This window comes from Henckelia pumila, chromosome 4 (genome assembly GCF_033568475.1).
Source record: "Henckelia pumila isolate YLH828 chromosome 4, ASM3356847v2, whole genome shotgun sequence".
Taxonomy (NCBI): domain Eukaryota; kingdom Viridiplantae; phylum Streptophyta; class Magnoliopsida; order Lamiales; family Gesneriaceae; genus Henckelia; species Henckelia pumila.
In genome coordinates this window covers 83,376,581-83,448,669 of record NC_133123.1, presented here as the reverse complement: position 1 = coordinate 83,448,669, position 72,089 = coordinate 83,376,581, and the positions used below count along the sequence as shown (strand labels likewise).

The following is a 72,089-nucleotide window of genomic DNA, read 5'->3' as shown; positions in this document are numbered from 1 at the left end:
CGGCTCTCAGCAGGATTGAGCTTTGGAGAGTGCGAGGTTTTAGAGGGTAGGAATTTATTTACCCTGAACCTTCGATTTGGTTGTATAACAGTATTTATACACTTGTGATAGCGTCGGTTGTATTCTGCCGATTGGATTTGTTGTATTTTAATTATCCGCTCTTTACGCTTTAAGCTTTTATTGCGTGCGCTTTTACTATAACTCTGATTAGGTAGTGGATCCAGGTTGGGTCACTACAGAGTACCAAGTCAAACAAGTTAAGATATTATATAAAATCTCAATTTTGCATTTAGTCCCTAAAAATTCTGAAAATTGCAAAATAGACCCTGATCAAAATCAAATCGGCTCTTGAATTCTATAATATGTTGAATAAATATTCATTGATGATTTCAGGTTCAAAGTCAGCCATGATACATTGAACTTGGTCATTGTAACGCCCCAAATTATCTTAATTGAGCTTATTTGAGATAATCGGAGATTATAGAATTCAAGAGCCGATTTGATTTTGATCAGGGTCTATTTTGGGGCGTGAAGAGTTATTCAACTTTGACTCTGATGAATTTACACGTAGTGACTAGTTACTGCATTACATGATATGGTCAAAGAATATAACAAACTATCTCTGAAATTCGAGGAAGTCAAAACTGAAAACAAAAGTTCGAAAAAACAAAACAGTAAGCTCATCTGCAATTATGAGAGCAGCTGTGAAGTTCTAGAGGCAGAAGTGAGTAAGTTGAGGACTGAGAATGAAATAATGTGCAGAATATCAAACTCTCTTTGAAGAAAACAAAAAATATAATCTTCTGATAAATGCATAGATTAAGTCTTCTATCTCTCTGGAAAAGATGCAAGAGCTGCAGAAGTCAACACCAGATAAAAGTGGTATTGGCTTCAGTAGAAATGAATGCTCTTCTTCCAATATTGGTATTAAGTCACCACAGGACAAGGACAAAGGGAAATATATAAAATTTGTCAAGTCCATAGTGATACAGGAGGAAAATCATGTAACTCAAGTTGAGATAATTGTACCTCTACAGAGCAGAAGAAAACATTTTGGAATTGGGTACACTGAACCTGAGAGGTATAACCAGTCAGAAGAAGTGCCCAAAAATGAACCTACTCCTAGAAAGCATACCTCCATGAAGGTAAAAAATTTTCAGTATTGGAATAGTAAACCTGTTCAAAAGACGTACAGGTTGAACAACAAGAACAACAAGCTTGACCAGCATACTAGGGTGCATATGGTTAAAAATTTCTCTTACCCTTCTCATTATGCACACACTCCGTTGGAAACCAGATTCACCAAAGGAATAAGAATTGTGCAAGTATGGGTCCCAAAGGGACTAATCAGTTCTGGACCCAAATAGATTGGGTACCATCTACTTACATCTGAGATTGCAGGAGAAAGACGCAGAAGCTGCTATCAAAAAATCAACATGGTATTTAGATAGGGGATGTTTGAGGCACATGACTGGACAAAGCTTTCTACTGACTGATATTGCAACATGCAGTGGACCCAAAATCACTTTTGGAGATAACTCTAAGGGTAAAACCATGGGTAAGGGTAAGATTACCCATGGTAAAGTTATCATTAAAGATGTCTTACTCATAAAAAATTTATGCTATAATTTTATCAGCATTAGTCAATTATGTGATAATGGGTATACAGTAGTCTTTCATAAACTCTCATTCATAGTTAAAGATAGTACTTGTTCTACTATACTACAAGGAATTAGAAACGGAAATACAAATTCAAGTGGAATGTTAGTCAACCTTCTCTCCCTACTTGCCTGATTCCATCTCATAAGGAAAAACATTGGCTATGGCATAAACGTCTTAATCATCTCAAATTCAAATATATTAACAATTTGCGCAGACTGAATCTTGTTGATGGATTACCTGATATTAACTTTATCAAGAATCATGTTTGTTCTGCATGTCAGATGGGAAAACAGGTTAGATCCAGCTTCAAAAGCAAAGAAAAAAGACATACCTCACGATGCTTAGAGCTATTGCATATGGATATTTTTGGCTCAATCTCAATAACTAGTCTAAGAGGAATGAAGTACACTTTAGTTGTTGTTGATGATTATTCTCATTTTACATGAGTTATATTTCTCGGTGGTAAATTCCACACCAGTAGCCTCTCGATCAAACTTTTGAAAAGAATTCAAAATGAAAATTCAGTTTCGGTTTCCAGAATCATAAGTGATCGAGGTACTGAGTTTACTAATAAAACTCTTGAAGCTTTTTTGACTGAACAGGGTATACAACATGAGTTTTCAACCGCCAGAACACCTCAACAGAATGGAGTAGCTGAAATAAGGAAAAAAAACACTCAAAGAAGCTGCAAGAACAATGCTAATAGATGCAGACATTTCTTAGCGCTTCTAAGCAGAAGAAATTAACACTGCTTCCTACACTCAAAACCGCACAATGGTGAACAAGAAGCTTGGAAAGACACCCTACAAAACATGGAAAAGGCGTAAACCTAACGTTTCGTATTTTCATATATTTGGATGCAAATTCTTTATCCACAATAATGGTAAAAATCATCTTTCTGCATTGACTCAAAAACATATGTTGGCATATTTCTTGGTTATTCAGCAGTTAGCAAAGCCTTTAGAGTATTTAATAATAAATCATTAACTGTGGAAGAATCAATACATGTTATATTTGATGAAACTGATAACTCCCCAGACAACTCTACTGATCTTATATTGAGCAACAGATTAGACAGGATTCATTTGGATTTGGACATTGAAGATGAAGCAGCAACCAGAGAGAAATTTCTGCAAAATCCAGAACTAGAAGTACCCATTCAGGAAGCAGTTGAAGAACCTTTTCCAACTCTTGATCCTACTTAAAATATACCAGAAACCAAAAATATCCAACAACCATCAAGTCCTATCACAGAACCTTACTATAAATGAAATCAAAACCACCCTCCATCTTTAGTTCTTGGTGATCCTTCAGCACCTCTAAGAACCAGAAGGAAAATTATTAATGAAAACATGCATGCTGCCTTCGTCTCTCAGATAGAACCTAAAAGGATTGATGAAGCTCTAATGGATCACAATTGGATTGAATCTATTCAAGAGGAGCTTAATCAGTGTGACAGAAATAGAGTATGGAATCTGGTACCTCTCCCTACTCATGATGAAGTAATTGGCACCAGATGGGTTTTCAGAAATAAGATTAATGAGGATGGTACTGTTTTGAGGAATAAAGCAAGGCTTGTGGCTCAAGGTTTCAGACAGGAAGATGGCATAGACTACGATGAGACATTCGCACTATCTCAATTTTTGCTTAAGCACGATTTTATCGTTGGAACAGTAGACAAGACACTATTCACATTTTTTAAAAATAAGAACACACTTATTTTTTCAAATATATGTTGATGATATTATTTTTGGGTCAACGAATCCCAAGCTCTGTGAGAAGTTTGCTAAACTAATGCAGGACCAGTTCGAAATGAGTATGATGGGAGAACTAACATTCTTCCTAAAACTACAGGTCAAGCAAATCGATACAGGGACGTTCATAAATTAGATGAAGTATACAAAGTATCTACTGAAGAATTTTGGAATGGAGTCATGCACTGCTGCCACTACACCAATGAGTTCCTCAACCAAACTTGACAAAGATGAAGGGGGAATCTTAGTAGATGTGACTATGTATCGAGAATTAATCGGTTCTTTATTTTATCTTACTGCCAATAGACCCGATATTATGTTTGTTGTTTGTATTTGTGCTCGTTTTCAATTAGATCCTAAGAAAACTCATTATGTTGCAGCTAAAAGAATTTTGAAATATTTGAAAGGGACACAGAATGTTGAACTTTGGTATCTTAAGGACTCAACACTTAATCTCGTTGGATAATATTACAATTTTCCCATATTGAATAATAAAACTAACAAAAGAGTGAGTTATAAACCCTTGAGGTAACCCCACCCACTAGGCAAGCCTTTTGGGATGGGCACATCATGAGTTTATAACCTAAAATTAGTGCTCTCATTGAGAGTCGGCGTTGCGGAAGGGGCGACCTAGGAAAGGACTGCCATCGGATCAATGTTGATAATTGAAAAAATTATAGGTCGGAGTAGGTGTATGGATGCATGCACTAAATACTGAAAGGTGAGTGAAAGCCATCTAGAGTAGGTCATCGCGGACGTTGGCTTCTCAAGGGGTCGGCAATGTTACAATTGTCCCACATTGAATAATAAAACTAACAGGCAAGCCTTTTGGGATGGACACCTCATGAGTTTATAACCTAAAAGATACTCTGATGCAGATTATGCAGGATGAAAACTGGATATAAAGAGCACCAGTGGCTCATATCAATTTATTGGTGATAGACTTATATCTTGGTTAAGTAAAAAGCAGACTTCAATTGCTATATCTACTGCAGAAGCTGAATATCTCGCAACTGGAAGCTGTTGCTCTCAAATCCTTTGGATCCAGCAGCAATTGCAAGACTATGGCATTACTGCTACTGATTCACCAATCTTCTGCGACAATACAAGTGTTATTGTCATCACTCACAACCCAGTACTGCATTCCAGAACTGTCAGGACCTCGGTTATAATCATCTAAGTACTTAATAAAACCAACAAGCTTGGACAAAAGCCAAGGCGGAACTCAAGTAAATTTTTTTTTTTAAAGAGGCCACCGCTCGATCGGTTGAACTCAACCGATCAATCGCGGGGAAAATTCGGGCTCACTGCCTCCGAAATTACAAGGCTCCCGCTCGATCGATTGAACTCAGCCGATCGAGCGGCAGCAAAAATTCCAACACACTGCCTCTGAAATTGTTGAGGGTTGCGCTCAATCGGTTGAACTCACCCGATCGAGCGCACCCCTCTGCTCAAAAATCCAGAATTTTATCTAAGGCATGCATTCTTCTAATCTTCAATCTCAACAAGCATACTCAACAAAAACGACATTCAAAATACAACACACGGTAGTTCTAGAGTCATACAGTAATCGAACTAGTAGAACATGCAACAATTCTAAGTTCTACAATTCAACGTTAAATAAATACAAACGAGTTGGAATACTAAGTTCGACTTCTAAACCGAGCCTCACTTCTATCACTTCCAACTCGATCTAGTCATGCAACTTCTGACTCGAACCTCCCCCACCTGTTGCCAAGTACACATATAATTCGGATAAATCCGATGAGAAATATATTCCCAGTAAAAAAGACAAAACATGCATATTAATTAATATATCAACTCGCGATATACAAACATCAACAACGCAATTCAAGAGACTCTAATATGAGATGCATGTATTTAAAATCTGGGATTATCAAGTCTGGATAATCAAAAGGTAAAAGTTCTCTGCTCTATTTGGGATCCCGAGAACAAAATATTACCAACACACCGACTCTCCCGATCGAGGTGGATGGTGCATATTTTACTCCTCTAGACTCTGGGCATCTATAGAGAGTTTTTCTCGACAAATGGTAAAATTCTGCTCACCAATGTCACTCAACTATAGTCCTCAGAACATCTAACTCTTCTAGGTCTCTCTTGCCCGTAAAACAAAGGTAATTGGCTCAATATGAATGCAATGCAATTCATAACTCATTCAACTAAATTCAAGTAAAACAAATAACATGCAAGTATGTGATTCTTCGGAACACTCGAATCAAGTCGAATTTGAGTTATTCGTTCCATTCCAGTCTAAGTCATCTTTTACCTCTTCTTTGATTGACGTAGCTGCAATCCGGACAAGCTACAAGCACAAAAGGCTCAATCAAACATCATTCAATTCAAGTCAAAGAATAAAGTAACCTCGTACCAAACCTCGATCAATTCTTCAACGATTCGAATTCTGTCAATTCCGGACTCCCCGATCTGCAACTGAATCTGAAAGGAGATATAAAAGAATTCCAATGTCAATCTATCCAATTCAAACCATTCAAACTCAATTCCTACTCCTAAATCAAAAATCTCATCAATAAAAACGATTGATATTCCAAAACTCAAACTGGCGGCATAACGACTATAAACAGACAAACCGAAAATCATAGACCGCAGTATATCAATCCAAACGAACTACCATCAACCATAAATCATCCAAAACACTTCAAAATCCAACAAAATAGAATGCCCCAATTTCGAATTATTCTTATAAATTCATAAAAATCCGAACGACTTCCTATTTCCGATCCGATAAAGAATATACGATAGGTGCTAGCTCAAGAACAACCTATCCAAATATAATGCGATTCTAACCACCTTCAAAAATTCAAACATCGCAGAAATAAAATAATCTTTTCAGAACGGAGCTCTCAATGCTATGATTGCGAATATGCCTTCCGTTCGAACTTCTAACGGACGGATCGTCAAACCCAAAAATTTAAGAAAGCTTGAAGGCGTTAATGGAGGTTGGAGGCATGAGAGAGGGAGGAGGGAAGAAGAAATGGAGTGAAGAAGAAGTCAAAGCATGCTTAAATATCTAACAAAGTCCATTTCTGCACTTTAGTCCCTGAATTCTTCAAAAATTGCAATTCAGTCCCTGATCAAAATCCAAAACTTACAATCTAATCCTCAAATCTCTTAATCTCTGAAAATCAAACTTAATCTCCTATAATCCCAAATAGGCTAATTTTTGAGGTGTTACAATTCTCCCCCTCTAAGAACTGATTTCGTCCTCGAAATCAAAGTGGTTCAATCTCATAAGAAACGAGATAAAGTCAAAACTGCAATAAAAATTCTTCTCTCAGAACTAAATCTGAATTTGCTGCTCCAATCAAACTCTGTTTTTCTAACTGCTTCTTCAAATCCGTATCGGCTCAACTGTACAAAAACAACTGAATCGGTTTGGCTATGGAGCTGCTACTCTGTTCGGTCAAACTCTGAATCGATCGTCTCAAACAAACCTTTGACTCATCAAACTATGTCTCCTCATCAAAAGAAAATTTGTGAACTCAACAACAAGAGACTTAAAGCAAGTCTTGAATCCCAGAAAGAGATGGAAGAAACGCAAGTCTAAGGCAAGATCGTCTATCTCCTCTAGAATCTCAAAGGAACTAGTGAATACGCTGAGAATGTCTCTCTATCTTCTCATAACTGACAAGGCTAATATAAGTAGAATTATTGTAAATTATTCGGTCTCCCTCTTATCAAGATACAGAGACCTGCATCGAAATTAGAATACTTCGTTCGTCTATTTCAAGTCATTTCATTCTTGACAGGAAATCTCCATCTGTCAATCCAGTCTCGAATCATATCTGCTCCCAAATCAGGGGACTCAAAAAATCATCTCAATAAAAATTCAGATAGCATCTCCAACTTAGACGGTTCGATAGCTTCGTGACAAAATATGCCGAATACTCCCAATTCTCTTCTGAAACAGATAAACTGTACAACCGACGATCAGATCATTCTCTCTCTCATCTATCAACTGCGGACAGATTAGCACATCCAAAGTAATACTTCGAACCATCTTCTTCCTTTGTTCCCATAATAGTCAATTCATCAATCCTCTGAATATCTTTCTGTCATCTGAAAGGATACTGAATAACTGCAAAGTGTCAATCTCAAGATACTCTGTCTCAGACCGAAACATCTGGCATAATGAACAATTATTCCCAAGAATAAGGCATCGGCACTGTCCTAAAACTCAGACTGTGCCCAGTTCGGACTTCCCTAATGAATTCTAAGAAATCGAATTAGATTCTAATTATTCTCAATCTTCTCAATCAACTCTGGTTCAGCTCAAATAAAAGAACTCTGGTAGACCTCATATCTGCTTCATACTCGAAATTAGAACTGCATCAATCATCAATCAAGGAGAAAATACCGATAGTTGATAAAAATAAGAACAGATCTACACTCCAACCAGAAGTGAAGAAATCACCGGTCAAAGAGAATAACTGTAGTAGATAAAATAAGAATAAATATTCCGGCTCAAAACATTAGTTGATGCATTCAATTCATTTGGATCATACAAGAATTCACAGTCAGAGTCTTCATCGTCTCTACTCATTGCTTCTGTATCATACGGCGAAAACATTGCTCCAACTTCTAGGCTCAGCAAAGATTGCGAAATCTCACTGGAAAAAATAGTGATTCCCGATATTCCAAGCAATAATATTTCTGCCAATTTCAAAATCATGAATCGGATGTTGAGTCTCGTACGGCTTCAGCTGCTAAGATGACTAAGTTGTCACCTGCTTCCTCTGAATAGAAGACATCCAAATCTCGATAATAAGATGCAATGCACCTAAGATTATCAGTACAGAAGAAATAAGAATACTGCAGCGCTGGTCGATCACTTCTTTCGGTTGAACAAACTGATCTCATAAGATTCGGTTCAGACAAAATGCGTTCTCTGGAGATAGCTGAAAAATCGGCTCCACGACGATAAGAATCTCTCGAAGAATCTATTGAAGAAATTCGGATCTAAACGGACTCCAAGAAATGATCGCACCTTGATTCTCTAATGTTTTCTTCTTCGAATTCCACCAACTTTGCAATACCTGGAGTTGATGAGCTACTAACCGGATTCGACGGTCATCTGAGTAGTCAAGAGAGTCAACCACTGATCGATTCTTCTATTCAACTTTTGCATCCAACAGTATTCTCAGTATTCTTCAGAGTCGGTGGCCTAAACGACTGAAATTTCCTCAACAATGCTTCCATCGGTGTCAAAGTGACATCCCTAAACTCAGTAGTAGTACGATCTAGATCAGTCAAATGAGTTACTGTTGGTTGTCGCCTGCTCAAACTCTTCAATGAGACAATTCTGATAACTCAAGATGATAGGGACACAAATATCTTCATCTCAAAAATTCGGTGCCCAAAAATCTCTGTTCGATAAGCACATTCTACTCCAAAGGTAAATTCGGTGCCCAAAAATCTCTGTTCGATAAGCTCATTCTACTCCAAAGGTGTTGAATTTTGGATCTCAATCTGATTCTCATTCTCATCTCAAAAAACCTCTATTCTGCTTGCTCAAGCAATTGGAATTCAGATCCGAAATGAAATACAGTTCATATCTCAAATAAGTCATGCTTTACAATTTAAATCACATAATCAAGTAATTCAAATAATTCTCAATTAATAAAGCATGATTGCATGGTATTTAATTTACTCAATTAAATAACTCAAACACATGCGAGTAATCATTTCAAGCGAACTCGATCTACCCCTCTCACTCTAGTTCAAACCAAGAACTTATCGCTCTGATACCACATAATGTGAGGACCTCAGTTCTAATCATCTAAGCACTTAATAAAACCAACAAGCTTGGACAAAAGCCAAGGCAGAACTCAAGTAAAAATAAATTTTTAAAAGGGGCCAGCGCGGCGAAAATCCGGGCTCACTGCCTCCGAAATTACAAGGCTCCCGCTCGATCGGTTGAACTCAGTCGATCGAGCGACAATAAAAATTCCAACACACTGCCTCTGAAATTTTTGAGGGTCGCGCTCAATCGGTTGAACTCACCCGATCGATCACACCCCTCTGCTCAAAAATCCAGAATTTTATCTAAGGCATGCATTTCTCTAATCTTCAATCTCAACAAGCATACTCAACAAAAACGACATTCAAAATACAACAGACGGTAGTTCTAGAGTCATACAGTAATCAAACTAGTAGAACATGCATCAATTCTAAGTTCTAAAATTCAACGTTAAATAAATACAAAGGAGTTCGAATACTAAGTTCGACTCCTAAACCGAGCCTCACTTCTATCACTTCCAACTCGATCTAGTCATGCAGCTTCTGACTCGAACCTGCCCCACCTGTTGCCAAGTACACATACAAAACAAGACAACAGCCGGATAAATCCGGTGAGAAATATATTCCCAGTAAAAGATATAAAACATGCATATCAATTAATATATCAACTCGCGATATACAAACATCAACAACGCAATTCAAGAGACTCTAATATGAGATGCATGTCTTTAAAATCTGGGATTATCAAGTTTGAATAATCAAAAGGTAAAGGTTCTCTGCTCTTTTTGGGATCCCGAGGGCAAAATATCACCAACACACCGACTCTCCCAATCGAGGTGAACGGTGCATATTTTACTCCTCTAGACTCTGGGCATCTATAGAGAGTGTTTCTCGACAAATGGTAAAATTCTGCTCACCAATGTCACTCAACTATAGTTCTCAGAACATCTAACTCTTCTGGGCCTCTCTTGCCCGTAAAACAAAGGCAATTGTCTCAATATGAATGCAATGCAATTCATAACTCATTCAACTAAATTCTAGTAAAACAAATAACATGCAAGTATGTGATTCTTCGGGACACTCGAATCAAGTCAGATTCGAGTTATTCGTTTCATTCCAGTCTAAGTCATCTTTTACCTCTTCTTTGATTGACGTAGCTCCAATCCGGACAAGCTACAAGCACAAAAGGACCAATCAAACATCATTCGATTCAATTCAAAGAATAAAGTAACCTCGATACCAAACCTCGATAAATTCTTCAACGATTCAAATTCTGTCAAGTCTGGACTCCCCGATCTGCAACTGAATCTGAAAAGAGATATAAAATAATTCCAACGTCAATACATCCAATTCAAACCATTCAAACTCAATTCCTACTCATAAATCCAAAATCTCATTAATAAAAACGATTGATATTCCAAAACTCAAACTTGCGGCATAACGGCTATAAACGGACAAACCGAAAACCACAGACAACAGTATATCAATCCAAACGAACTACTATCAACCATAAATCATCCAAAACACTTCAAAATCCAACAAAATAGAATGCCCCAATTTTGAATTATGCTTATAAATTCATAACAAATCCGAACGACTTCTTATTTCCGATCCGACAGAGAATATACGATAGGTGCTAGCTCAAGAACAACCTCTCCAAATATCATGCGATTCTAAAAACCTTCAAAAATTCAAACATGGCAGAAATAAAATAATCTTACTTCAGAACGGAGCTCTCAATGTTGTGATCGCAAATATGCCATCCGATCGAACTTCTAACGGACGGTTCGTCAAACTCGGAAATTAAAGAAAGCTTGAAGGCGTTAATGGAGGTTGGAGGCGTGAGAGAGGGAGGAGGGAAGAAGAAATGGAGTGAAGAAGAAGTCAAAGCATGCTTAAATATCTAACAAAGTACATTTCTGCACTTTAGTCCCTAAATTCTTAAAAAATTGTAATTCAGTCCCTGATCAAAATCCGAAACTTACAATCTAATCCTCAAATCTCTTAATCTCTAAAAATCAAACTTAATCTCTTATAATCTCAAATAGGCTAATTTTTGGGGCGTTACAAGAACCAAGCACATAGACATCAGACATCACTTTATCTGAGATCATGTGATGAAGAAGGATATTCATCTGGAATATGTGTCCACAAATCAACATGCTGCTGACATTTTTATTAAACCCTTGTCAGAGGCTAAGTTTTCTTATGTTTGTATTATGCTTGGAATTATTGAATTATCATAATATGCATAATCTTAAGAGAAGAGGGGAGGGGGGGGGGGGGGGGGGAATTTCTTGTATTGCTTAGCATCTTCCGGTTATGTAATTTCCAGCATATAGTATATTGCATGATATAACACAAACTTGAAAAACATAAACTCAGAACAATTTCATTTCATTCATAATAATCAGTTTTTCATTACATTTGATATGTCTCTCTCTATTGATTCCTTCCACACCCTCATCCAAGAGATGCGACCACAGACTGTTTTTTTGATGTACTCATCAGAAGAGAAGATACTTTCTAGTTCCTTTTGCTCTGCTGAGAGAATCAGGAGCTGGACACCTTTTGGCTTGAAGATGTCCTCAGCACTGGTTGTCCCCAACCAGCACTTATACCTGCTTCTTAAGCCATTTGCACTCTGGTAGCACGTGCATGGCAGAGGGGGAACACAGTAGTCTTGAATTTCCAAATTCTTTCGATCCGTAACCAAGTCTTCATGGTCTTCTGGAAGACTATTTCTTTATAATTTGCTATGCCAGTCTCGACTGTCTTATCCTCCAGCTCTGCAACCAGATCCAACGGTGGTACACCACTTGAGGAACTTGCTCCGGCCATTCTTTCTGATCTTTGTGTTATCTGTTTTGGAGTTGCAGTTGTGTGTCCTTGATTGCATCAAGTATTCTGCATTTATAGAAACAACTTAGTGTAGTGTAATCTTCACAAGACAGTTCATCATTGCTTATATATGTATGTTCACCTACTGCTACTACATTTATTATTATTAAATAATTAATTAGACAATGAATTTTGGCGGTTATTTGTACGAACTGCAAGTTGCTTTTGATTTTTTTGAATTGACCAATCTTTTTCTTACATGTAAGACCTATTGCGTGTATAACCTTTTTGGGTCTTTTCATCACTATTCATTTACGCATAATTTACCTAATTCCATATTTCTTGTGTTGTTGATCTCTCTTTCTCTCTCTCTCTCTCTCTCTCTCTCTCTCTCTCTCTCTCTCTCTCTCTCTCTCTCTCTCGTTTTCAGAACTCACCTCGAAACATCTTCCCCAAACAACAATGGCGGCCTACACTCTTAATGCTTATCAAGTTTATTTTGCCTCAGTGTACACCGTCAAAGACAAAGCCCTTGTCAACATGTTCAAATCATTGGAAGCATCTGAGCTCCACACATTTCTGAAGACCAACTCAATCATGTTCACGCCACCACGAGCAACAACAACATCATTTCCTTTGTGTCTGGAAGCAAAAACCTAAAAATCACTGAAGAATCCTTTGCTAATGCCTTCTGTCTTCCACACGAAGGAACTGCTGACTTCGCCACCATCACCAGAGAATCCATTTCTTCTGCTATGAAGAAATTCTCTGCCACTGGAGAAAAATTTTCTACCTCCTGCTTCAAGAAGATATTGAAGATTGAGTTTCAAATACTGGCTGATGTTGTGTCCAAAGCCATACTAATCAAAGGAGAAACATTTGACAAAATCATGAAAGAAAAAGAACAGGTAATGATGGCTATTATTGATAATATACATGTCAATTGGTCTTCTGTCATCTTTAAAAATCTGTGAGACGGTGAGCAATAAGAACACTTTGTTTTCTGTCCAAATCAGTAAGTAGTTGAGAGATGCTGGTTTTGAATTTACTTCTGACAAAGACGGATCTAATGCTCCCATGGTAGATGCAGACAAGGTGTTGGCTTTAAGGCCAAAGTCAATTTCCTTTTTGTCTGATGCTATCAAACAGAAACCCAGTGACAAACCAACACCTGCTCCTTAATCGACCAGACCCAATAGAAAGCTTATTGTTATTAGTAATTCACAACAAAATCTTTCAGAAGAGTATACTGCTCCAAATCAGCCCTCACCCAAACCTACCAAAAAAAAGTCCAAACCTATTATGAAAATCACTTTTTCATAAAATAGTGGCTATTGCTTATCTTGACAAAATTGATTCTTTTCCACTTCAACAAGTCTTTTCTTGCCCTACCACATACACCACCACCATTACAGTTGCCACTGCCTCACCCTTTTTTGCCAAAGCTTTTGAGCCATTAGTTGTTGTACATTGCTCATTACCTGTAGTTACCATTCATGAACCATCTTTTGAACCTCTCAACCAGCCAATATCTTTAAGAGTACCAAATGACAAAGGCAAATCAATACTGACCACCATACCAGATGACGAATATGATGATGATGTAAATGTATTATCCCCAGTTTAGATAGCCGTGTATATTCAAATGGAGCAAGTCGATAGGAATGCTAAAACAGAGAGCGCGTATTTTGACAAATGGACCCACATTCGCACTGTTTAACACTTATAAAAATTCAAGGGAAATAAGTCCAATTTATTCAAGCCCTTCGCCTTGAGCGTCGAGTTTTTGAATCCACCAAGACGACCTATGTGATTGAAGCATGAATCGACGACACTATATCCTTAAGAAGTTGAGAGTAGCCAAGCTATAAAAAATTCTCACTGTTCTTCAAAGCAATCTCGATCCAAGAAGTCATACTGCACATTATGATGAAGAAGTTGTCCACCATCTGAGAAATATTTTGAAGAATATGGGTCTTGAGGTTCTTAAAATCGAAGCTGAGTTTACTGCTACTGCTTCTTCTGCATCACTTGTTGTTCCATCTACACTATTTGAAAATGTGGGAACTCTTGATCTCCTTTACCCTTTTTTCCTTTCGAACTAAAATCATCAACCGACTTCATAGGTTGAAGCCATTCCTCATCATCCCGAAATACAACCCCATCTTGTGCACATAGCTCAGTAATCATAGTGGGGAAAACTAATCCCCGGCCAACATTGATCGAAAAATATTTCATTAGAGCATACACCAACACCGCTATCTCTTTGTTCACATCACTCATGTGAGACACCGGTATCATGCGCTTGGACAAGAATGCATATCATAGCGTCGGTTCTACTAACAAATATCTTTCCCGAAAGTTCAATAATGTGTTAGGATCCTTCCACATGTCTCCCTCGTGACATCATTTAGTTATGATTTCATTGTAGTCCGGATTGACCTTCAAAGCTTGATACATCATGTCATCTACCAGAGGGGTTTATAAGAATTGATTCAAAGTTTCCTCATCAAACGACACTATCTTACCCCTCACAAAGGCGCCTTACTATCCTCTCTTTCGGCCTCATTGGCATAGAATTCACGGATTATGGGCACCACAGCCGCCTTAGGTTGTGCACAAAACTCCACCCATTTCCTAGCCCTAAAATCAATCTTTATGCTGGTATTACGCGGCAAAAAAGCAATCCTACACTCGGCTATAGGACATCTATTGATTTTAGTGTGGTCATATCTCTTTTTTTTGCTTCCATAGATACAAATTTCCCCCAAATAATTAAAGAAGAGGAGGAGTATTCTTGGGTTACCTTGGATCATTTGGGTGGCATGGATTGAGAATGGTGGACGCAATGTCTTGTTCTTGATGAAAGCCTGCGATTTGAAGACAAAAAAGGTGACATCGACCGAATTTCGAAAAGAATTGAGAGGGTTTTGAGAGTTTTTTGCGGGAGGGTTGTGAGAGAGTGAGAAGGCATCGCGCTGAGGCATGCAGAATTGCGCGCCCTAGCGCAAACTGAAATACAAAAAAATTTCGGGGCAGAACTCTCCACGCTATAGCCAAGAGTTCTTCCTGCTCGAGCAGTCTCCGCGCTCCAGTGGAGATTTTTTTCCTGCTGGAGCATGAATAATATTTTTTTTATGCGAAAACTCTAACAAAAGTAAAATAAAATAAAATGGAACCAAGAATCGAAAAAAAGAAGGGGTGAAGAATTAGTTCTCAATTTATAGTCTAGAGCTCAATTGTAATCCTTTCATCATTATGGTGGGTCATTGAACGTGGTGGTGTCAATTCTCGGATCGACCCCACGTAGTGCTTAAACCACTGGGCATTGACTGTGAACAACCCATCCTTTGCATCCTTCAAAACGACCGCACCCGAAGGGTACACTTTGGTAACCATAAAGGTTCCAGACCATCGAGACTTGAGCTTTACGGGAAATAGTCTTAGGCGCGAATTGAATAGGATAACTGCATCACCTTCCTTGAATTCTCTATGTCGTATATGTATGTCATGTATTCTCATTTTTTGCTCTTTATATGGCATCGCCATATCATAGGGTACAGGTTAGTTAGTAACCCCAAATCATGTTTAACATTTAATTAACTTAAAACAGGATATGGGTTACTACACCCCCTCACCCTTCTAAACACTCCATCGATGGTATCAGAAACTTGGTCAAGCAAAAGTGATGAACAAGTCAAATTTCTAATGCCAGATGCTGAGATGGAAGGTGTGCGTTCCAACGCAATGAAGAGCAGTGGCCTCGATTGGAGGACAGATAAGTTTGAGAGGAGGCCTGGACCATGAGAATAATTGTGGAACTTCGTTTGAGGGAAGATTGTTGGGTATTCAACCGAAGTCCCACATTGGACAAGATAAAGATTATGGGTGAATATATATAATGATATCTCCATTGGTATGAGACATTTTGGATGAAGTTCAAAAACAAAATCATGAGGGTTTATGCTCAAAATGGACAATATCATCCATTTTGGAGATCTGTGAGTTCTATTATATTACAAATAGAGCCGTTCATGGGAAACAGAGTCATGGTTTAGATCGACCTATGTGGGTGGAATCCTCGCAATACTTAAACGAAGGAGTTTGAGGGATCCCGGCCAAAATCCATGATATGCTCTCGAGGTATGTGATACTCCCAGCAATTCATGTAAGGCGTGCTCTGATACCACTTGTAGCGCAACGAATCTCGGATATTTAGACAATTGTATGATATTCTCTACTTTTGGGTATTGAGAGGGTTTCGAGAGTTTTTTGTGGGAGGGTTGTGAGAGAGTGAGAAGGCATCGCGCTGAGGCATGCAGAATTGCGCGCCCTAGCGCAAACTAAAATACAAAAAATTTTCAGGGCAGAACTCTCCACGCTATAGCCAAGAGTTTTGCCTGTTCGAGCAGTCTCCGCGCTCCAGTGGAGATTTTTTTCCTGCTCGAGCATGAATAATCTTCTTTTTATGCGAAAAGTCTAACAAAAGTAAAATAAATTAAAATGGAACCAAGAATCGAAAAAGAGAAGGGGTGAAGAATTAGTTCTCAATTTATAGTCTAGAGCTCGATTGTAATCCTTTCATCATTATGGTGGGTCATTGAATGTGGTGGTGTCAATTCTCGGATCGACCACACGTAGTGCTTCAACCACTGGGCATTGACTGTGAACAACCCATCCTTGGCATCCTTCAAAATGACCGCACCCGAAGGGTACACTTTTGTAACCATAAAGGTTCCAGACCATCGAGACTTGAGCTTTACGGGAAATAGTCTTAGGCGCGAATTGAATAGGATAACCGCATCACCTTCCTTGAATTCTCTATGTCGTATATTTCTGTCATCTATTGTCTTTTTTTGCTCTTTATATGACATCACCATATCATAGGGTACAGGTTAGTTAGTAACCCCAAATCATGTTTAACATTTAATTAACTTAAAACAGGGTACGGGATACTACACCCCCTCACCTTTCTATACACTCCATCGATCGTATCAGAAACTTGGTCAAGAAAAAGTGATGAACAAGTCAAATTTCTAATGCCATATGCTGAGATGGAAGGTGTGCGTTCCAACGCAATGAAGAGCAGTGGCCTCGATTGGAGGACAGATAAGTTTGAGAGGAGGCCTGGACCATGAGAATAATTGTGGAACTTCGTTTGAGGGAGGATTGTTGGGTATTCAACCGAAGTCCCACATTGGACAAGATAAAGATCATGGGTGAATATATAGAATGATATCTCCATTGGTATGAGACATTTTGGATGAAGTTCAAAAACAAAATCATGAGGGTTTATGCTCAAAATGGACAATATCATATCATTTTGGAGATCTGTGAGTTCAATTATATTACAAATGGAGCCGTTCGTGGGAAACAGAGTCATGGTTTAAATCGACCTATGTGGGTGGAATCCTCGCAATACTTAAAACGAAGGAGTTTGAGGGATCCCGGCCAAAATCCATGATATGCTCTCGCGGTATGTGATACTCTCAGCAATTCATGTAAGGCATGCTCTGATACCACTTGTAGAGCAACGAAACTCGGATATTTAGACAATTGTATGATATTCTCTACTTTTGGGTATTGAGAGGGTTTCGAGAGTTTTTTGCGGGAGGGTTGTGAGAGAGTGAGAAGGCATCGCACTGAGGCGTGCAGAATTGCGCGCCCTAGCGCAAACTGAAATACAAAAAATTTTCGGGGCAGAACTCTCCACGCTATAGCCAAGAGTTCTGCTTTCTCGAGCAGTCTCTGCGCTCTAGTGGAGATTTTTTTCCTACTCGAGCATGATTAATCCTCTTTTTATGCGAAAAGTCTAACAAAAGTAAAATAAAATAAAATGGAACCAAGAATCGAAAAGAGAAGGGGTGAAGAATTAGTTCTCAATTTATAGTCTACAGCTCGATTGTAATCCTTTCATCATTATGGTGGGTCATTGAACGTGGTGGTGTCAATACTCGGATCGACCCCACATAGCGCTTCAACCACTGGGCATTGACTGTGAACAACCCATCCTTGGCATCCTTCAAAACGTCCGCACCCGAAGGGTACACTTTGGTAACCATAAAGGTTCCAGACCATCGAGACTTGAGCTTTACGAGAAATAGTCTTAGGCGCGAATTAAATAGGATAACCGCATCACCTTCCTTGAATTCTCTATGTCGTATATGTCTGTCATCTATTCTCTTTTTTTGCTCTTTATATGACATCGCCATATCATAGGGTACAGGTTATTTAGTAACCCGAAATCTTGTTTAACATTTAATTAACTTAAAACAGGGTACGGGTTACTACACCCCCTCACCCTTCTAAACAATCCATCGATCATATCAGAAACTTGGTCAAGCAAAAGTGATGAACAAGTCAAATTTCTAATGCCAGATGCTGAGATGGAAGGTGTGCGTTCCAACGCAATGAAGATCAGTGGCCTCGATTGGAGGACAGATAAGTTTGAGAGGAGGCCTGGACCATGAGAATAATTGTGGAACTTCGTTTGAGGAAAGATTATTTGGTATTCAACCGTAGTCCCACATTGGACAAGATAAAGATCATTGGTGAATATATAGAATGATATCTCCATTGGTATGAGACATTTTGGATGAAGTTCAAAAACAAAATTGTGAGGGTTTATGCTCAAAATGGACAATATCATACCATTTTGGAGATCTGTGAGTTCTATTATATTACAAATGGAGCCGTTCGTGGGAAACAGAGTCATGTTTTAGATCGACCTATGTGGGTGGAATCCTCGCAATACTTAAACGAAGGAGTTTGAGGGATCCTGACCAAAATCCATGATATGCTCTCGAGGTATCTGATACTCCCAGCAATTCATTTAAGGCGTGCTCTGATACCACTTGTAGCGCAACGAAACTCGGATATTTAGACAATTGTATGATATTCTCTACTTTTGGGTATTGAGAGGGTTTCGAGAGTTTTTTGCGGGAGGGTTGTGAGAGAGTGAGAAGGCATCGCGCTGAGGCGTGCAGAATTGCGCGCCCTAGCGCAAACTGAAATACAAAAAATTTTCGGGGCAGAACTCTCCACGCTATAGCCAAGAGTTCTGCCTTCTCGAGCAGTCTCTGCGCTTTATTGGAGATTTTTTTTCCTGCTCGAGCATGATTAATCTTCTTTTTATGCGAAAAGTATAACAAAAGTAAAATAAAATAAAATGGAACCAAGAATCGAAAAGAGAAGGGGTTAAGAATTAGTTCTCAATTTATAGTCTAGAGCTCGATTGTAATCCTTTCATCATTATGGTGGGTCATTGAACGTGGTGGTGTCAATTCTCGGATCGACCCCACATAGTGCTTTAACAACTGGGCATTGACTGTGAACAACCCATCCTTGGCATCCTTCAAAACGTCCGCACCCGAAGGGTACACTTTGGTAACCATAAAGGTTCCAGACCATCGAGACTTGAGCTTTACGGGAAATAGTCTTAGGCACAAATTAAATAGGATAACCGCATCACCTTCCTTGAATTCTCTATGTCGTATATGTCTGTCATCTATTCTCTTTTTTTGCTCTTTACATGACATCGCCATATCATAGGGTATAGGTTATTTAGTAACCCCAAATCATGTTTAACATTTAATTAACTTAAAACAGGGTACGGGTTACTACACCCCCTCACCCTTCTAAACACTCCATCGATAGTATCAGAAACTTGGTCAAGCAAAAGTGATGAACAAGTCAAATTTCTAATGCCAGATGCTGAGATGGAAGGTGTGCGTTCCAACGCAATGAAGATCAGTGGCCTCGATTGGAGGACAGATAAGTTTGAGAGGAGGTTGGACCATGAGAATAATTGTGGAACTTCGTTTGAGGGAGGATTGTTGGGTATTCAACCGTAGTCCCACATTGGACAAGATAAATATCATTGGTGAATATATAGAATGATATCTCCATTGGTATGAGACATTTTGGATGAAGTTCAAAAACAAAATTGTGAGGGTTTATACTCAAAATGGACAATATCATACCATTTTGGAGATCTGTGAGTTTTATTATATTACAAATGGAGTCGTTCGTGGGAAACAGAGTCATGTTTTAGATCGACCTATGTGGGTGGAATCCTCGCAATACTTAAACGAAGGAGTTTGAGGGATCCCGACCAAAATCCATGATATGCTCTCGAGGTATCTGATACTCCCAGCAATTCATGTAAGGCGTGCTCTGATACCACTTGTAGCGCAACGAAACTTGGATATTTAGAAAATTGTATGATATTCTCTACTTTTGGGTATTGAGAGGGTTTCGAGAGTTTTTTGCGGGAGGGTTGTGAGAGAGTGAGAAGGCATCGCGCTGAGGCGTGCAGAATTGCGCGCCCTAGCGGAAACTAAAATACAAAAAAATTTCGGGGCAGAACTCTCCACGCTATAGCCAAGAGTTATGCCTGCTCGAGCAGTCTCCGCGCTCCGGTGGAGATTTTTTTCCTGCTCGAGCATGATTAATCTTTTTTTTATGCAAAACTTCTAACAAAAGTAAAATAAAATAAAATGGAACCAAGAATCGAAAAAAAAAGGGGTGAAGAATTAGTTCTCAATTTATAGTCTAGAGCTCGATTGTAATCCTTTCATCATTATGGTGGGTCATTGAACATGAATCGAGACTTGAGATTTACGGGAAATAGTCTTAGGCGCGAATTGAATAGGATAACCGCATCACCTTCCTTGAATTCTCTATGTCGTATATGTCTGTCATCTATTATCTTTTTTTGCTCTTTATATGACATCGCCATATCATAGGGTACAGGTTAGTTAGTAACCCCAAATCATGTTTAACATTTAATTAACTTAAAACAGGGTACGGGTTACTACACCCCCTCACCCTTCTAAACACTTCATCGATCGTATCAGAAACTTTGTCAAGCAAAAGTGATGAACAAGTCAAATTTCTAATGCCAGATGCTGAGATGGAAGGTGTGCGTTCCAACGCAATGAAGAGCAGTGGCCTCGATTGGAGGACAGATAAGTTTGAGAGGAGGCCTGGACCATGAGAATAATTGTGGAACTTCGTTTGAGGGAGGATTGTTGGGTATTCAACCGAAGTCCCACATTGGACAAGATAAAGATCATGGGTGAATATATAGAATGATATCTCCATTGGTATGAGATATTTTGGATGAAGTTCAAAAGGAAAATCATGAGGGTTTATGCTCAAAATGGACAATATCATACCATTTTGGAGATCTGTGAGTTCTATTATATTACAAATGGAGCCGTTCGTGGCAAACAGAGTCATGGTTTAGATTGACCTATGTGGGTGGAATCCTCGCAATACTTAAACGAAGGAGTTTGAGGGATCCCGGCCAAAATCCATGATATGCTCTCGAGGTATGTGATACTCCCAGTAATTCATGTAAGGCATGCTCTGATACCACTTGTAGCGCAACGAAACTCGGATATTTAGACAATTGTATGATATTCTCTACTTTTGGGTATTGAGAGGGTTTCGAGAGTTTTTTGCGGGAGGGTTGTGAGAGAGTAAGAAGGCATCGCGCTGAGGCGTGCAGAATTGCGCGCCCTAGCGCAAACTGAAATACAAAAAATTTTCGGGGCAGAACTCTCCACGCTATAGCCAAGAGTTCTGCCTGCTCGAGCAGTCTCCGTGCTCCATTGGAGATTTTTTTCTTGCTCGAGCATGATTTATCTTCTTTTTATGCGAAAAGTCTAACAAAAGTAAAATAAAATAAAATAAAATGGAACCAAGAATCGAAAAAGAGAAGGGGTGAAGAATTAGTTCTCAATTTATAGTCTAGAGCTCGATTGTAATCCTTTCATCATTATGGTGGGTCATTGAACGTGGTGGTGTCAATTCTCGGATCGACCCCACGTAGTGCTTCAACCACTGGGCATTGACTGTGAACAACCCATCCTTGGCATCCTTCAAAACGACCTCACCCAAAGGGTACACTTTGGTAACCAAAAAGGTTCCAGACCATCGAGACTTGAGCTTTACGGGAAATAGTCTTAGGCGTGAATTGAATAGGATAACCGCATCACCTTCCTTGAATTTTCTATGTCGTATATGTCTGTCATCTATTCCCTTTTTTTGCTCTTTATATGAAATCGCCATATCATAGGTTACAGGTTAGTTAGTAACCCCAAATCATGTTTAACATTTAATTAACTTAAAACAGGGTACGGGTTACTACACCCCCTCACCTTTCTAAACACTGCATCGATCGTATCAAAAACTTGGTCAAGCAAAAGTGATGAACAAGTCAAATTTCTAATGCCAGATGCTGAGATGGAAGGTGTGCGTTCCAACGCAATGAAGAGCAGTGGCCTCGATTGGAGGACAGATAAGTTTGAGATGAGTCCTGGACCATGATAATAATTATGGAACTTCGTTTGAGGGAGGATTGTTGGGTATTCAACCGAAGTCCCACATTGGACAAGATAAAGATCATGGGTGAATATATAGAATGATATCTCCATTGGTATTAGACATTTTGGATGAAGTTCAAAAAGAAAATCATGAGGGTTTATGCTCAAAATGGACAATATCATACCATTTTGGAGATCTGTGAGTTCTATTATATTACAAATGGAGCCGTTCGTGGCAAACAGAGTCATGGTTTAGATTGACCTATGTGGGTGGAATCCTCGCAATACTTAAACGAAGGAGTTTGAGGGATCCCGGCCAAAATCCATGATATGCTCTCGAGGTATGTGATATTCCAAGCAATTCATGTAAGGCGTGCTCTGATTCCACTTGTAGCGCAACGAAACTCGGATATTTAGACAATTGTATGATATTCTCTACTTTTGGGTATTGAGAGGGTTTCAAGAGTTTTTTGCGGGAGGGTTGTGAGAGAGTGAGAAGGCATCGCGCTGAGGCGTGCAAAATTGCGCGCCCTAGCGCAAACTGAAGTACAAAAAATTTTCGGGGCAGAACTCTCCATGCTATAGCCAAGAGTTCTGCCTGCTCGAGCAGTCTCCGCGCTCCATTGGAGATTTTTTTCTTGCTCGAGCATGATTTATCTTCTTTTTATGCGAAAGTCTGACAAAAGTAAAATAAAATAAAATAAAATGGAACCAAGAATCGAAAAAGAGAAGGGGTGAAGAATTAGTTCTCAATTTATAGTCTAGAGCTCGATTGTAATCCTTTCATCATTATGGTGGGTCATTGAACGTGGTGGTGTCAATTCTCGGATCGACCCCACGTAGTGCTTCAACCACTGGGCATTGACTGTGAACAGCCCATCCTTGGCATCCTTCAAAACGACCTCACCCGAAGGGTACACTTTGTTAACCATAAAGGTTCCAGACCATCGAGACTTGAGCTTTACGGGAAATAGTCTTAGGCGTGAATTGAATAGGATAACCGCATCACCTTCCTTGAATTTTCTATGTCGTATATGTCTGTCATCTATTCCCTTTTTTTGCTCTTTATATGACATCGCCATATCATAGGGTACAGGTTAGTTAGTAACCCCAAATCATGTTTAACATTTAATTAACTTAAAACAGGGTACGAGTTACTACACCCCCTCACCTTTCTAAACACTGCATCGATCGTATCAAAAATTTGGTCAAGAAAAAGTGATGAACAAGTCAAATTTCTAATGCCAGATGCTGAGATGGAAGGTGTGCGTTCCAACGCAATGAAGAGCAGTGGCCTCGATTGGAGGACAGATAAGTTTGAGATGAGGCCTGGACCATGATAATAATTGTGGAACTTCGTTTGAGGGAGGATTGTTGGGTATTCAACCGAAGTCCCACATTGGACAAGTTAAAGATCATGGGTGAATATATAGAATGATATCTCCATTGGTATGAGGCATTTTGGATGAAGTTCAAAAACAAAATCATGAGGGTTTATGCTCAAAATGGACAATATCATACCATTTTGAAGATCTGTGAGTTCTATTATATTACAAATGGAGCCGTTCGTGGGAAACAGAGTCATGGTTTAGATCGACCTATGTGGGTAGAATCATTGCAATACTTAAACGAATGAGTTTGAGGGATCCCGGCCAAAATCCATGATATGCTCTCGAGGTATGTGATACTCCCAGCAATTCATGTAAGGTGTGCTTTGATACCACTTGTAGCGCAACGACGGATATTTTGACAATTGTATGATATTCTCTACTTTGTTTATTAACTCTCATGGCTCTGTTTTCGAACCTCACACAAAAGGCTTCATACCAATGAATATATCATTCCATATATTAACTCATGATTTTTCTATTGATCTTTCAATGTGGGACTTTGGTTGAATACCCAACAAGTACAATAGACTTTCTCATTCATTCGAGGAGCATAAAATGAAAACAAAAGCCTGAGTGAGCTATACAATAAGCTCATCGACTTGAAGCAGAGCAGTTGTGAAGCTCTTCCTTAACTCCATTTTCAGCGCATCACTAGAACTTAATGATCTAAGAATTTATCCTTTTTTTTATGATGCACAGATGCAGAAATAAGATGACATAAATAATTATGTATAGAGACTGATGTCCGAAGACCCAAAATGATTTAGCTCCAAACAAGAAAAACCAAAACCCCTCTTTAACTGACAAGGATGCTTAAGAATCGGGTATACCAATGCTCATCTAATATATACACTAAAATATCATTTGTATTACAACTCAAAAAAAAAAAATCATTTGGATTACACACTATGTAAATATGCTCAGTCGAGGAATTTTATGGCGCGGGAGAAGTGGTTACCACAAATTTAGCAACATAGGAAAACTTTAATTTGCTATTTTCACAAAGAATGTTTCGACTGTAAATTTAAAACGCTTGAAGCTTTTAGCCCATTATATTTTTACATAAGGTTCTAGCTTGTTGAAACAATTACCCAATAGTAAACATGTTGACGTCATCTCCCTGTAAACTTTTATCCCATCTGGTGTTTGAGACGAGATCTCAAGTTGAAAATCAATTATAACAAATCACTCTATTAATTACAAAAACAAAAACAAACTCTCCTACATGAAAATTTATTAAACGAGGTAGTTAATACCTATTACAATACAGTAGGTTATAATATTAAGAAATTATTATTGGTTATGAAATTATATTCTGATTCTCAACTTAATTCATAATATCCCAATTTTGTTCATAATTAAGATTAAACCATGAATATAAAAACAATAAAATTTTAACTTAAGCATGAAAAATACTTGACACAACCATCTTAGATCAGTCCAAAATCGAAGAATATTTTGAAAGCCAAAAACATGCTCACATGACACAAATGTCACATTGAATATAGTTGTAACAAATTCAAGAAAAATAGGTAGTTCGTAAGAAAGCTGATGCTCAGATAATAGAGCATATTAAAGGGAAATCACTTGAACACATTAGCGGTACAAGTATCCTTTAGATTCAAAACTATGCTCAAAATCTAGTCGTAAAACACCGCCTCCAACGACAAGGAGTCTTCTCATTCCAGAAACCTGTTAAAAATTTCATGGCATCATCACGTAAGTATAAGCATCAACAAATAGCTATGATATCTTGTGAAATTTTTTGAGACTCAAACATAATTTTAGTTCCTAAAACTATTTTAGTCACCATAGTGCTACTACACGTGCAGGTTTTTATCAATTCAGAAAGCACAGAATGTAGCAGTACTCGGACGTTTGATTGCAAGTAGTTGCATAAGCCCAGCCGTAAAAAAATTCTCCCACTTATATTCTCTCATTTCTGTGATCATATACAGTGAGTGGCCTCGATATGGTGCGATTCTCCGGCCTCTCTCCATGGCCCAGAAAATGGAAAAGAGGAAAAGGAAATCTTTTCCTCTCAGAATCATTCGAACACAGTAAAGAACAATTTCACAAATACATCTATTCTATGCAGTCTTTAAAATGGAAAATAAAAAGAAGAAAAATTGGCTGTGGTGAAGCCTATGGTATGAAAAACCGAACTTGTATTAGATGTGTTTTAGTTAATGCCTAGAACTCCATTAATGGAGAGTTGAGAGAAACGAAACATACAGAGTTTATGAAGTGGAACACTCTGCTTGCAGTTCGGCACTCAACATATGGTGGAGAAGGTTATCAACTCTCTGGTTCCTTGACTTAATGCTGCACAACATCAAATTATGGAAAACATTGATTGAAATCAAGATGCATCATGCAAATTGGTTATAAATTTTAGAACCATGATGTCTATGGACATACCCGATATTCCGCCTCCGGCCGTTTCCTTTGTCATCCTGGATTGTCGGGTAAACAGTTATATTTAATTACAACTACGCAAAGTGGAGAGATGACTTCTAATTTTTTAAGGTTGTGCTTGGATGGAAAGATTTAAAATTCATGGATTTAAAATTGTATTTTTGTAGTTTCGAGAAATAACACCATAAACTTCAAATCCACTCTTTTCATGTTTATATAGTATTTCATGTTAATTAGGATGTATTTAATGTCTACCCGTAATGGTGTCATTTGAAATTCATTATACTTTATATAATTAATGTGTAAATAAGTAATGTATGGATTTAGATTTTGATATAATGTTTCATTGTTAACCATAAAATGGATTTGAAATCCTTTTATGCAAGCGCCACCTAAGGGCACCAAGAAATAAATCTTTGTGTGAACTGTGAAGTCAAATGAAACAAAAAGTTTAGAAAAATATATTGTTTAATTTATGATGCTTCTGAAAAAACATTATCCTAAGTTGAATATGATACAAGTTTCGTTCCGTTTTCCAAGTAGGACAGTTTTCAAATACATTACAGCATCCCTCTAGTTTAGGTCTGTTGCCGGTTCAGTCCCTCAATTAAATCATGTGCTAATTTAGTACCTCAAGTATGTTAACTTGTCCCCATCAAGTCACAAACATTAACTTCCCAATCAATGCTTCACGGATCGAACACGTGATGATCATGTATAACACCGAGATGATAAATAAAACTCCCTATAATTTATCCCACATCCATTCGGTCCCTCAGTTTTCTCGTGTGTGAACTCAGCCCCTCAAGTATGTTCAATCCGTTAAATATTAACAGGGGAAGTAACGTCAGGGTTAAAATTTTTATATATACGATGATTTTTACGTAGTGCTTGCAAACTCTAAAAACAAATGATTATGGATTTTTTCTTAACAAATTTGTTAAGAAAACACTTGTTTTTAAGGTTGTAAAGAAAAAATCCATAATCACTTATTTTTATAGTTTGCAAGCACTATCTTAGTCTAGCAAGAATGCTGAAATCTTCTTGGAGGATCTCCATGTATACAACCAGCAATACTTGGTTTGTCATGGAGCTATGCAAAATTCAATATCTAGGCATATTTTTGCGCTGCTTTAAAAAACCGAAATATTAACCAGCTAAATCACGGTATTCGTCCCAAACCCATAAACATTACACACTTATCAAATTATCCATATATTGAATGCACATATGCAGAGGGGCAAGTTTATAAAACCAAATATCAAAGTCGCGTGTTTAATTATTCTTCTTGGAAGAGACCAGTCTATATGTTCACAACATTTTGCAAGAATATCATCATTCTACTAAATTTTAACTCATCAGCATGATATCGTGTTTTCGCTTTTAACTATATTTGAGGAGCATGCTTGAAGAAATGGCGAGAAATTAGCATAAACCGTTCTTCCATTTCTTAAGAATTTAATGGAGTGGAGTCGATTTGGGGAGTCCGGGAGTCAACTATAGTTTTGATTATGGAAAACGATGACAGTAGCTCAACCAAAAAAAGAGCAAGATAAGCATTTGGAATTCGGGTACTATGACCCATGAAAACAAAATTTTTTCGAGTCTGTGACTAACCTGGTCTTCCCCGTCTGGAGCGCTCTCAGAAGATTCAAGGTCCATTTCAGCAAAGAAAGCCTCCAACACAAAAGCCACTACCTGCAATCATTAAAGACAATTCAGTGAACATCAAGATAAGTAGAGTTAAGGTCAAATGGACGGACTAAGGAAATTCATTTTAACATGGAGATTCTTGAGTAAAAACTAAGAAGGTGAACTACAAACTGTGAAGTATTGATAACTCACCAAATTGAAGAGTAGTAAAACAGTAATTAGATAGAAGCTGATGAAGTAAGCTAAAGTCCACGCAGTTCCAGTCAAAACCTTGTAACTCTGTTATTTCAACATTTAGCAACATAGTCAAGTTGCTATCTACGAGGTCATGAGAAAATATTATGGCTACACCAAATATTAAACATGTCAACTGAAGCAGTGCCATAAAAAGCAGGAAATAAGATGTCACGATATGTATATGCATAAGCATCTGTATCAACAAAAAAAACAATCGACTTCTCATATCATCCATCTAGTCCTCAAATATCAGATTTTTCTGTACCACCCAACAGGCAATGTCAAAAGACAAATTGATGTGAATTATGTAAGAGTGGGTGCCCAGTGAGCCAACTGTGTGGCTATGGGCTTTGTTGACTCTTTGTATAAACAATCTTTTGTTTAATATTATTTACACTTTTATGGCAATGACTTTATATTACTTCATATTGTTATATTGTGATATACTATTGTTGTTTTGATAAAGACCTTGAATATACTATAGTGTATGTAAGATGTGGTAGAACATGGAGATGTCTATCATGAAATACATCTTATAGTCACTGTATATTCTAAAACCGTTCCTAGTCGATTGAGCCGTCCGATAATAAGGATAAGGATCGCTCGAGTTTGAGACTAGCATTTGCGATGCGGAGTACCACGTTTCATTGGTAGGGAACATGGAGATGTTCGAAGCATGCAAATGGATATTCATAGGATGAATAGTCGAACTACCCTATCCGGACTTTCCAAGTGGTTATCACTTATCGAGTGGATAAAGTCCGCGGTTTTGGTTGTACACCATTAGTCCTTACGACTTGAAACATCATGGAGACTCTATATGCTAGTACTGTGCTTTGACTCGTTTACCGACTCTGAGGGGGTCATCAGGTGTCGAGATTGGGTACAGTTACGACACATATAGGAGTCAATGCATTGTTGTCAAGGATTCACCACATACTTGCGAGTGTGGATATCCTATGCGATCTGAGGAGATATTAGTGTGACAAATCTCTGGCCAGAGTACTTGATGTGATTTAAGAAATGGTTTCTTAGTAGCACATGCGATGTCACTAATTTGATCTTCAAGATGCATTGCATAGTTATCGAATCTTGAGCGACTCTCGATATACCAATGGTTGTTGATTCGATCGGGATATATGGATGAAGGGACCGTACTGTACGCTAACCAAAATCTACTGGTTCTTGTAGGCACTATCAGTGATACCTAGGGAATCATGGGGCGATGTTGCTAGGCGCTTTACCATGATTCGTTGGGCAAGTCGGAAAGTGTTGTTCCGAGTCACAAGGAGTTGTGAGCCCACGGCTAGCTGTATCCCTGAACCATTGAGGGTCACACAGTGTAATGGAGTTTTAATCCCCGTTGAGATAGTTAAATTTAAAGAGTTAAATTAATGAACTAAGGAGTTGGACTTCTTAAATAAGAGTAAGGGAGTAGTAGGATTTCCTAAAATGACATAGGGATGGACATTTTTGGAAACCACTGAATTCGGATTCAGGAAAATTTATTTTGACTTTAAAACGTGCAGAAATGGTTTCTGTGCACATTGGTGAAATCGTTTCATCAATCGGAGTCACGATGAATTTTATATTAATTTCTGAACGAGCGGGCTTTGCTTGTCGGGCCCCAGCTTATGACTAATGGGCCCTAAGGTGTTAGTGGCCTGCATTATAAATAAGTTATTTCAGTACAGAAATTACACACAACAGGTCATTATTTTGAGAGCAATTTTTCGAAAACCCTAGCCTCTCAAAACGTTTTTTTGGCCGCCCCCTCCCTACTCTGTCAGAGAAAATTCCGGTCTGTGATTTTGAATCGCAGTAAGGAATAACGAATCAAATTCGTGTATTCTCTTCGCAGAAAACTTCTGATAGATTTTCTAGTGCAATCTATCAGAGGGATTAAACCTCTGTTCGTGGACCTGATTGAAGGCGTTCATCGGTTCCAGGGAGAGACAACAAGAGCAGAATTGTTCTGTTGGTGTCCATTAATCTCGTTGCGAGATTTGAGGTAAAATTTATTTAAATTGTTATTTAAATTTTACACACACGTAATTCAATCGATGAACGGTTGATACCCATACCATGGAAACGTTCCATGAAAAATTTTTAAACTTCCGCTGCACCGGGTATCAATCGTAATTGGTCTGGGAACTCGCCAGTTTTCCAACAGTGGTATCAGAGCCAGGTTGCTCAGATCAATCGATTGAATAATCAATTGTACAAAATTTTTGAGTCTCGGTTTATGAAACAAAATAAATATTTTTAATAAAAAAAAATTTTTTTTCGGGCAAAACCCGGGCAGCGCTTGGATCGCTGCCCGGTTGGGCAGCAATGGTTGCTGCCCCGGGCAGCGCACGGCGCCGCCCAAAGGGGGCGCACAGCGCCGCCCACGGCGGCGACCGTCGCCGCCCAGGGCGGCGCACGGCGCCGCCCAGGGCAGCGCTGTGCGCTGCCCAGCGCAGCGCTGGGCGCTGCGCAGGGCAGCGCTCGGCGCTGCCCAGGGGCGGCGCTCGGCGCCGCCCAGGGCAGCGCACGGCGCCGCCCAGGGGCGGCGCCAGGCGCTGCCCTAAGGGGGCAGCCGGGCTGCCCCCGGCCCGCGCCCCGGGTGCGGGCCGACCCGGGAGTGTCCCGGGTGGCCCGCGGGAAAAATTAATTTTTTAATTTTTTTTTATTAATTTTATTATTTAAAATTTTTATTTTGGTCCGGTCAAAAATTGTTTTTGATTGGTTCACGAGATTTCGGATCGAATTGTTCGAGTCCGTAAATTTTAAAATTGATTTTGGATAAATTTGAATTTTTGGAAAATTTTAATATTTTATCCGTAAATTGAATTTTGAAATCAATTATTTTGGTACAATTGATGATAAGATATGATCTTATGATATATTAGATAAAATATGATTTTATTTGTAAAATTGGATTTTATAGATAAAATATGATTTTATTTGATATGGAGATAAAATATGATTTTATATGTGAAATGTGATTTTATATATAAAATATGATTTTATCTTGTTTAAATTTGAATTGCCACAGCATGTTATCCAATAAATTAATTTTGAATTAAATGTTATTGGATAAGGATGATCGATTGCCATGACCAATTTTGTAGGTGTATGTTAGGAATTTACATTTTGTCTTTATTGTTGTTGGTTTTATTAATGGGCCTGGTTTATGGCCCGATATGAATGTCATATGTAATAAAAGTGGGCTTGGTTTATAGCCCGTTCCCACCCCCTAAAAATGTATCCCCTACTTGTCATTGTTATTTAATTGTAAATACATTAGATTTAGTGGGAGATCAAGATTTGAAGATGGTGGGCCCAGCAGACAATGAAGACTGAAGAAATGTAAATTGGAAGCATATGTAATAGGATTGCATTTGCATACTGCATATTACCTAGGATTGGACTAAGACCCGTGATTGGCAACCACGGGTCAATTAGAAATGGAATCGATCATCCTATATAATATGTGATATTATGATTGTATGCATGTTTAGACATAAATTGCGTGAATCCGGCAATGCATGCAATAAATTAAAAATGATGAGACAAATATTTTTATAAATAAAATCCCTCATTTTAAATATGATTTAAAATTTATATCAAGATAAATAAAGGAAATTTAAATATTGTTTAAATGTTCCTACCTTCCATCAACGGTCAATGTATGTGATGCTACCGCGGATACGGTCCGGCTCATATTATTGGGGGGGCCCGTTCGTCGGAAAGCTGTACATTGGATCGACAAATGTTGTAAGTTGGGTGGAACTCCCATGGGATCGGCTCATATTATTGGGGGATCCACATGGCGACCGTCCATCACAACTTAATATTGATGGGTCATCTTGACATGTCACTTTAAACGGCGTCATATTATTGGGCCCTTATTGGACATGAGGTAAATACATGGGGGTTGCTTTGGAAGCAATTGGGCTCTACCTTTTGAGAATTATGGTTGGCTGATATTATTCGGGACCATAAGTTTGTCAATTGGACTCCATGTTCTCACTAAGGAAAAAGTTTCCCGTTTTCACTAGAGGGTGGTGAAATCGTTAAAATAGTGGGAGTGAGATTCATAAAATTAAATTCGCCTATTTTATGTCTTAGTAAATTGTTAAACAATCATTGATATATGTCTGTTTTTCCTTTTCAGTATTTCACACAATGAATTCGCGAAATCCTTTATTCTCGATCCTCGAACAAAACAAGCTGACTGGCGCCAACTATACGGAATGGTTCCGGAAGTTGAAGATTGTCTTAACTTCGGAGAAAATGCTCTACGTGTTAGAGAAAGCACCTCCGAAGGAAGCACCAGCTGACATAAGTCCGGAGGAATTGGCCAAACTTGATGCATGGTGTGACCATGACATCAAGACCAAATGCTATATGCAAGCCTCGATGTCTGATGAACTCCAGAGGCGATTTGAGGACACGGTGAATGCTGCTGACATTCACACGCAACTCAAGGAACTTTTTGGGGCTCAGTCGAGGGCTGAAAGGTTCTCTACTGTTAAGGAGTTGATGACGTGCCGCATGCGTGAAGGGACTTCGGTCCGTGATCATGGGGTACGAGTGATTTGGCTCATACAGAAGTTAGCGACCCTTGATTTGGTGTTGGAGCATGAACTCAATGTGGACTTGCTGCTTCTATCTCTTCCTTCTTCATTTGATGGATTCGTGATAAATTTTAATATGAACAAGATAGAGGCCACCCTTGAAGAGATGGTCAATATGCTCGTTACATATGAATCCACACTTAAGAAGGATAAGCCAGCTTTCTTGGTGGGCTCCTCATCTTCTGCTAAGAAGGGGCCAAGTATGAAGGGCAAGAAACGTTCTGCCCCACCCAAGAAAGTGGAACCCGAGAAGAAGCAAAAGACAAAGGCTTCAAACGATGGAAAATCCAAGGATGTTTGCCATTACTGCAAGAAGCCGGGTCATTGGAAGCGCAACTGCAAGGAGTATCTTGAGCAGTTGGGAACTGCAAAGGGTATGTTCTATATCGAAATAAACATGTCACTTAATACAACTTCTTGGGTATTGGATACCGGATGTGGTTCTCACATTTGCAATGATTTGCAGGTGATGACAAGAAGTCGCAGGCTTAGAATGGGTGAGACCCAGCTAAGGCTCGGGAATGGTTCCAGAGTTGAAGCTACGGCCATTGGAGATGTTTGTTTGATTTTGCAGAATGGTTTTAAATTATTGTTGAGAGATGTTTTATTTGTGCCAGATTTAATTAAAAACATTATTTCTATTTCTATGCTTGATAGAGATGGTTATTCTTGTAATTTTGTGAATGGGATTTGCAGTATTTACAAGAATGAATGTTTAATTGGAAATGGACAACTTGAAAACGATCTATATAATTTAAAACTAAAAGACGTTCCAGTGAATTGTATTGACAAACCGGCGACAACAAACAAAAGGAAAATCGATAGTCAAAACCCGGCAAACCTTTGGCACGCTAGACTAGGTCATATTTCCTCAAGGAGGATGAACAAGCTAGTGGGGAGAGGGCATGTTTGATATGTCTGATATTAACTCTCTACCTACTTGTGAATCCTGCCTAAAAGGGAAAATGACTAAATCTCCTTTTAAGGGGAAGCCTGAACGTAGTCAAAATCTGTTGGATTTGATCCATACAGATGTTTGTGGTCCATTTAGAGTAGGGACTCAACATGGCCACACCTACTTCATTACCTTTACTGATGATTATTCTAGGTATGGGTATTTATATTTAATGAAATATAAGTCTGAAGCATTTGAAAAGTTCAAAGAATTCAAGGCTGAAGTAGAAAACAAGCTAGGTAAAAGTATTAAAGCACTTCGATCGGATCGAGGTGGAGAATACTTGAGTACCGAATTTTTGGACTATCTAAAAGAGAATGGGATTCTCTCTCAGTGGACTCCTCCTATGACACCACAGCTTAATGGTGTATCGGAGCGCCGTAATCGAACTTTGTTGGACATGGTTCGATCTATGATGAGCTTCACTGAGCTTCCACCTTCGTTTTGGGGCTATGCGCTTGAAACGGCGGTATTGTTGTTGAATAACGTCCACACTAAAGCAGTGGACAAAACACCATACGAGTTATGGAATGGCAAAGCTCCTAAGTATTCGTACTTGAGGATTTGGGGATGTCCTGCTTACGTGAAGCGGACAGTGGGAGATAAGTTGGATAGTCGATCCAGCTTGTGTTATTTTGTGGGGTATCCGAAGAATTCAATCGGATATTATTTCTATTATCCTGCTGAAACAAAGGTGTTTGTTTCACGGAATGCCACCTTCTTGGAGAAGGAGTTCTTATTGGATAAGAAAGGCGAGATGATGGAACTCGAAGAAGTTCGAGAAGAACCCGAAATACAAAATAACGATCCCACACCTCAGGAACCATTGCTGGACACGCCTGCACCTAGAAGATCCGAGAGGACTTCTAGACCTCCAGTTCGATATGGTCTTCTTCTTGAAGAGGGTCAAGATGAACCCGACATTGGATGTGATCCAAGAAGCTTCAAGGAAGCAATTTCTGATGCGGATTCGAATTTATGGCTTGAAGCTATGCAATCAGAATTGGATTCGATGCATACTAACCAAGTCTGGACTTTAGTGGATCCTCCCGATGGAATTGTTCCAATAGGGTGTAAATGGATCTACAAAAGAAAGCTTGGGCCTGATGGTAAGGTATTGACCTACAAGGCGCGATTGGTGGCGAAAGGTTATACTCAAAGGCAAGGAGTTGACTATGATGAAACCTTTTCACCAGTCGCAATGTTCAAGTCCATAAGAATCCTAATTGCCATAGCTGCATGGTATGACTATGAGATATGGCAAATGGATGTGAAGACTGCTTTTCTTAATGGAGACATTAAGGAAGAAATCTATATGAAGCAGCCTGAGGGGTACACATCCATGGGAAGCGAGCATAAGGTATGCAAGCTTCAGAGATCAATTTATGGTCTAAAACAAGCATCAAGAAGTTGGAACCAGAAATTTGATGAAACAATTAAAGACTTTGGTTTCATCAAGAACCCGGAGGAACCTTGCGTGTACAAGAAAGTAGTTAAGGATGCGGTGACATTCTTAGTACTTTATGTTGATGACATCCTACTCATTGGGAATGATGTAGGGATGTTGCAGTCAACAAAGATATGGTTATCAGGTAGATTTTCGATGAAGGATTTGGGTGAGGCATCCTACATTCTTGGGATACAGATCTATAGGGATAGATCTAAGAGAATGATAGGACTCACTCAATCAACCTACATCGATACCATATTGAAACGGTTTTCAATGGATGGGTCCAAGAGAGGACATCTACCCATGTGTCATGGAGTTTCTCTATCCAAGTCTATGTGTCCCAAGACTGATGCAGAGATAGAGAATATGACACATGTACCATATGCGTCAGCTATAGGTAGTATCATGTATGGGATGATATCTACCAGACCGGATGTAGCATTTGCTCTGAGTGTCACGAGCAGATATCAGTCTAATCCTGGTCAGATGCATTGGAAAGCCGTGAAGGACATTCTTAAGTACTTGCGAAGGACTAAGAATATGTTCATGGTTTATGGAGGACGAGAACTCAAACTGGAAGGCTATACCGACTCTAGCTTCCAAAGTGATGTGGATGACTCGAAGTCAACCTCTGGATTTGTGTTCATGCTCAATGGCGGTGCTGTCTCTTGGAAAAGTTCCAAGCAGGACACCACAGCGGATTCCACCACTGAGGCTGAATACATTGCAGCATCAGCTGCTGCTAAAGAGGCCGTTTGGATGAGGAATTTCGTCCAAGAGTTGGGCGTCATTCCTGAATTTGTTGGTCCAGTCCCGGTGTACTGCGACAACACGGGTGCCGTTGCTCAAGCAAAGGAACCAAGGTCTCATCAAAGATCCAAACACGTACTGAGGAAATACCACATAATCCGGGAGATTGTGGAAAGAGGAGACATCAGTGTCGAACGAGTGGCCTCTGCAGACAATATCGCTGATCCACTTACTAAGCCTTTGCCAGGACCATTGTTTGACAAACATCGCGAAGCAATGGGTCTACGTAGTATGACTAGTTGGCTATAGGGCAAGTGGGAGATTGTAAGAGTGGGTGCCCAGTGAGCCAACTGTGTGGCTATGGGCTTTGTTGACTCTTTGTATAAACAATCTTTTGTTTAATATTATTTACACTTTTATGGCAATGACTTTATATTACTTCATATTGTTATATTGTGATATACTATTGTTGTTTTGATAAAGACCTTGAATATACTATAGTGTATGTAAGATGTGGTAGAACATGGAGATGTCTATCATGAAATACATCTTATAGTCACTGTATATTCTAAAACCGTTCCTAGTCGATTGAGCCGTCCGATAATAAGGATAAGGATCGCTCGAGTTTGAGACTAGCATTTGCGATGCGGAGTACCACGTTTCATTGGTAGGGAACATGGAGATGTTCGAAGCATGCAAATGGATATTCATAGGATGAATAGTCGAACTACCCTATCCGGACTTTCCAAGTGGTTATCACTTATCGAGTGGATAAAGTCCGCGGTTTTGGTTGTACACCATTAGTCCTTACGACTTGAAACATCATGGAGACTCTATATGCTAGTACTGTGCTTTGACTCGTTTACCGACTCTGAGGGGGTCATCAGGTGTCGAGATTGGGTACAGTTACGACACATATAGGAGTCAATGCATTGTTGTCAAGGATTCACCACATACTTGCGAGTGTGGATATCCTATGCGATCTGAGGAGATATTAGTGTGACAAATCTCTGGCCAGAGTACTTGATGTGATTTAAGAAATGGTTTCTTAGTAGCACATGCGATGTCACTAATTTGATCTTCAAGATGCATTGCATAGTTATCGAATCTTGAGCGACTCTCGATATACCAATGGTTGTTGATTCGATCGGGATATATGGATGAAGGGACCGTACTGTACGCTAACCAAAATCTACTGGTTCTTGTAGGCACTATCAGTGATACCTAGGGAATCATGGGGCGATGTTGCTAGGCGCTTTACCATGATTCGTTGGGCAAGTCGGAAAGTGTTGTTCCGAGTCACAAGGAGTTGTGAGCCCACGGCTAGCTGTATCCCTGAACCATTGAGGGTCACACAGTGTAATGGAGTTTTAATCCCCGTTGAGATAGTTAAATTTAAAGAGTTAAATTTAATGAACTAAGGAGTTGGACTTCTTAAATAAGAGTAAGGGAGTAGGATTTCCTAAAATGACATAGGGATGGACATTTTTGGAAACCACTGAATTCGGATTCAGGAAAATTTATTTTGACTTTAAAACGTGCAGAAATGGTTTCTGTGCACATTGGTGAAATCGTTTCATCAATCGGAGTCACGATGAATTTTATATTAATTTCTGAACGAGCGGGCTTTGCTTGTCGGGCCCCAGCTTATGACTAATGGGCCCTAAGGTGTTAGTGGCCTGCATTATAAATAAGTTATTTCAGTACAGAAATTACACACAACAGGTCATTATTTTGAGAGCAATTTTTCGAAAACCCTAGCCTCTCAAAACGTTTTTTTGGCCGCCCCCTCCCTACTCTGTCAGAGAAAATTCCGGTCTGTGATTTTGAATCGCAGTAAGGAATAACGAATCAAATTCGTGTATTCTCTTCGCAGAAAACTTCTGATAGATTTTCTAGTGCAATCTATCAGAGGGATTAAACCTCTGTTCGTGGACCTGATTGAAGGCGTTCATCGGTTCCAGGGAGAGACAACAAGAGCAGAATTGTTCTGTTGGTGTCCATTAATCTCGTTGCGAGATTTGAGGTAAAATTTATTTAAATTGTTATTTAAATTTTACACACACGTAATTCAATCGATGAACGGTTGATACCCATACCATGGAAACGTTCCATGAAAAATTTTTAAACTTCCGCTGCACCGGGTATCAATCGTAATTGGTCTGGGAACTCGCCAGTTTTCCAACAAATTAAAGTATCACAAACGCCAGAATTGAGAGAAACTCTCGTTTTCAGATTTATTAGTATTTAGTAATATCAAACTGTTTAAGAATAACAACGTAAGTCCTATAAATAATAACTAGAATCCTACTTCTACTGAAAGAGCAAAATACCAAAATACTAAACAAACCAATCATAACCTAATTCAAAATAAAGAAAGAGTTTCAGAAATATCGAGTAAGATAAAGCTAAATAAAGAATGAGAATGATGTCTTAGATATCATCTGCATCACAAATAAGAATATTTGCAGAAGATCTCAATATAGTAATAACATCTTCTCAACATAAGCCATCTCATTACATATACAGGTAAATTAGCCACCCAATTAGCATTCTCAATACGAAGCACGGTGATAAGAAATGATAATATTGGGAAAGCAAAATCTATAGTGAGTAATCATGTAGAATTAAGTGTATTGCATGATTGACATCTCCAAGCACTCAATCTCGACTAAACATGGAATGATAATTCATTGACAAAAAGAACTGTTGCGCACTGCATCCTATCATGAGAAACAACACTACTACAATGAATTTTGATTCAAAATAAACTGTCAACAAAATAGTTACTCCACTAAAGTAATTATCAAACCTGATTTACAAAATTGCAAAATGCAGGGAAGAAATAACGTTTCACATTGTTGAAATGCACCAATCAGGTATGTAACAGAATGTTACAAAAGCAATCTTTATTAATAATACCTGCATCCACACCTGCCAGTTCCCCATCACGACTAAATTAAAAAGTGTCACCATCCCATTGGGGTAGTCATTGAAATTGAAGAGTAAGTAGCTTAATAAGTCAAGGGAATATAGTCATCATCTGATTAATCCAAAAATGAGACCTCTTCTTTAAAGGGGAAAACATAAAGGAATTATTGACGTGTTCCAGTCCTGAGTTATAGCATATGTACAGCTATAACTAGTCAAAGACATGTAATACTAAAAGATCTTCATGAACAGCAAAGGATACTCATTATCTTGAATATCAGTTCCATCTAGATCTGGATTTCCAGCATTCACGATCCCACCAAAAATCTGCTTAATAAAAAAGCAGATAGAAAACAAAAAAAAACTATGAAATTTCACAAAAAAGAAGAGGGTAAGAATGTGTTTCGTTGTCCTACAATATTAAAAAAAATTGACCCAGGCCCTCTTAATGAAATGCCCCCGAATTACAACTTAGTTCACCAAGTCATGAAAATTATATCAAAATGCATCAAGCTAAAGAAGGTAGAAAAGAGATGACAAAAACAAAGACGCGTAAATGCAGAAAGAAATCAAACCTGCACACCAAGGGAGCAATAAATGCATAAGACACAAAATATGGTTCCAAGATATGGCATCAGACTTGGTATCAAGGTCAAAAATGTCGCAACAAAGGCCCGATATTGTGGAACATGCATCAATAGCCTTATCAATCTTAACATTCTTGCTAGAAGAAGATATCTAATCCTGTAGGCAAAAAAACCATTTCATTTAGAAAATCATGGAGAACCCAACTCGTAAATTGAATTAAGCTTTCTCAAGAAACCACTCGAAGAAAAGCTCCATTTGAAAAAAAAATGTGCAGACGGTTATTATTTACTAATTTTTTACTTTTAAAAACCATTACATATGTTTCTTCTCGGGGCAAAATACTAACGCAAATCAGGAACCAACATCATTCAAAATTGGTCCCCACCAGCAGTCTCTTGGTTGTGAACAAAAATCAAAATATAATGGATGATCATGAACTTGAGTGTATGAGTTAAATGGCTGGACAGGGTAGAGTTAGTTCAATCCTAACTTAGTAAGGCCTTATAAATTTTGTTCCAAATCTTCAGCTTTCAAGACTTCCACACGAGACTCTACCTATTTCCTTCTTATAGGAATAAACATTCGTCTCTGATCTATATTTCACGAGGCCTGATCACTGACCGTAAGTTAAAACTTACGAACAAAGGAAACGTGGATGGTGAAAACGAAACTGTACTTCTAAAATCCATATATTGATTAATATTCACAAGACATTAAGTTCATATTTCGAAGTTTATTTAATGGCATAGTAATATATCCAAGCAAGGAAAATGGAAACTATCACAAATTATGTATGCGTTTTAGGAAATTCTACAAGGAGTAGATGGTGCACAAAATGGTGATACAAAATAAATATTTTCTTGATTTGTCTGGCCAATAATCAAATCCAGATTTCTTATTCCATTTTAATTATCTCAACCAAATAAATGAAATATAATTTCACGAACATAAAACAAATCTTCAGGAATTATGAATAAAATATTCTCACCATTCACCATTGGAGAGGAACGTAAGTCCTCGGGGAGAAATAAAAGTAGTAGTTTCTCCAATAACTGCAATGAACAATGAACAAGACAAGATATTCAATAAAATACAAGAAACACTATAAAATCCTCTGTTCCTAGGTGACCCGCAGCCCCATGCATATTTTTGTTGAAATATATCCACATAAAAAAAATTATGCACATTAATAAGCATGATTTAAAAAATATTAATTAAAATATTGAACATATTTATGAATATTTTGACTAATTTTAGATATTATAAAATATTTATATATTTTTAAAAAAAAAACCGCCTAGGCCTAGGCGCGCCACCCGCCTACCGCCTAACGCTTTTTAGATTCTTGATAAAATCTAGCATATTTCTCTCTTTAAAAATTATCCAGTCAGCAATGATTATGGCATAATTTGTGTCTAATAATGTGTCTTTATCTGTTTCTACTGATCATCAAATAATGTTGTGGCATCGTAGGCTTGGCCACCCAAATTTCTCTTATTTACAAAGATTATTTCCCTCATTGTTTGGCATAAAAGAGTTTACTTCTTTCAGTTGTGAAATGTGTCAATTTGCTAAACACACTCGCACGTCATTCCATCCAATCCCACATAAACCATCCACCCCCTTCTCCTTAATACACAGTGATAATGGGGACCCTAAAAAATTCCCACCTCAAATGGTAAAAGATGGTTCCTCATGTTCATAGATGATCACACACGAGTTACTTGGGTGCATCTTCTTCACGATAAATCGGAAACCAGTAAAATGTTCCAAATCTTTCATAAAATTGTCCAAACCCAATTTCAAACCCAAATTCAAACATTACGCACAGACAATGGGATGGTATATTTTAATTATGTTCTTCGGGAATATTTAACTGAACATGGGATTATTCATCAAAGCTCATGTGTTGATACACCCCAACAAAATGGGGTTTCGGAGCGACAGAATAGGCACTTCTTAGAAGTATCAAGGGCTCTTATCTTTACAATGAATGTTCCAAAATATTTATGGGGGGATGTCATATTAACTTCTGCATATCTTATCAATTGCTGACCAAGTCACCCTCTCAACTTCCAAACACCAGTGTCTACTCTCCAAATGCAGTATCCATTCTTCAAACCCCATGCTCTTCCTTTGAAAATCTTTGGGTGTACAGCTTTTGTCCATGCTCACGACGACCAACGAAGTAAACTTGATCCTAGGGCTGCAAAGACTGTGTTTCTTGGATATTCTCCAACTCAGAAGGGTCATAAGAGTTTTTGTCCTCAACCAAAAAAATTTTCGTCTCCTATGATATCACATTCTTTGAGGATACTCCTTACTTCTCATCAGCCTCGATTTAGGGGGAGAAAACAAATGAATCTTGCCTTTGGAACAGTTTCAGATTACCCGTACCTACTGAACCCTTACATGTCACCCCATATCCCGAAAGCAGCCTTTCCAGCCCCAATTTCAAACGATTAAAGCCCTTCCACATTTGAAACAAAGAAAGTATATGCCTGAACAACAAGAGCTTCAAGTCTACTCTCGAAGGAAAAAGCCACAAATTGGAAATGAGGTAGTGAACTCTACTCATCGCCGAACGGATGAACCGATAGTGGAGCCACTCAAAGAATCAGGTACTTGTTCTATTCTTGATTCTGACATTCCAATAGCTCTTAGGAAAGGTGTTCAATCATGGACTCAACATCCTATCTCTCAGTTTGTCTCGTATTCACAACTATCACCCTCATTTCGTGTTTTTACATCAAATCTATCTAGTGTATTTATTCCCAAGACTGTTGAAGAGGCCAATGAGTATTCCAGAATGGAAAACTGCCATACTTGAAGAGATGACCGCCCTTCAGAAAAATAAAACGTGGAACTTAGTGAAGTTTCCTCAAGGTAAAAGCACAGTGGGGTGTAAATGGGTTTCCACTGTTAAATACAGAGCGGATGGTTCGGTGGAAAGATATAAAGCTCGCTTGGTGGCAAAAGGGTTCACGCAAACGTTTGGGATTGACTACAGTAAGATGTTTGCTCCTGCTGCAAAACTTAATACGGTTCTACATCTTCTCTCATTAGCTGTCAATCTTGATTGGCCCTTACATCAATTTGATATTAAAAACACCTTTTTGAATGGGGAGTTGGAGGAAGAGGTTTATATGTGTGTCAACCTCCTGGATTTGAAATAGGAGGCGAAGTTGTCTGGAAGCTTAAAAAATCTCTTTATGGCTTAAAACAATATCCTCGAGCATGGTTTGACAGGTTTTCAAAGGCTATCAAGAGATTTGGTTACAAATAAGGACGGCAGACCATACATTGTTTCTGAGACACTCTGAAGTCAGGAAAGTCACCATTGTCATAGTCTATGTCGATGATATTATCATCACTGGAGATGACAACAAAGAAATGACAAAAATCAAATCAATGATGACAAAAGAATTTGAAGTCAAGGACTACGGAGCATTGAAATATTTCTTAGGAATAGAGATTGCTAAAAGTAAAAAAGAAATTTCAGTTTCTCAAAGAAAATACACCTTGAATCTCTTGAAAGAAACATGGATGCTGGAATGTAAACCAAGCCAGACTGCGATTGAACTTGGTAACAAAGAAAAGATGCTTGAAGGAGAACCGGTTGATAAGGGGAATTATCAGCGCCTTGTTGGAAGACTAATCTACCTTTCACATACAAGGCCAGATATCACATTTGCAGTCAATTTGGTCAGCCAATACATGAATTCTGCAAGCACCAGGTAAGGGGCTGTTCTTTTCCAAGATTAATGATAGGAGTCTAAAAGGATTTGCAGATTGAGCTGGTTCAATTGATGACCGAAATCAACATCTGGGTATTGTACAGTGTTGTGGGAAAACTTGGTGACATGGCGTAGCAAGAAGCAGTCTGTTGTGGGTAGGAGTAGTGCAGAAGCAACATACAGGGCAATGTCTCATGGGATATGTGAACTTATTTGGATTAAGAGAGTATGGGAGAGTTAAAGATAGGATTTGAAAATCCTGTGAAACTCTACTGTGATAACAAGTCCGCTATCATGATAGCTCGCAACTAGGGGTGTAAACGAATCGAGCCGGTTCGTGAGCTTTTCGAGTCAGCTCAGTAAATATTTGTTTCGTATTCGAACTTATCGAACTCAAGCCGAATCCGAACATGTTCGAACTTTTTTTCGAGCCGAGCTCGAGCCAAAATTATTTTGTTCGATAGTTCACGAATAGTTCGCTAGCCTTAATATTTATTCACGAAGGTACATCCAGAAAAAGCTCATGAATCTTGTGGGCAAACTTGGACTTATCAATATCTACACCCAAGCTTGAGGGGAAGTGTGGATTTAGATAAACCTCATCAAATATTCGATAAATATTTGATATCAATATGGAATACATACCCTGATCACACTAACTTGCTGATTTATTGACGAAGGTACATCCAGAAAAAGCTCATGAATCTTGTGGGCAAACTTGGACTTATCAATATCTACACCCAAGCTTGAGGGGAAGTGTGGATTTAGATAAACCTCATCAAATATTCGATAAATATTTGATATCAATATGTATTTTAATAGAATAATTTCAGAGATAATTTATCTGTTATTTTTAGTAGGATGATATTTGATTAGACTTAATTTAGTGGATTAATTATTATTCTTGTGCTATATATACGTGCGTTGTACTCAAAAAATAAATGAGAAATTAATTTATTCTCTCTCACCCTACTTTCAGTTCTCTACCACGAAAACTAGATCCTTAAAATGTTCCAATAACACCACCACCAGTGACCCGTCAACTCTTCCTCCCAAAGAAAAAAAGGCCATTGAATAAAATTTAAAAATCAAGCTAAAATCTATGAATTGGTAAAAGTTTCTATGTTGCATTAGCTGATCCCTTGGTACTCGACCATAAATAAGCAGCTCTAAGATTCAAAATTCACAAATTGGTATTCAAATTCTAAATATGGCTGAAGCTACAATTAGGTGAATCGGTTTCTATTATGTCAAGGTACTTACCAATTACCCAGGTGATCACAAAGTCAAAGCGATTTTGCCCATCCCTCCAATAATTCACAAACCCATACGAATAGACTTTCAGTGCCATCTCAAGGACATAAATCCATCCTGCGGTGGAAAATATAACTTGTCAATTCAAAATACAACAAAAATTACAAAACTTCGCGATTTTGAGGATTCGTTAGACATGGATGGAGATAATATAGATAGCTATCTCATCATTCTTATGTCCAAGTGTCAAACTTGCTCGTCTCCACCATTTCACAACAAACAATGGTTTCAGACTTTAACTCTTTTGCAATAGTTATTAACATTAGTTTGCCTGCTTCAAAACCAAAAATTTCTCAGCAATTTCATCTCCTTTGTATAGATATCTCATTTGTTATTCGCTTAATGTGCAGATGAAACCTCTTTTACATCAGTGCTGGTCTAGAATAGCAGCATTGAATTTTGCTTGGTAATGAACTCTAAAAAATTTAAGACCATATCAGCATCTTTAAGCAAGTAGTTTTCACTTCTGCGCACAATGTCATTAAATTGAAATTCTCATTGAAAAATTGTCATTATTTGGCGCCTTAACTCTTGAGTTATTGGTTGATGGAAAAGCGATTCTTCAAGATCTCATATATGGTGTTTCAAACAAAAAAGATGCATGGTCTCCAACTAAATAAACATGTGTGGATAAAAGCGCTTAAGGAAAAAAAATGAATCAAAATGTAACTACTACAAGTTTACCACATCACTTGGCACCACTTTATTCAGGATAGTAAATCCAGTGATTACATGATGCAGTATGAGATTCATGGATTTCTTACCAAATACAAATTCCAACTTTTGCCAAAACCCTTGAGCAGAATTATTCTGTATGTCAAGCTGCAGACAAGTGCACAACAAAATTTCCCTATGTTAAAAATCGCTACTGATGATGGAAATGGCGAGTTATTTGACAAGTTTTTCTGAAATAAATTTCCTAGTTTCTATGGCTTAAGTTTAAATGAGCGGCATAGTACAGGCTTCAACTCTTAGATGAGATAATATTTCAATATTGCAATAGACAAAGGCAAATGAGAAGGCCCTGGACTAATATGCTTCTCATGCGCATTGACAACAAAGAGTTCCACGCTCAGGTATGTTGTCATCAAGAAACATAATACTTCGTGTCTCTAAAAGATTAATCTTTACATGAGGAAGTAAGTCAATGCACATAGTGTGTCGAAACTTCAAGGTTATGTCATCATCTTCACGAAGACATGGCTATCTAAATCTCAATATCCCAAGAATATCATTCAATTATGCGGCTTTCTCAGCCACAAGCAGGAAGATAATATTTATCCGTTGTTTAAATCAAGTTGAAAGTTGCAACTTCAAATATTTGATTGCAACACCAATTGTCCAATCCAATGCTACTACACCAGTATCTTAATGGAATCTAATTCATCCAATAATGCATTACTCGTGTTGATTGCAGCACTCTTTCCATGAGGGTCAACTCCCTGTGATTGAACAGGAACTGAGTATATAGAATGGTGGGGGAAAAGTTGGACTGCTCAAAGGCAGAAGGCAACGGAGAAGAAGAGAGAATAGATTGATCCAAACTATCAATTTAATTCTCTTAGTTTGCCAAATGAACACTTATAGGCTGTGCAGGTGGGATCTAAATTTCTAATAGTAAATATCTTTCGGTTAGCTACTCCTTTAACGATAGTGACATAATCATATCATTCCTCACACCCTGGGAACCTACTTCATCCTCAAAGTTAGAAAAATGTTGTATCCCTGCCTCCCGCATATATCCATGTACGAAGTCATTCCCTCTTTCCACAAGATTTGATAACTTCTGTAATCAACTCTTTAGAAAACCAACTTTAAACCAACACCTTAGCCACCTTTCATTAATTCAGATCCATACATCATGGTTCACCAACTTCACAAAGAAATTATAATATGTTGAGTGATCTGAATGATGAGAGAGATTCGAAAAAGCACAAAACAAAGAACATTGAAATATCCCACAAATATTACTAATGCTATTCAATGTGTATCAGAACGTACAAAATGGCACTAGGGGACTTATATCGAAGAGACCGATTATATCAAGCAAAACAATTTAATCACTACACTAAGGTACCATTTGAAAATTGCTTAAATAAACAATCATTACCGTTGTCTCAATAACGACAGCAACAAAATTCAAGATGAGAATGAATGCTACTATGTAACCAAACATGGTACTTCGCACAAAATTTTTCAGCATTTCAGATGCAGGTGAATGGTAGTACGTCGAGCAACTTTCAAAAATAGGTTCCTGAAAAGACCAAGGAGAGGCAAGGCGTAGTCAGTAAATTCAGATTGACATACTTCATGGTTACCCATAAGGCAAGTTGGCTCACTATATCTTCTTTTTGAAATCTGAGTCCTATCGCATGGGACAGATCATAAAATTCTTCCAAATTAATCTGCATGTGCACCAAAAAGCAGTCAGACACTAAATGCCATTTGATAAAATTATGCAACTTTTTTGGGGGTTGGGGAGGGGAGGATATAATGCCCACCCATTTAACCTGATACGTTGAACACAATACTCCAAGAAATTACGATAAAAAAATAAAAAATACTCCAAGAAACTAAATTTCTAGGATATATAATATACACATGTTATAGATTTACATTCTTTGTTCTTTTAGTTCTTTTACTAAATAAATATATTGCTCATCATTCAGTTTAATTGTAAAATTATTGTAGCAAGTTGGCACTTGTTGACAAAATGAATCAAGATATAAATTTTTTTGGCAGAATTTCGTATCCAAAGAGTATCAGATTGCATGAGGTGTTATTAAGACACCATAAAAACTCAATTTATTGGTCCATAGCGACAGAAACACGAAATAATCAAGCAAATCAAATCAACTTGAAAACCAAATAAAATCCCGTAAAAAATTCCTTCCGAAGCCTATGTTTATTTGAACAAGAAATAAAATGATAATTTAGCGGTTGCGGAAAAGTAAGAATGAGAAAATGTGTGGTAATAGCTATAGTTTGAATAGTGCTTGGTTCCTTTTAAAAACCTACTAGTTCATTCATATAGCTTCTAGATCCAAACCACCAGAATAGTAAACCTTGCAGTCAATTTTTTCCACCAAAACCCTAAGTTTCAAAAATCTGGTATGAGTCAGAATGAGAAAAGATGGAATCAAAAGGGGAGCAGGTACAGGAAGGGTTCTTTAAAGCAATTAAACTAACCAGGCAGCATTTGCTAATCTAGTGAACAGTGAAGAATAGCCAAAGTAACTAAATTACAATGAACAATGCACACATGCTTCTACAACACAATTCAACCAATCAGTCCAAGACACAAGTAAAAAGCAAAATTTTTTTGAAATGCTTTTGTAAATCATATGGTTTATTCAACTCAAAGTAGCAAATTTTGAAAGTAAACAAAAACCAAGGGGGAAAAATCACTGTATTTCAAAAGGTAGATGAGTTTTTACATCAGGGACAGAGTAACTAGATTAACAGATCAAAATAATTGAGCTGAAAAGTGTAAATAAAGTAAATCAATTACATCTGCCCCGAAAATGAAAGTAAGAGTATAGGATCCACCTTGACGTCATGACTGTCATCCAACTCATCAAATATCAATTCAAAATCATCCCGTGATATTTTTGGCAATGTCCTAAACACAACGGAGTCATTACATGTTTAACCGTTGACATGAAAACATGTTGCAAAAGAAAACTGTACGTAAAGAAGAAATACTCGAATCATGACATTATCGTATCTTCATATCAAACAATGGTTTGAAGGTGAAAAAAATAAATCAGTATCTTATGAAATATCATAGAAGCTATCTCATAAATGACAAGTCACCTGTTTTCAGTACAGACTACAGATCCATTAAATCGAACATATGCAACAAATATTACTTTTTTATTTATTATAATATCCAAGGCGGAAAACATATCACTTTGCAGAATGGTAATTGTATCTCTAGTACCACCTAACGTTTCATATCACCGCCAAAAGCTTTATCTCTATAGTTGGTTTCAAAATAATAGCAACCTTCAAAGAAGTGAGCAAAAAAGAGTGATTGAGTGGTCATACGACACGTTCACTTTTGAGAAAATCGAAAATATTTTTAAAAAAGGGAATGAGAAATGGTTTTAAAAAGACAACTCTTGCAATGAAAAGTTCACCTCAAGAAGTGAAGGTTGTCTCCAACAAATTATTCCTGATGTGTTCACATTGCATATTTCCAGATAAATATAGTGCTGACAGAGTAATCTTTCAGCAGTCAAATATGATTAAGCACCTCGTCATCTTGCAGTGTCTCGATATGTGTCATAGATTGCAACAGTGTTAATTTATATCTAATCACTAGAATAGAAAGTGGAGATGAATGTACAAGTAAGCAGGAAACAACATTTAGCAAGTGAAATTTATCACATAAAATGTAACTCCACCTGTATTTGTTCAATTCTTCAAATAGACGAATGCATTGATCTTTGTTAAGGTAACCACGATTCTGCCATTACCAAAATCATGAAAATAAATCAAGACATATGAATTGAAAACAAAAAAAGGAAAATATTTCGTACGATTTTGCCATTATTGATAAGCTATGATTTTCTGATTTCTGAGGAAAGAGAGAGGAGCTTGCACTAGGCACGTGGTTGCTTACAAGAGAAAGAACCAACAGTATAAACATCAGAATGCATGGAAAGACATCTTTATTGATGATAAAGACTGAACCCAGTTCTTTTTTGGATTACCACCCAACCATCTAAGAAAACCTCCTTCAAAATCATGAAATCAATATTTTTCTTAAAGCTATCTTTAGCATGGAGTATCACGCATTTTACACACATTCCTTTCACTGCTCGATCGAATAATCCATTAAGGTTAGTTTATTTCCTGGATTTGTAGTGCAAAAATTTAAGTTTTAATCATAGAACATCATGATTTAGGAATATATATGCTAGAACGAAGACATTTTTGGATGAATGTGGTTGGGAACATATAACGGTTTATTATTGCATATAATCAATTGATAGTTGTTTAGTGACTTCCAAAGCCTGACTTGTTATTTCTTAGCTTTAGAAAATTTTTATTTATTTTCAGATTTTGCTTTGTATTACGATGCAGTTCGGAACTTAAATTGAAATATCTAAGTTAATTGTAAGCTTTGGCAAACTATTATGGCAGTTGATATCTTTTCAAATGAAAGGAATGCTCTTAAGTTTTTCACTTCTTCAAAAGATATAGAGGATGGGATATTAACATTCAAATTTCAATAGTTAACTAAGGTTTCGTTTGGTTCAATAGTTAACTAAGGTTTCGTTTGGACAAGTACTTATAAAACGTACTTGTAAAAGTGTTTTTTTTAAAATTTATAGAATGTTTTAAAAGTTGTTTTAAGAATAAATATGTGCTTGGACAACTATTCTATAAAAATATTTTAACATTCAAAAGTAATGTTGTTTTTATTTCTTCGTTGTCTTTCATTCTAAAAACATCTTAAAGTACCTCTCAATTGTTCTTTAAAAACTATACATGGAGAACACTTTTTAAAAAATGTTTTTCAAAAACATTTTACAAAATTTTTGTCCAAACACGTAGTTTAAGTTTTTTCACATATAAAACATTAAAACGTTTTTAAAATAAATGTCCAAACGGAACCTAAGTTTTAAATCTGACCTTATATAGCATTCAAACATTTTATTAAGATTGAATTCGTGTAAAACATAGATGGTTTTAATGTTCGAGACACGGTTTTAAATTTACTTCAAATTTTGTTGCAAATCGAATTATCATCTTGTGTGCGGCGAATTCTCCTTTAATTATTCGGATAAATGTGGTTTCCTTAGATTAATTTTAAAATAACAAGCACCTAAGGTCCTATGAGGATGGGACGTAATCAGATTAGAAATTTTGCTTAAATTAGGATTATTGTTAATTAAAATAACTCCGGTTTATTGATTCTTAAACTTTGAGATATTTGCCGAAGTCATACAGTTAAATATGCTAAAGACTTCAAATGTGTACACTTCTCATTGCGACATTATTTCGCAAAAACTCCTTAATAATGAACTTGGATGTTTGTTGTGTGTTTTATTGTATGTTATTTGTGTATATTGCCTGCAAGTGTTGTTTAGTTTTGCATTATTTCATTCTGCATATTGATCTGTATCCATTGAAATTTTGTATTATGTATTCTATTATGTTATATGAACTACTTTTTGCTTCCTGCGGGTCTACGTATTGTGTATGACGACACATGTGAGCCACCTATTGTTTCTCTGTTGTCACTGTAGCATGTGCATTTGTGTTGTCTGTCATGTGAGTCACCTCTTGGTTCAGTTCCCGTGGGTCAATGTGCTACATGTCACCTCTTATTTCTCTATGGTCAACATGTTGCATGATGAAATTTCTAATATCTAATTTTGCTATTTTGTTTTCTTTGGAGTTCTGGCATTTTGCATTTGTCCGCATATGCATTTATTTTTATTATTGTTACGACAGAATTTGTCGTTACCCACGAGATCGATTTACTAGCCGGAATGTTTGGAGTGTGCTGAATTATTATGGCGGACGAAGTAGAGGTACACATAGAATGCGTGGAGTAGATAGTCAAGGACGATGGTGATGTGGGAGCTTGATTCATGGGGCTCAGATATAACAATTTTACTTTGTGATCATTAGGTCTTCGTATTGAATCAAAATGACTTTGTTTAGTTTGGAACCTTTTGAACTTAGGATCATTTTGAAATATTTATTGATTATTTTATTTTGGAAAGGAAAGACACGAGAAAGACATATAAAAGTCATCAAGACATGTTGAAGTCATCGGGATACATCAAGTATCAGCTTTATGCCTTTATATCTTTGCACCTATAATGGATGAACTCACCAAAAATATTCAGGACATGGTGCCTTGCTGCATGTTGTTTGCAGATGACATTGTCTTGGTAGATGAGGCTCGTTCAGGAGTAAATAACTAGGCGAGAAATATTGGAAGATAAAGGTTTTAGACTTAGTAGAGCAAAGATAAAACATGTGGAATTTAAGTTTAGCAATACTAAGAGCAGCGAGACAATAGTTAAAACAAGAGACATTGAATTACCAGCAAGGGAGACCTTTAAATGTCTAGGATCATTTTTACGAAAGATTGGAATATTGATAGAGATTTATCACAAAGGATACAAGTAGGATGGTCGAAGTGAATAAGTGCATATGGCTCTTTGCGTGATCGTAAGGTACCCTTGAACCTCAAAGGAGATTTTAAATGTATAGTGATTAGGTATGCTATGTTACATGGATCCAAATGTTGGGTGGTAAAGCAGAAGCACGAACAAAATATTAGAGTCGTAGAGATGAGGATGCTGAGGTGGATATGTCGACATACAATAATGGTTAGGCTATGAAATGAGTTTGATGGAGAAAAAGTTGGGGTTGGGCCTAGCGAAGAAAAATTGAGTGAGATACACTTGAGATGATATGGACACGTACAAAGGCAACCAATAAAGGCTCCAGTTAAGAAAAATGAGACCATGACCGGTACCCATAGTACTGGATGAAGGAGACCAAAAATAAGACATGGATAAAAACGATTAAGCATGATATCCACTATCTAAATATAGATGAAGATATAATAGGAGTAGAATACAAGACGTAGGAGGATCCATATAGTCGACCCACTTAATGTGATAAAGTCTTGTGTGTTGTTGATGCATTGATTATTTTCTTTTCTGTAAGTTGAATGAGTGTTAAATAGGTCAAATTCTTTTTCAACTCATTTAATTTTATAATATAAATTCTGCATACAATACTAATGCGCAAAACCAGGCCTTATAACACAAATGTACCAGTTCATCCTTCCAATATCCGGCAAGTGACCAGGATATCATTGCTTTGATACAACTATCTCAAAAATACACAATTGATGCACAACGATATCACTTGAATGTAGATAGTGAAAATGGATAAGAGAGAAGTTCGTGAGTCAACTAGTAATTACAAAGAAATGACAAGTTCAGCAATGGGGAACGGCCTCAAGGGCAAGAAATAGTTCAAACAGCAGAAGCAGAATCTTCTCTCTCTACCAAAGCATAGCTAGCCACTCAAACTCTAGCTTCTGAATTCTTCTACCCTAGTTGAACAATGTGAAGACCAATAATATTGAGTCGTTCATTTTGACATGTAAATATTTTAGTTTCCTTATATGACATTTCACTAGTATCCTAGAATATCTCTAGAATAAAGGGAGTTGATCTACTATGTATATATTTTCGTTACTACTGTTCTTAGAAGATTTGATAGGTTAGGTTTGGTTATTTTCTAGAGGCATTATTATCTATAAATTAGGCCTGTACATTACATTCTGCATGGAAGGAATAAAAATTCACCTATCATTCATTTCCTCATGGTAGCAGAGGTCCAAGGCCTAAAATTCTAGGGTTAAAAGCTACGTCCCATCCACATAATGAAATTTGGAATGGTCGACGATAAACCCAGCTCATTCTCCACATCATCCGACACTACTTCTCAAGATTCTAATCATAGACCGAATCCCCAACATAAACGCTACATCCTTGCAATAAGCATTAGGATTGGGCTTAGCATAAGTTATGCTTAATTTGTGAGAGCTGACTTGGTAGCTTGAGTGTGATTATCCTTTCTCTGGAGTTAAGGTATGACACATGAAAAATGAATGGTAACAGGTATTTTAAAGGGTTAATTGATAAAATCTATGTCTGACACCCAGAAGCGGTTTTTTTTTTAGCATTTATATGACTATTTGCAAACTTTCATCCTCTTTTCCATACATAACGATAACACTTTTCGAGTGTTGGTTGGGACAAGAGTTTGGCTTGGAAGCCAAAGGGGAGAGTTCGAGGTTTGTATTTTCTTGTTATGTTTTTTATTTTTTAGAGATTGTATATTGAGACCGTATGGTCATTTCTACAAGTAACTTATATTTAATGGCCCCAGGGAGATGTCTGTTATGAACCTGTGAAGCGGATCTAGTTATAGGGCGATGGAGAGGTAGGTCGTTTAGATCAGTGATAGGTTTATGGGTTTTTCTGCCTTGCTTCCCTATTTTGAATGAATATAGGGGCTCGTTTCTTGAGAGAACCCCTCGATCTCGTGCAGATTGGATTATTTGGAATTCAAGATGCTCTCTTTATTCATCCATCAGCAATTTAAATACAAAGGAAAAGCCACTTATTTAGGTAAGGCGTGGCTTACTGCATAATTGAATTCTGAAATTATGCCATATAAGGCTTAACAAGGAAAGTAGATAAAATCAATATCATAGGATCTTCTACTGTCTATTCTTGAATTTCCCATGACTGAACCGTTGGTAAGTTATGTCATTGGGCTTTGCTGCTTGACCCATTTGCATGATGGGCTGAATGGCAAGGTTTGGGTCCATGACAATGTCCCGGGATTGTACTCTTAATATCACTTAAATTATTTGTAAATCTGAGCGTTAGCCGCTTTCCAAAAGCTATAACTAGTGGTAACGGTACAACTTAAAGCTCAAGTGCCACGTTACGATTGTTCTACCCAACACCGACAACTATTGCACCCAACAATCTTCATCCCAATAATTGCATCCCTTGTAATCAATAAGAATTGAACCCGTAACCTTGGATTTGATACTAATTTTAGGACCGAGCACTTGTTGCTTTACCAAAAGCTATAGTCGGCGGTAACGGTGCAACTTAAATCTTTTAAAACTGTATAGGATCTCAAGTGTCACGTTTCGATTATTCTACCAAGCAGGGACAATTATTGCACCCAACATTATTATAAACTTGATTGTCTCATTTAGGTATTAAACTCTTTATATATATGTTGTTACAATAGACTTCATTAAATAATCGGTTGAATTAGTGTAGAAAAATACAAAGAGAATATATTGAAGAGAGAGTATTATTATCCTTTGATATATGTTTCTTATCAAAAAAAAAAAAAAGTATTATTATCCTTGATTCAAGAATGAAGAATACAACATAATTTATAAATCTCACATTAGCCCTACCATATGGAAAGTAATTTACCCCTAATTTAACTTTATAATATACTCATAATACCGATTGAGAATCCTAGCTATTAAGAAATAGAATATTCAACAATTAGTTATAAAATAATTTAGATTTTTTTATTAACAAATTCAGACTTTTTATTTACTTTAATAAAAAAAATAGCACAACAATAAAGTGAAAATCCGGGGTCCCACACATTTACAACACTATGGTGGCAGCGCAGAAGGGAGATAGGTTTAGTTAAGAAAGGAACAAAGCTGTATGAATAGGGTTCAACCAACATATTTAAAATAAAATGATTTTGTAAAACGAAATCACTAAAACATGGATGAGAATCAACATTCAAGCAGCAAATGGAACCAAAATCGTACTCACATCAGGATCAAGCATGTTAAAGGCTTTCGTCAGTATCCTCGTTCTTGTCCGATCCTTCTCAGCCACTTGTTTTACAAGCTGACGAAATGGGAAATCAGGACCATGTCTAGCTTTAAAACTAATAATACACCAGATAACCACATTCACAAGGTGTCGGGCACATGAGGCAGTATTTAGCAAGTGTAGGTAGAATTTACCAAGTGTGCCAAACATTTTATAAAAACAGACATCACATTTACCTAAAACATGCATTTCTCTATATCTGGACCAAGCCTTACAGATTGCATTAACTCGCCATAATGGATGAAGACATTGTTTCAGTTTACATTTATAGCTAGACAAGTACTACCTCCACTCACATTTCTGTCCTGTTTACCAATACACAACGTTGTGCTAGCTAATTCTATAACCGATTATATAACTTTTGCCAATTCTGAGAGCGAAAAGGAATAAACTTAAATATGTTGATAGATATTAATATTATTCAAGCACTTCGAGCAAAGGGTCTTCTCAGGACTAAGCATATAAAAGCCAAGAAGGTAATGACAAAGTGCAGAGAGTAGGGCAATGCAACATATTGGACTCTCAAATTGATCTAATTAAATCAGCATTTTAGCTTGGTAAAACTATTCCGATTTAAGAGCAATCCACGTGCATGTCGGCCTGCGTGATTAGAATCTCTCGCTTCTTTTTCCTCTTAATTCCAAATTGCACTCTCTAGATATCCACTCAATTAGGTTTACTACCCAAATCCAAAGTCACCCTAGAACAGCCTAACCAGTTTAAGGACCTGATTAATAGTTAATAACACTCAAATGCTCTTTAAAGTTGACAAATTTTTGTATTTGATAAGTTTAAGCAGAGTAGTTTAAAACACCAATCTGATATGCATTTGAGGATGAAGTATATAATGTCCATATGTATAAAGATGCCATATTTATCAACTGAAACTTATAAAGGGTGCCATAAGCAATGACTCAGAAGGATTGATACCTCACTCTTAAAGCTATCATATACGACGGCAAGGATCAAATTGGTGACGAAGTAAACACCCAACAACACATAAAGGACAAAAAATAGGCAATACCAACGTGAGCCCCTGCAAGAAGATTAAATGTGCAAGTGAAATAGAAGAAATTTAAATACTACTTAAAGTACAACTATATAAGAAACGCCGTTATTTACAAGCAGTTTTAGCAACTCGTCTCTCTTTCTATGGGGTTTGACCTATTGTCAGGGAAGCTTTAACAATGTAGCTACTCAAACAATTGTCACATTTGAAAATATTCATTATGGTAGCTAAAACAACGAACTTTGTCTACATGGGTTGAGTTAACTACATCCGCTTCCCTGAACTTTGACCTAATTAAAGACTAATTTATAGTTATTCAATTCACTAAAAGAAATGAAGAAAGGTGTGAGACATGGCATCATGGACATGGAGTCGAGCAAGTGAAAATTTGGAAAAACACAAAGTTGGATGTATCAAGAAATGGAACAAAAAAATGTGGGATTTTCTTTTTTACCACGTTAAGGAATGATTTCATTATGACAAGGAAGTTTGATTCAGTGATTACCTTTTTAACATCTTGAATACATTTGTTTAGAGAGTATCAAAATTTAGAAAATTCAAAATAGTTTTAAGGACATTGTTAATTACTATTTTAATGTAACAAAAGAAAAATTCTTGAAATATAAAACTTTGTCTATATAACAATAGCGTTAAGCTTCCTCTATAATGGCAGCGTAATAAAGAAAACAATCATCAAAAGAGTAATTACAATGAATCAACTATAAATTTGAAATTCACTATTTTTACTTTAAACTAATAAAAAACCAAAATTTAATACTTATTTGAAAAATTCATTTAGATAAGCACAGAAAAAGCAACAATAATATTTTGTTTTATATTCTTACAAACAATGACATTTAACCTTCTAGTTTTCAATCAAGACTATTATTCCAAACTAGCATTTTCCACTAAAGTTATAACAACACTTTTTGATTATAAAATAGAAATATAACCTTTTCTTTGCTCATATTAGCCATTCATAAAACACAAATATTAATTTTTTTGAGCTCATGATTTAATGGTTTCAGCAAATATTTAATTTTTTGAAGTAACTATTGCACCACCCATGCATTTTGGAAAAAGGGGGGGGGGGACTTAAAAAAGTATGGCATCTATGTATATTTCTTCAAACATATACAAGCATAATTTGTATATACATATGATTCAAAATTTTATGCAATATCTTAGAGCATTTATAAAATTATGGATTATAGGAAATAATACCACTTATATCTCAATAATATTTTCAAATTTAACAATTTTTTATGTCATAACCGTTTTTTTCACTGAAGTATCCCAAATTCAGATATCAAGCACTGATTTCATTATCCAAATAGTTTGAATTATAACACATCAATTTTTGCAATGAAAATTTGCAGTAGTGCATAAATCTAAGCCAAGAAATCTTATGGATAGCAAGATATAGTATCCAAATTTTCACAGCCTCTTACTTGTATGCAGGAATCCACACATCTGGGTTGTTGGAAGTGGTGAATAAAACAAACATCTGGTACAATGTTGTGCCATATGATGTGAATATAGTCTTCCCTTGTTCAGTATCTTCAAAGATAACGAAAGCCAACCAGCTAGAGAACAGAAGAAATAAAAGAAATAATGCCTGCATTTGATCCCCCGCCACAAATCCCACCATTGCCAGAAAAGAAAAGAGCATTAAATATCATCATTCAAAATAACAGATAAGTTCTTAATGAAGTTATGTATTTTGGTTATCCATGAGTCTTAATTATTTTTAAAATTTAGAAGGAGAAAAGAATGTTTTATGGCAGCTGACACACCAGAACATTAAGGTATGTGCCAAGCATTCCAGCCAGGAGGATGATGCTATCTTTTATGTCCCTGTTATCAATTAAAAGAAAAAAAATACAATCAATCATCAATAAGTTAGTAAACGTAGCTCAAGCGGCGACATCAAATTGCGTGATGATTGATGCCACATCTATTTATGATGAGAAAATATAATACTGCATTCCTTTTAGGTAGTCCAAAGGGTTATGATACATTTAAAAATTAAAAGGATAAAATCTATATGAGTATAAAAAAAATGAATAGCGACTTACTCCAATAAGTTCAATTTTAATCACCTAGCTCACAAAAATAATTTAAAAAATGTAATATTTATAAGTAATAATGAAGAATACGGATGTGGAATAGATAAACTCAATTTAAATGGTTAATTATCTATACTAATAAAGCACGAGGTCCTACTATGACTAACTTTTGGTGAAGCCCTTTTCATAATTCCATAATTTCCCTTCACACATTTTAACTTTGATACATATAGTTTATTCTTAAATTTGACATTAAAAAAAACAAAAAAAATCATTATCAAGAATTTTAAGAACAAATTATACACAATACATAAATAAAAATTCGTATGATTATGTTCAAACACACAAAGTGTGCGCATAGTAGCTAGTTTGAATAATTCTAAAGGTGCATCCAATATAATGTACATCGATATTTATATCAACTATACGTGAGAATTTTTACTGTCAAATTGTGAAATTTTGTATTCAATGTATCATAAGATTCTAATAAATAGATTTTTGTATTGCACTTTTTCTGATGCAAACATTGATGTACATGTAGCTTCACTCTAATTATTTTACTAAAATAGAAAATTTAAAATGGGTAAAGATAATAAATAGATACAGGAGCTGCCATATTTCCATTTTGGGTTGCTTTTATTTAATGTTTTTGTTTAACTCCCAAACCGAACCATTTACCCAAAGAAATCAGATGGTCTTTTAGTTTTCCAGGCAGAACGATGGTAAAAACTAGTGTCAACACATAATCTTTACAAGTAATAACGGGAGAAATTTGAACTCACCTCTCGACCCTTACCTGCATTCTCATGGAACGATTCATCAAAGCAGTATTTATAGGGAGAAGCCGTTTTAACAACCTCACATCTTATCAATAGAATGCCCTCTTCAAAGTTTTAATTTCAAAAATCTTGTCAATATTAAAAAATTTGCTCTCTGTTCCAAGCCCTTTCTTATCTTGAATATTATCAGGGTGTAAGACCCTTGCTAAACTTCCCGACTAGAATAAATCAAAACTTGATCCTAGAGCCACAAAATGTGTTTTCATTAGTTACCTGGCTCAACAGAGGAGTCCATTCTTCTTCAATCGCGGATTGTTTGTAGCGTTTGTTCAATTTTTAAGCAATCAAATGCTTCTGATCTCAAGCTCATTGTAAATCACTATCAACTATCAAAATCTTCATCAGTGGCTAAATGACTTCTAGTGTTGCTGTAACTTCAGTTCCAACCTCAAATCTGACCTGTCCCGAGAGCCTTTCTATATTGATCACCCATCCTAGACTGAATGGATCCAATTCTGGCCACAACTAGTTTTCGGGTAATTAAGGACAAGGTGGACTTTGCTTCTTTGCTTTGTCAATCGCATGCATCCTCCTTCACAAGATTCACAAATTCTTATATTTTTTATGCTTAAAATTCCATCGTTTTTGGCTCCACCGGCTAATTCAATGAAAAATAGTGTGGGAAAACAGTATTTACGTTGCAAATTGTGAAGGAGATACAGGAGAGTGAGAGAGATTTTTTCAGGTTTACAAGATTCCAAATGTTTCCAAATCCAATTAGCAATCAGAGATTGAAGGAACATCAGAACAAGAAAAATTGTACATCCAAAAAAAAACAAGAATAATTGTTGATCTTGAAGTATCAGTTCCTCGGAGAAAATGGTCAGGGTGGATATTAAACATACAATCTATGATTTTCTATCTTACTCAAAGTCATCTTCTACAATATCAAGGCAAATTGAGTGGCTCTCTGTCGCTCTTGCCCTTTGTAACAGAAAATTCTAAAGAGTAGCAGCTTCAATAATGGCCATGATAAGGCAGAATCATTCTATCATACTCGATTGCAGAATGTCCATTAAAGCTGAGATTATTCTAACTATGTTGCCCCGACCCACCAAAATCCCATCCAGAGAAGCTAAGTCACTCACCATGACGAACCTATAGATGATACTCTCAACTTACTTGGCACACAGAAACAAAAACGGGATTTCTCATTTCCTAGTTTGTCCCAAAATTGATCAAGTGTTTTCTTTCTCAAGTTCTGAATACTGTGTTCAGACTTAACCGGGTTCCTACTAAACCGAGTTCTTCCTTAGAGTCCTTGCCTGCTAAGCACTAATTTACAAAATATAGACTTTATCAAATCTATTCCGACTATTCAATATTATTTGTATACTGAAAGAGTCGTATTGTTTAATTTGGAATACTGGATTAACATTGGCTAAATCTGCATAAATCTTGCAAAATCTGATGTTGTAACACTAATCTCCCGAGGTCTTCACTTATCATTGTAGTTGATTATCCAACTTGTCTCTAGATCAGACTAGTGAGAGTTTGTTGGACCACTGAAAACTCCTTCCCAGTGTTTCCAGGTGAGCCATTGAGTGTGGATGGCCAAATACTTGATGCTGCGCTGCCAACTGCTCTTTCGCTCAGTTAGTCAGATCATCGATCACTTTGGCATTTGATAACTACTCATCACTGAGCTGCCAACTGCTCTACTGCTCTGTTGGTTGGATCGGCTATCACTTACCATTTTCGTGACTGCTCATTGCTGAGTTGCGGACTGCTATTCTGCTCGCATGGTCAGCTCAACTAACACTTAAAATTTTATGCATTTCCATTCTGACCCACATCACGCACTGATTGTTTACAGCTCAGCTAGCAAATTTTTTACGCATTTGTATTCTAACCCACGTCACTTGCCAACCACTCCCAGCTTGGCTATAACTTAGATTGTTTACGCCCTCAACACTAATTGACCCGAATTGCCAAATAAAAGAAACTAGAAGATCAACAAACACAACTACATACAACTCTCCCTGGGTCATTTTACTTCCCTTTAGACAATTAAACAATGATGCATCAAAATAAAAAAATTTTAAGTGAAGTTCTCTATACATTAAAATAATAATTTATGAATAGCCAAAAGTATATCAAGGGATAAAGGAAATAACGAACAACCACATTCAACGACAAATCCAAAAGTTTAGTTCAAATGCAACTATATTATTTACAGGATCAACAAAAAGGTGAATCGCCCTTTCAAAGAAAAGGTATTAAATTGTTACGGACTATTACCAGGGCCATAATAATAATCAGTAAGAGAAATCTATAGATAAATAACTAAATCTTAATGCACAATCTTCCAATAACGAATATAAGAAATCCATAAAGCACAAATGTACCAAGAAATGGAGTGCAACTGACCTGATGTTTAGAGCAAAAAATGCAACACGAATGTAGGGTGCAATTCGAAACGGAAGAGTATAAAATGCCACCGGAGATAGATATATAGCAAAAACCACTATATCAGCAATCAATAAAATCAGTAAAAGCACCTGCAAATGGAAAATTAAAGATAGATTTAAAAGCATTGTTTCAGACCAGAACACAACTCTATTGACTCTTTGGCCAAACAAAACTGAAAATTTCAAAACTTAGATCCTCATGAACAACATTCACATTTGAGGATGTAATAACTAGATCTCCTCAAGTGTGGGAAACTTTACGAAAGAAATTAAATCACCGCGTAAAATAAAGCAGATAATGTAAAAGACAGAACAAAGGTCTGATACCTCACAAGCGTAATTGAAAACTTATTCTCTTACAAAAAATAAATACGTAACGAACTGCATTTAATGAATTCTGTACCTTAAGCTTATTGGCATTATTCTTCCAGAAGATAGCAAACCCTTCGTATGTGATTGGATAAAATATATGAACAATGAGAATCAAAAGAGTTATTCCCTACAAACAACGAAAGAGATGCAATATGTAAATGTTATGAACCCGATTTATATGAAGAAATTCAATACAAAATATATAAATCCCAGAGCAAGCTCTGTAAACCCTAGCCAAAATTGCTAGTAATTCCCTAGCCAAAGCTAGTTACAAAATCTAGAATGATAACTGAATGATTAACTTCTCCTTATGCTACTCTTTTATTCTCTTAATTTCTCCACTTACACGTGAATTATACTAACGGGCCTTGATGTGGGCCTTGATCCTTTTTCTATTCAATATATAGGCCCAATAGTATTTGGGCCATAACAATACTGCCCTCCTTAAGATTAGCCTTGTCCTCAAGGCTAAAAGTTGAAAGTCGATTGTAAAGGTTTTCCCTCTGCTTGTCACCATGATTCTGATTTGACAACTTGAACTTCAACTACTTTGCATGATTTGTCAAACACACAGCTAGCTGGAAATAAGCAATTTCTGGGTAGAGTAAATTCCAAACTATGGGAAGAGATGTTCTGCCGTTCTCCATAGTATTCAATGCTCAAGTGCATCCTCAGTGTAATAGGTGACATCTCTCCCTCTGTCCCATTTCTTGTTAGCATCAACTATCCCTCCAATCACGATAACTGGGAAAAAACCTTTTCCATCTTCCACGGAAAAATGTAAGAGCTGGACCTTAGATGTTATGGTAAGATTCAGAAATTTAACGGCAGGGCTCAAGATAGTTTGATCCCTTTTGTCATCACCGATGACCAAAACATCAACAAATGTCGTAATTACCTCGTATACGGGAACCTCCTCTATTCTTGTTACAAGGATCAGAATTACTTGCATCAACTTGCACCAAATATAACTGCAATCCGACCTCATCTTTGGGCCAAAAGGAGAAACACACGTACTTTTTACCTCCCTCACAACCCACTGCATAGTTACCCACTTCTTAGTCTCAGTTAGAAATACCTTGTTCGAGCCAAACCCAATTCTTCCATGGCTGTGATAATAAAACTCATCGGCTATAATTTTTTCCTCTATCTCATAGCGCAATTCCACTGCCTTCGTATTTGTAACTCCTTTAGTTGTTCTCTTGCCTGGTGTTGCGCCACCATGGCTGGCCGTGGACTCTTGGGCCTCAATCCAATCCATCAAAACCCAGAAGAAACGATAAAGCAGCCACAAAATCATCCTATATCGTCTGGACAAACCCTCCACAAGAGTTTTCCACTGAGCATGGAAGCTTGTAGGTGGGCTAAAGGCCCATTCTTCCTCCTTAATCTCTTTCTGTCTTTGATCAACGAGGTTCTTTTCAAGTTCTTGAAGCCCTGAACACTTGTCTTCCTTTTCTTCAATTCCCTTTTGCAAAACGGTTAGGCTGTCCCGATTCCTTGTTCCTAGGCTTCGGTTATTTTCCAGAGTGGCCAAGCCGCTGCTACGCTTCCATCCTCTGGTGAAACGAGGACTCCCTAGAGTGTTTCTTCCTTCCCCCTTAACGTGGCGTCTAGGGAATGGACTTGTCTCGCTCAAATTTAAAGCGGAAAAGGATTGGGCCCAACCCATACTACAGTTCTTGGGCCAGTAGTATACAAGCATATTCTTATCTAACCCAATCTCAATATGGACAAAATAACACAACCCTCCTAGTTTTAGGGTTACTTCACCCTCAAAAGAATCAAAACACAATTTCTCAACCCTGATAACTTTAATCGGGCTTTGATTTCTCGTCCAGTTCAAAATTACTTTGGGCCCATCAATCACTTGACCCATGCATTGTTCTTGAGTCCACTCTTGCGCCGACGACTTCTCAGCCTTCACGATTTGCAGCCCTACTCTCGTGCGTCCCTTCATCAGAGTTGCGTATCCATCCTTCATGGCTTTTCGGCCGCTGTAACGTTTGATCAACTCCATCCTAAGTCGCTCGTCTGTCTTCTCCCTCGTTTGACCCCGTGGCATCGCAAGGAACCTCGGGCTCATCGTTTTAATGTTTGCCGTGAAGTTACGCTTCTGCTCCCTCTTCACTCTGATGCCAGCTTTCAACTCCACAGAGAGTGTGGAGCTATGCTCCTCCGATTTCAATCCAGGTACCGCCAACGTGTGCTTTGCTTCAATATTTGGTTTTCTGCCTTGTGAGAGCTCGCCTAGGGCATCTTTCCCCTCTTCCTCTTGCTTAATCTCATCAATTATGTCAGAATGCACTTCTTCGTAAGTTTCTCTTCCTTCCGAGTTTTGTTCTTGATAGAGCAACTCATGATTCACCTTCCCCTCTGGTTTGATTACACCTTGTTGGTTCGTTTCATCCCCCAAATTTCTATTTACCGATTTCTCCAACAGACCCTTGATATTATCTCGTTGGACTGCTGCAATCCTGAATTTTCCCTGATCCTTGATCCACTGTACCATCAACACCCTCAGATCTCTAAGGTCTCCGAGAGCTTGATCAATCCTATCTAGCCTACCCTGCACCTGCAACATACTCTTCTGCAACCCCCTCACCGAATGCTCCATAGTTTCAAACTTCGCATCTGCTCCTGTGCTGGCCATCGTCGTCCAGTGACTCTCGAATCCGGCAAGTGGGACCAATGTTATGAACCCGATTTACATGAAGAAATTCAATACAAAATATATAAATCCCAGAGCAAGCTCTGTAAACCCTAGCCAAAATTGCTAGTAATTCCCTAGCCAAAGCTAGTTACAAAATCTAGAATGATAACTGAATGATTAACTTCTCCTTATGCTACTCTTTTATTCTCTTAATTTCTCCACTTACACGTGAATTATACTAACGGGCCTTGATGTGGGCCTTGATCCTTTTTCTATTCAATATATAGGCCCAATAGTATTTGGGCCATAACAGTAAAACATATAAACGGCTGAAAATAAACACCGGAAGAGAGTTACACATTGAATAATTTATTCAGTAACTTCAGCACATGGAATGTTTTGCAGAAAATAATTTTTTCTTTCTTCATATTTCGTAGCAAAACTACCACACAACATGGAACTGTAAAGCTATAAGACCGAGCATGTGCCACTCCACCAAAATCCATAGCTATAGCTAACGTTGTAACTCAAATTGTTTGATCCATATATTGTGGTTCTTGAAAAGGCTAGGCATTAAAAATCAGAATATAAATGTTTCATCCTTTCAAGCAAAGGTTCAAATCAAAAGGCAGCAAAAGTTCACGAGGTAACTGTATTGTGAGAAGAAAAACAAAAATGTCATCTCAGTATTAGAAAACTAGCAGTTGGATGCTACCATACAAGTAATACATGATAAATCATATAACAATTGGAAAACAACTATTTACTCTCTTTTCTATAAACACATTTCCAGCAAAACAAATTAGCCTCGACTAAGAGCATAAATACAAAGAGGGGCAATTAATGCCAGAACTGAAACAATACATCCTCATGACCACATGGCACCAATCAACAGGGTGTAGATGATTTCGAAAAGGTGTTAAATTGCTCAGAGATTTTATAGAGATAGATGAAAAGGTAAGTTAATTGACATTTCACCCCTGCTTGTAAATAGCTAAGAAATCTTTGAGAGAAAAAATAGTTGTAAACTGCTATGATTTTAAATATGTTGCTAAAACCCCAGTTTTCCAATGTGTGCCTTCATGTGCTTTTTGTTCATCTTTATTATCATATTAACCTTTATCCAATTTGTATTGAAGGTTTTTTTTTTCATTTTCATTAATCAGCATCTGAGGGAAGGAAAAGTTTTTAAAGTGTACAATCTATGGGAAAAAAACCTTCAAATTTGGTAAGCTAAAGATGAGAATTTGAGTTGCTAGGATAGAGTAACAGTGTCAATAAATAAATAAATAAAAAAACCCAAAAATGATTTTAAAAAAACAGCGAAATAAATCATAAATAACTGCAGAAACTCGGCATGTAGTAAATAATTGGGGGTCATGGAGTTTTTAGCAATATACTTAAGATATGGAGATTTTACACCATTTTTTTTTTCTTGGATGGTTTATGCTACTTTCAAACATCGCTGGTCAAAATGTGCTCCACCCCAGAAAAATGCAATAAAATTCATCTAACTTACCACAACAACATAACTATTTACTTGTGGTTTACCTCATAGACGATACTTTCAACGCCATTCAAGTAAGGTAGCTGCCCCAGGAAGTAGTAGTCCCTGTCACTGCATTGCTCAGAACACCATAAAGGTTTCTGACATTCCAAACAAATCCTTTATGACTCTGGGAATTTTCTTGAAGTCAAACGAGAGTGTAAATAGATAAAGAAGCCACACAAACCTCGAAGAAACTCAGAACAATTAAGGCAAAGTAGTTGAGAGACCAGAGGAAATCGAACTGTATAAACAGTAAGTAGGACTTTAAGGAATCTCCAAAGCTTGGCTGGTCAAAAATTTCCTCAGGAATGCCAACACCGTCTTCAGCCTGAAAACGTGACACGTTTTTGAAATGGCGTATAATATCGATAGACAAGAGGCAACAAATAAGTCACTACAAGTAGAAACCAATGAATACTTCCGAAGTTGAATTGCTTTACTACTCAATCGCAAGTTTAAACGATAGTAGACCAAGAGGTGTTGAAAACTAACTACAGTATGCAACAACCTCACCCTGTTTAATACATCCCCTGATCCACAAAGCTAAGAGGGTTACAATTAGACTACGTCAAAAGGAAGTCTTTGATTCCCAAGCAAAGGAGGGTACAGAACAATGAATTAGATAATGCTGCATCAAGGCCACTTAAACACCTGCATTGAATCTTTATCCATATGAAACCTATTGTTCACCTTGAAACAGATAAAGTCTTGCATTACAAGGTGAATCGCAATTCCAAGCTCAAAAGTGATTCCAACAAGCAATCTCAAACACCACCGTATCGATCTTATGATGTCATGTCATTGAAATAGGAGAGACTGACCAGATCGACACTTCAAGTTCATTATTTAGACAAATTTTCAGAACGGGTTAGTTAAAAGTGGTACTTGCAATTTGACGCTAAGCCATTTTTGTTGCTTGATAGAACTTATCTATTATCCATTGATCTCACACCATCTAAAAAAAGTGAAAGATTGCACTTCCACTTAGGCTTCCTTTGTCATAAATGTAAACCAAGATTTTGGATTCTCTTAGTCGAAATCAATGCGAAGTAAAAGAAAAAAGGTACATCAATCAGTATCCCACAAAAATCCTAAAGTTCCATAAGAGCTGGATAATTTTACTTGATTTTTCTCCTTCTGAAGACCTTCAAAGCCCAAACTCGGATACTGGATGATAATGTCATCAGCGCACATCAGTTGGAATATCTCTTTAGAAAAATAAAAATAAAAATACCACTACCCTGACCCAGAAAGCATAAGACTCTTCCAAATATGACTTCTATGCAAACAAAAAAAAAAAAAAAACAGAGGCAATTGGAGATGTTATCATCTAAAGTCGTGACCAAAACACAATGCCAACCAATACATCAAAAACGAACCAAAACAAGATAGAGAAAGAAACAAGAAAAACAACATACTAAATCAACCAAAGCTGCAGCTTTTTGAAAAGTTGATCCATAAGCAATAGCATCTGATCTGCGATGATAATTATGCTTTCTGCCATCGCTGCCGCTGCCGCTGCCGCCGCCGCCAGCTTCCATGTCACCGCTACCCAGCAAGGGGTCTTTCATTTTCTTCCGCTCTGCTCCACAGATTCGAAGATGACCGATTCAACCAGATGTAATTAATCCTACAGCGAGTGAATGTGGTGCCAACTGAGTTGTTGAGTTTCAACCCATATTTATTTATAAATAATATCAATAATAATAATCCCACAAGGTCGTTGGCTTTAGATGTGTACAAATTAAATAACTATACCAACAAATAGTGGCGAGTACGTGTGAGAAATTTAAGAGTTGTCGAATTTTGTCGGCACGGTGGAAAGGACATAATTTTGCACTTGTGGGACAGTCCTTGGAACTGGATAGGGCTCAGATTTAAACTCAATTTTAATATCACATATTTGTTTTGTCTTTGGATAAAAAAAAAAAAACAAACAAATGAGTGAGAGATTAGTTATTATTATTATTACTAAAAAATAGGAACGGAATAATGTATATGGAGTATGTCTCTTGTTATATCGTAAGAGTTTTACGAAATATAAAGGGTCGATTTGATGTATATTTATAATAAAAGTAATATTTTTTATATAAAAAGTAATATTTTTTCGTGAATCAAATCAGGTCGAAAATTTATCACACAAAATTATGTGTGAGACGATCTCATATTATTCAAACAGATCTATGTTTGTCAGGCATATTGATCGATCCATATTTACCGCAAAAAATAATATTTTAATATAAAAAGTAATATTTTTTCATGAATCAGCTCAAATTAGATACTTGTCTCACAAAATTAATCTGTAAAACAATATCATAATAGTTTTCATTATGAATATATTGTTTTCTATGTTTTTAACTTGTATGATTATCATAATTACTATTGTAAAATATCTCAATGTCCTGACAAAATCTAATCATGATTATTATAATATTTTGATATAAAGTAACTTGACTTATCATAACATAATATGAATTGACATGACACTGAAATTCATCTCCTTATTCGTAGCTAACTGATCAGTCTCATATATGTTATCCCTCTCTAAGGGGTGAGGTCATGGAACGGTAATTATTACACATCGCATTAGGGCCTTAACTTATCATAGTTCGGAAATTCTCTTTCCACTCTTAATTCAGATCATAATAGTGCCGTAAAAACATTTATATCAAACAGATTCATGTCGTATCAAGAGTAGATAATACTTAGCTAGATTTGGGATAATTAATGAATACGTCCCTAAAGTTTCCTAACTTTTCCAAAAATATACTAACACTCTTTTCATTCCCAATTATGTTCCTCTTTTAATAAAAATTTCTCTGATATGTCCTCCAAACTAAAAATTTTCTATACTGCCCTTATATTAATATTTTGTATTAAAATTTCCCTTTGGCTCAAAAATGGTATCAGAGCCTATGTAATTTTATTCAGACTTTTTATTATTCATTAAATCATACTTTTCTTTGTTGAGAAAGAGATTTTCAACAAATTATGTATTCAAACGAGAGTTTGAACCAGAAGGATTTCATTTATATGAAATCTCATAAACAATTGAATCTATTCAAAATAGATTCTTTACAACAGAACTTAAAAAGACTTAGGTCTTTTATACTCTCTAAAGAGATTAAGAAATATGATTTTTAATTCTCAATTTCTAGATATTACACCAGATTCCTCTAAACTCTCCGGAGATCTTAGAGAAATTCAAAAGACGGTACAATATTACAGTAATCAGCTGTATGAAATACCTCGGCAGATTGAATAAATTCTTAAGAAACAAGAAGAAATTCTTGGAACTCTAAAGGATCTTCAAACTAAAATCATAAATCTAGAACACACCTCTATTTCTAGAAAAGGTAGCACAGGAGAAAGGTTACCACTCTCGTTTGGTACCGAACCTTTGTTACATCGGAAAGATAAAACCAAAATGGTACAAAAACCTTTAACTGGTGAAGAAATGATGATTAATCATAAAAACAATATCAGAGAAAAACACTATCTGATGACTACTTTAAATCTCGAGGATCTACAAGATCTTGCAGATTCATTTTCGAATCTTAAAGTAGTAGATCTGAAAATGAATTCCTCTGAGGGTGAACAACCTATAGGGAATCCTCCAAGATATGTGGTTAAAACAGAAGAACCACATAGTGAGTTTCAGGTTGGAGAAAATTCACATCCAGCAGGAACTAGGTCAAGAAGGAGTAAGATACCGCTACATCAAACTCCCTATGGAAAAACTGTTTTAGATCCGATACATCCTTATGGGGTTATGTTAAACCTTGATGTTCTGGACTTCAAAAATAGAGAAGATCTCATAGATGATTGGACGTCAGCTATGAGAATAGCAGCGGGTACTTTATATCTCAATAAAGAAGGTTTTATCAAGCTTCTGGAAATGAGTCTAATGAGATCTGTTAAGATAGCTTGGGAAATGACTATGCCAGAGACTAAAGGATCAGTCTTAGCAGGAGAATCTCTAAGCAAAATTGGAGGAAGATTGTCCACCCTATTTAAACGACGATTTATAGGAGTGGATTATTTCAATAATCAAGATACAGAGAAAAAAATAAGATATACTCAAGCTCTGTATAGTCTCGAGTTGCACGATATCTGTTTAGTTGATGAATACAGATGAAATTCGGGAGTCGAAGAAAATATAGCTATTCAGCTATTTTTTGCAAAGATGTCAAGTCCCTGAAGAGAAATGCTGATAAAAGAATACGTTCCAGGTAATCCAGATACATTGCCAAGAAGAGCTTCTTTTCTTAAAGGAAAATTGGCAGAATGGTGCCATATGGCAGCATTACAAGAAATACAAAAAAATAAGGGATATTAACAAGCATACTCCTCTATGTTGTAGAGAAAATGATCTCCCTACGATTTTTGGGAATAAATCACAGGGAGACAAGAGGAAGAAATTCATAAATAATCTCTACAATAAAAGAATGAGAAGTTCTTGGAAACCAAGAACATTTTGGTCCAAACAAAAGGCCAGATCTTATAGATCAGGAAAAAGAAGTGGACCTACAAGAACATCCCCAGCAACAAGCTCATCGCAAAGCAGGGGAAGAACACCATCTAGAAGAACTCATACAAGAGCAAGTGAATGTTTCAAGGATTGCAACTGTTGGACATGTGGAGCAAGATGACATATATCTACAAACTGTCCAGAAAATGAGAAAAAATGAGTTAAACTCTTTGAAGCAACACCGGATATGGATGATGCGGTCTTCTTTCAAAATCTAGTCCAAGTATATCAATTTGAGGATATCCCCTCAGATGAAAGCATATACGAAGAAGAGATATTGTTTAGCCAAGAAGAATCTATTGATGAATCAAAATCAAAATCAAAATAAAGAAGAAGTGTTTCGACATGAAACACATGAGAGTTTGGCTGGGTTTTTTAGTCAAACCACGATATCTCATAATATGGTCCAAAGGATTATGAGAGAAAATCCAACATTACAGAATTACCAAGGATTTTCGGCAGGACAATTAGAAAGAGTCTTAGGCAACCTTGGGCTTAGACAAAAAAGACATCATTTGATTTATAAAGTATCCAGAAGGGAAATGGCAATCCCTATGGAGTTAACGAGTAATCAAATAGAGATACAATTAATTTCTTTTGAAGAAGTAAGAGAGGAATTGCAAAAGCTGAAAGGTGAGGTAGCAAGAACGATGTCTTGGATTCATATTGGAGCAATCCAAATAATGATCAAGGCAACCTTTAAAGAGGGAATATATTCACCCATAGATATCGTAGTATGTGATAAAAGAATGGGGAATATCCAAGATGTTGTTCTGGGTACTATCTCAGGAAATCTTGAAAGAGTGGGTGCCCGGTTAGCCAACTTGTGGCTAAGGGCTTTTGTAACTCTATGTATAAACAATCTTTTGTTTAATATAATTTACACTTTTATAATGGCATTGACTTTATCTTTCTTCATTATGTTATATTATGATATACTATTGTTGTTTTGATAAAGACCTTGAATATACTATAGTGTATGTAAGATGTGGTAGCACATGGGGATGGCTATCATGAAACACATCTTATAGTCACTGTATGTTCTAAACAGTTCCTAGTCAATTGAGCCGTCCGCTAATAAGGATAAGGATCGCTCGAGATTGAGACTAGCATTTGCGATGCCGAGTACCACGTTTCATTGGTATGGAACATAGAGATGTTCAAAGCATGCAAATGGATATTCATATGATGAATGATCGAAGTACCCTATTCGGACTTTCCAAGTGGTTATCACTTATCGAGTGGATAAAGTCCGCGGTTTTGGTTGTACACCATTAGTCCTTATTACTTGAAACATCATTGAGACTCTATATGTTAGTACTGTACTTTGACTCGTTTACCAACTCTATTGGGGTCATCAGGTGTCGGGATTGGGTACATTTACGACACATATAGGAGTCGATGCTTTGTTGTCAAGGATTCACCACATACTCGCGAGTGTGGATATCCTATGCGATCTGAGGAGATATTAGTGTGACGAATCTCTGGCCAGAGTACATGATGTGTTTTAGGTTACTTGGTGTTCCTAGTAACACATGCGATGTCACTAATAGATCTCCAAGATGTAATGCATAGTTATCGAATCTCGAACGACTCTCGATATACCAATGGTTGTTGATTCGATCGGGATATATGGATGAAGGGACCGTACTGTACGCTAACCAAAATCTACTGGTTCTTGCAGGCACTATCAGTAATACTTAGGGAATCATGGGGCGATGTTGCTAGGCGCTCTTACCATGATTCGATGGATAAGTCGGAAATTGTTGTTCCGAGTTACAAGGAGTTGTGAGCCCACGGCT

The 72,089-nt window shown here is 37.1% G+C and overlaps 1 protein-coding gene across 2 annotated transcripts; it reads right to left on the bottom strand.

The window, feature by feature from the left end:
- Positions 1-25,174: 25,174 nt before the first annotated feature.
- Positions 25,175-67,480, bottom strand: LOC140865565 (two pore calcium channel protein 1B). Of its 2 annotated transcripts, XM_073270244.1 has the most exons (24): positions 67,175-67,479; positions 65,941-66,084; positions 65,759-65,854; positions 61,586-61,681; positions 61,142-61,272; positions 57,660-57,720; positions 57,315-57,481; positions 55,785-55,890; positions 54,792-54,869; positions 48,828-48,889; positions 47,968-48,040; positions 46,758-46,823; positions 46,529-46,672; positions 45,183-45,240; positions 44,368-44,475; positions 40,356-40,419; positions 39,355-39,523; positions 39,042-39,106; positions 38,771-38,861; positions 28,024-28,110; positions 27,796-27,876; positions 26,182-26,216; positions 25,996-26,085; positions 25,175-25,452 (listed from the first exon to the last, which is right to left on the bottom strand). In XM_073270244.1, the coding sequence occupies exons 1-23, from the start codon at positions 67,325-67,327 to the stop codon at positions 26,001-26,003; spliced, it is 2,220 nt and encodes a 739-aa protein (XP_073126345.1). In that variant the 5' UTR covers positions 67,328-67,479; the 3' UTR covers positions 25,175-25,452; positions 25,996-26,000. The 2 variants fall into 2 exon arrangements, with proteins under 2 accessions (XP_073126345.1, XP_073126346.1); XM_073270245.1 differs by lacking the exons at positions 38,771-38,861; positions 39,042-39,106 and having other exon boundaries at positions 67,175-67,480.
- Positions 67,481-72,089: the final 4,609 nt, after the last annotated feature.

What these genes read in the sequence shown, in the direction of transcription:
- LOC140865565 (XM_073270244.1), bottom strand. Translation starts at nt 67,327, where the DNA reads ATGAAAGACCCCTTGCTGGGTAGCGGTGACATGGAAGCTGGCGGCGGC. An exon ending in ATGACAGTCATGACGTCAAG is followed by an intron (nt 46,824 to 47,967) that starts GTGGATCCTATA and finishes GTGCACATGCAG; the next exon opens with ATTAATTTGGAAGAATTTTA. An exon ending in CTGTCGTTATTGAGACAACG is followed by an intron (nt 45,241 to 46,528) that starts GTAATGATTGTT and finishes ACTTGTCTGCAG; the next exon opens with CTTGACATACAGAATAATTC.